At 39.7% G+C, this 72,089-nt stretch overlaps 3 protein-coding genes and 1 long non-coding RNA gene across 6 annotated transcripts in view; 3 read left to right on the top strand and 1 right to left on the bottom strand.

The window, feature by feature from the left end:
* The window catches only part of LRIF1 (ligand dependent nuclear receptor interacting factor 1), an 18,380-nt gene extending 10,490 nt beyond the window's left edge, over window positions 1-7,890 (top strand). Inside the window, exons 2-4 of one of the 3 annotated variants that reach the window (XM_030325213.2) lie at window positions 2,627-4,136; window positions 5,281-5,553; window positions 6,403-7,890. In XM_030325213.2, coding sequence (XP_030181073.1) covers window positions 2,627-4,136; window positions 5,281-5,553; window positions 6,403-6,840 — 2,221 coding nt within the window. In that variant the 3' untranslated portion in view covers window positions 6,841-7,890. The remainder of the gene's footprint in view (window positions 1-2,626; window positions 4,137-5,280; window positions 5,554-6,402) is intronic. The other 2 variants (XM_030325214.2, XM_030325215.2) reach the window with 2 other exon arrangements.
* An 18,667-nt stretch (window positions 7,891-26,557) lies between these two features.
* CD53 (CD53 molecule) lies at window positions 26,558-47,183 on the bottom strand. The gene is made up of 8 exons (XM_030324500.1): window positions 47,075-47,183; window positions 33,177-33,256; window positions 32,154-32,330; window positions 30,616-30,690; window positions 30,011-30,106; window positions 29,403-29,483; window positions 28,242-28,325; window positions 26,558-27,428 (listed from the first exon to the last, which is right to left on the bottom strand). The coding sequence occupies exons 2-8, from the start codon at window positions 33,237-33,239 to the stop codon at window positions 27,357-27,359; spliced, it is 648 nt and encodes a 215-aa protein (XP_030180360.1). The 5' UTR covers window positions 33,240-33,256; window positions 47,075-47,183; the 3' UTR covers window positions 26,558-27,356.
* Window positions 47,184-58,068: 10,885 nt separating this feature from the next.
* On the top strand, window positions 58,069-58,299 carry LOC115519675 (small nuclear ribonucleoprotein G-like). Its single transcript, XM_032594147.1, has one exon. It carries the CDS (start codon window positions 58,069-58,071, stop codon window positions 58,297-58,299), a length of 231 nt encoding a protein of 76 aa, XP_032450038.1.
* Window positions 58,300-58,724: 425 nt separating this feature from the next.
* On the top strand, window positions 58,725-67,983 carry LOC115522286. The gene is made up of 3 exons (XR_003971311.1): window positions 58,725-58,735; window positions 62,010-62,013; window positions 67,898-67,983. It is a non-coding gene; the product is annotated as an uncharacterized LOC115522286 (long non-coding RNA).
* Window positions 67,984-72,089: the final 4,106 nt, after the last annotated feature.

The following is a 72,089-nucleotide window of genomic DNA, read 5'->3' as shown; positions in this document are numbered from 1 at the left end:
TAAGATTTTGTGATAGATTGAATATAGATGGTTAGAAAACAGGAAATTGCTTTTTCTGATTTAGACATCTAAAATAGATGGTATGCCGTTTATCATAGAAAAAAACTGGACAAAACCATGTTGGGCTTTAGGTGTATTTGAGATTCTGAATGGAAATGTCATGAGGGAAGTTGAATATATAAGCCTGAGTCTCAAAAAGAGCTAAGATAGAAATATTTTAATTGTTGCTGTATAAATGGTAATATAATTGAAGTCATGCACATAAAAGAAATAATTGGGAAGAGCCTACAGAGTAGGGAGAGAATTCAGTCTCAGCTTTGGTGCGTTCTAGTATTTGAAGGTTGATTCAAGTAGTATGTATGAGTTGCTAAAGAAGACTGAGGAATCATTACAGCAGTAAGAGAATTTCATATCTAGGAAACCTTGGGAAGAGAGTGTTTTAAGAAAAGGAGGAAGCATTTTTGTTCTCATTCAAATGTAATGTATCACTTATCCTACTTAATGATAACTGCCTGATTACATGCACATAAACCAGCAGTTTAAGTTCTTTTCGGGACTGTGGGTTGAACTAGCTTGGCAAGCAAACATTTTCTGTAAAGGTCCAAATAGTAAATATTTCAGATTTTTGTGTGCTATGTGATCATCTCTGGTGTAACTACTCAACTCTGCTATTGTAGCATGAGAACAGCCATTTACAGTACAATAAAGATGAGTGTGACTGTGTACCAATAAAATTATTTATGGATACTGACATTTGAATCTCGTAGTTTTCACATACCACAAAATACTGTTCTTGTGACTTCTAAAAATCATTTAAAACAGAAAAAATATTCTTAGCCTGTGGGCTACACAAAAACAGGGAGGAGACAGATTTGGCCCAGGGCTGTAGTTTACTCACCCTTTTCCCACAACTGAGCCTGTGGCCTGTACCATAACATACCCTCAAGTAAATTTTTGTTGAATAAATTAAAATTGAATAAATTCTAGTCTAGTTTATATGTCTCTGGGGGGTGGGGAGTTGATGAAGGTAGGCTTTCCTCTTTAAGTCCTGAAAGCAAGAATTCATACTTTATGTTCATGCTTCTCTTTCGAGATTAAGTTTTAATTTGCTAAAAGTAAATTTAACATTTTGAAGCACTATCAAGTGGCTAGAAAACAGTTTTAAATGTTTAAAAAGATATAATTATATTAGTTTGGGTTATGGAAAGGTAAAATCATTGTTCCAGGACTTCCTAGAATACACAGAGTTTTTGGGTTTGATTTTTATTAATACCTAAGGTTTTAAAAATGCCTACAGTCAGTAAAACACACCTTTATATCATTGAGAATTCTAATTTTATTATTATTTGTCTTAAGTTTTTGTTTTCATTTGATCTCTGTCATATAAGGCCACACTGTCAGTAGGACATGAACCCTGCATTTATATTGCTAGAATTTAGCATGAGAGACAGTCTATAGGCAAATGAACAAATAGATTAATATATATTTACCAATTGTGATATACCATGAAGGAAATTAACAGGTGTAATATTATAAACTAATAATGAAAGAAGAGCAAAAATAGTTAAGGTGGTAAGAGAATATCTCTCTTGAGAAGTATTATTTATGCTGAGACTTGAGTTATATGGGTGGGAGAAGAGTACCTAGGTAGAGAGACAGCATGTGTGATGACTCTGGATCCCATGAAAGCTTAGTATTTTCCAGGAACTGAAAGGTGGTTTTCGGCATAAATAACTTGGGATCTCTGCATTTAAGAAATCTACAAATTAATTATACAACAGATATTGATATATTTTGGATTTTTAAAAAAATCAGACAGTCTGTACTAAGTTATGGCTCATAAGTATCAGAATCAAAATTGGCTAGGTTAAAAAAAAAACAACCCAGTGTGTTCCACAATCACTGAAAATTATTTAGCTGAAATGGTGTTGCTATTATGTATATGGATTGACAGATAGTTGGAACAAATGTGAGTGATTCCCATACCAAGAGCTATTTAGCACCAAACTTCAAATGTGCTAAGTCAAAGAAGAAAATGGTTCCTACATGAGCAACTCCATTTAGTCTTCAAAAAGGTGGCACACGAAGGTATCACCACAAGAAATGACTTTAAGCAAAAGAAGAATGGCTGACCGTATGACTTCTGAGTCACTGTCAGTAGGAAGAGGACAGAACAGGTTGAATAGAGGGTAGAAAAGAGTGAGGGAAATAGAATGTACATAAATGGAGGTGAAATGAGAATCCTGGTCACTCAGAGTAGAGGAGGAGGACAAGAGGGAAGAATTCAAGTAAAAAGAGAAGGGAGGATGCTCATAGTTTAAGAGGAACATATTCTAGTAAGCATAATTTTATACGGGGTAAAACCTTAGAAAAGTTTAATCTACCCATTGCTTAATCATATGAGAAACTCTAAATCAAAGCTGATCATTATCTTTGATTATCACTTCTATTTAAAATCTTTGTTTTGCAATAGTTCACTTTGAAAACTCAAAGTGACAAATGATATACTTTTATCATATTTTATAAATTTTTATCTTTTTAAAATAATATTTGCAAATATTTGTTTTTAAATAAAATGTATATACCGTCTAGTATGTTGTATTTATTTACTCAATGTTCTTTTAAGTGTTTCAGGCTGCATGTACCAAGTAGTTCAGACGATTGGCTCGGATGGAAAAAATCTTCTGCAATTACTTCCAATTCCTAATTCTTCTGGAAATCTTATACCGCTAGTTCAATCTTCAGTCATGTCTGATGCTTTGAAAGGGAATACAGGAAGCCCAGTTCAAGTTACTTTTCAGACTCAGATTTCCAGCTCTTCCACAAGTGCATCAGTTCAATTGCCCATTTTTCAGCCAGCCAGTTCTTCAAACTATTTTCTTACAAGAACAGTAGATACAGCAGAAAAAGTTAGAGTTACTTCTGTGGGAACTGAAAATTTTACCTCATCAGTTTCTAAAGTTCAGAGTCATGGTGTGAAAATTGATGGACTCACCATGCAAACATTTGCTGTTTCTCCCTCCTCAACACAAAACGATTCACCTTATATTTTAGTAAATACTCAGAGTCTTCCAATGACTGTGAAGTCTCCAGTTTTGCCTTCTGGGCATCATTTACAGATTCCAGCCCATGCTGAAGTGAAATCTGTACCAGCGTCTTCATTGCCTCCTTCAGTTCAGCAAAAGATACTTGCAACTGCAACCACAAGTACCTCAGGAACAGTTGAGGCCTCCCAAATACCAACCGTTATTTACGTATCTCCTGTAAACACAGTGAAAAATGTAGTTACCAAGAACTTTCAAAACATTTATCCAAAACCTGTTACAGAAATAGCAAAGCCAGTGATACTAAATACCACACAAATGCCAGTGAATGTTGCTAAAGAGACACAATTAAAAGGTGGTCAGCATTCTCAAGCTGCTCCTGTGAAATGGATTTTTCAAGAAAATCTACAGCCTTGCAGTCCATCTCTTGTTCCTGTTAAGTCTTCAAATAATGTGGCTTCCAAGATTTTAAAAACTTTTGTAGATAGGAAAAGTTTGGGAGATAATACTATAAATATGCCAGCATTGAACACTGTCAGTCCTAGTGGGACACAGTCCAAAAGTATGCCTATTAAAGATAATGCTTTGGTTATGTTTAATGGGAAAGTCTATCTATTGGCTAAAAAGGGGACAGATGTTTTGCCATCACAAATTGACCAACAGAATTCTGTTTCTCCTGATATTCCACCAAGAAAAGATACATCACAGATAGTGAGTTCAAGCCCAGTCACAGAAATATCCAGAGAGGTTGTAAATATTGTTTTGGCTAAAAGTAAATCTTACCAGATGGAAACAAAATCACTTTCAAATACTCAGCCTGCTTCCATGATCAATCTAAGGGCAGAGAAGAATAAAAAAGTGGAGAAACCATCTCTTTCTACCCCAAACCCACATAATATGAATCAACCCATTAACTACTTAAAACAGAGTAAGATTTTATTCACAAAGCCAGACTTTCCAGATGGATTTAGTACAGTACAGAATGCCCCCAGAAAAGGAAATATCATCCAGAGCATAGAGAAAATAAGTTCCTCTGTTGATGCAACAACTATCACTTCACAACAGTGTGTTTTCAGAGACCAAGAACCAAAGGTAATTTTCCCATGTCAGGGTGTTCTTTTTCTCTATCTATATAGAAAATTTTTCTTTCTTAATTCTCAAAGTTAGTTACCTATGATACCTCTTTCCCCCCCCCTTCTCCCATCCTCCACTCCATCACACACATACCATACACACATGTATGCTTAATTAAGTCAGAGCTTTCATCTGAAGGCAATGTTTGAGGAGGATAATTGAGAGAGTGCAAACAGTATCTCTCTCTTAATTCATTTGGCATGCCAAAGCTTTAAAACAAAATCAAACAAACAAAAAACTCACAGAGCAAGAAGGTTTATTGGTGAAAGATAATGTGAATTCAAAACTTGGTAAATTCTGTGTCCATGTATGTATTTATTAGATTACTGTTAGTATATGAAAAGATCAATATTACGCATATAGGAGAGCTGGGTTTTTTGTTTGTTTATTTTGTGATGGTAGGGAAATATCTGGCAGTTTTTTTAGGTAGATGGTAGAAGGGGTAGGATGGTGCTAATCAGTACCTTTCAGTCATTTGTGGAAATAGGATTTATCAACATCTTTGATTTTGTTTTGTTTTGTTTTAAGTAGACGAGTTTCCTTTTTTTTTTTTAAGCCCTTCTTTCTGACTCTTTAATTATTCAACATATCCACATAGTTACCTTTCTGTTCTGCTTAAGATATGTGTGTCTGTGCTCACTAAATATTTATGCCCACTCTTTCCTTACCTAGAGGCCTTAATAATGTCAGTGTTTCTCCCCTTCCAGAGATATAAGGAGGTAAATTCTGAAGGAGTTTAAGATTGATTGAAGGCATAAGACTTTTCCAGAAGACTACAACTTCCAACTAAAGTTATATAGATTATTTTTTGACTTGTCATTAGTCTGTATTATTTCATCTGTTAACCTTTCTAGTGCAAGAAAGCAAAGTAAATGAGAAATTGTGGAGGAACAGTTTAAGTTTGTACCCAGTTAAATTCATTTTTTTGAGTGTGGGTGGTAAGGCAAGGGTAATGCAAATCAACCATTTAGGACTTTAGAGCATGATGGTTTTTGTTTTGTTTTTTTTAAGTAAGATGAGATGATCACTTAGTTGCCAGTCTGATGAAATAGCTTAAGTAATTGGCAGTATTGTTTGTGTGTTTTTGTTTTCTTAATTGCAGATCCAGAATGAGATGGCATCAACATTAGAAAAAGTTCCTCAAGAGAGGAATGACAAGAACCATTCCCAAGGAGGAAGCAATAAGGTATCACATCTGAAGAATGATGCTGAATTTAAAAAGATATTTGGTCTCACTAAAGATTTGAGAGTGTGCCTTACTCGGATTCCTGATCGCTTGGGCTCTGGAGAAGGTTTTGATTCCTTCAGCCGTTTGGTGAAGACCAATACTTATAAAGAGACGGAGTTTATAGAGAAGGAGGAAAAGAAAAGACAGGTAATATATTTTGTGTCCTTTGTAGTTACTACAAACGTTCACGAGTGTGTTTTCTTGATTTGTTTTTTTAGTCTTGTGCATTAATATGAATGGTAGTTTTCACATTTGCGTGTGTATATATTATACACATTTGGTGTTAAAGAGAACCAAATACACAAAGGTAAAAATGTATCCCCAGTGAATAGAAGACATTTTAAGTGTTTTTATTCACCTGTTTATTTTTTTTCATTAAAAAACTGTAAGAAAATGGCCATAACTTTTTAAACTAGCTATCCTACGTTGAAGACCCTATTTAAAATAAATAATCCAAATGTAGGGAAAATACAAGCATGCAGATGGTCGTTGCAGTATTACCCTTAATACAGACATTTTAAGAAATCTACTTGGTCAATGATGAAAAAAAATCCCTATGACTTTGCCTATTTTACTTAGAAATATATCATTATTACACTGTGTAGTATTCTGAGCTTTAGATCAGAGACTGCTCAACCTTTCCCAATGAAAAGCTTCCACATATGTGCCTACTGTGCACAAGGAAACAAAATGAAGTCAATTCTGTTTCTCAGATTCTTTATAAATGGCTGTTGTATTTTGGCGATAGATCAATACATCTAATAGTTAAGCAGGAAAATGTGAATTAAGCAGTTTATTCTCAGTGAATATCATTAGGACATTGCTATTCATTTTGGTACTGTACAATGGTAAACAATTTTTTGCTAGAGTTCTCAGTATATTTTTTGAGTTGAATTTAATTGATAAGTATTTGTCACCTGCAGACTGTTAAATTTGACAGCATACTGTCTATGTGGCAATAATTGTTTTTCTTTTGAAATCTTAACATGACAACAGGGTTTTGATAAGAAAAGAAAAGCAAAAACCGTTAAAAAGATGGATCACACAAAGAAGAGAAAAACTGAGAGTACTTATAACACAGCTCTAAATGGTGGAACTAATGTCACCAATTCCCAACTTGTCAGCAGTATTTTACCAACTTCAGATGTATCACACCATAACATTCTCACAAGCCGCAACAAAACCAGAGAAGAAAAGAAAACTGAGGTTGAACACTGTACCCCTGAGAACCAGGAAAAAGGCACATTGAGTTTGAATGTAGCTTTTGAGCAAAGTCATTCCTTTAATAAAAGTTATACTGAAGACATTTTCCCCATGACGCCACCAGAGTTAGAGGAAACCATTCGAGATGAAAAAATAAGAAGACTTAAGCAAGTGCTGAGAGAGAAAGAAGCAGCTCTTGAAGAAATGCGTAAGAAGATGAACCAGAAATAATGAAATGTTGCTATTCTTAAAGACTGCAGTGAAATAGCTGTGTTTTTTTCATATACTTTTGCATTAAGTTAATTATAGATGCATTAAGGTGTTCTTTGCATATGAAACTTGTTTTTTCATCAGTTGATTGTTAAATTTTATTTAAGGACTACAAAAAAGATTGATTCACATATGATTCTTGTGAATAATCTACATGGGGTATCTGAGTCTTTGTCTAGATACCTTTTTTTGGAAGGAAAAATTTTCTATTTTTCTATTATTTTAATTAGAAATCCCCGAGTTTGAATATTTGTGCAGAGTTTTTGTTATTGTATGTTTGCATCTTTAGTTGAACCACTCAGGTGTTTTTCCAACAGCAGACAGTTATTATATACTATTGAAATTATATAATCCAGGAGAGGAAATTGGCTCTAAATTTAGCTTTGCCAATGGGCTTATGTATGTACTCAGTCTCTATCCATAAAATGATGTAATTGTTGTAATTTTTTTTTCTATTTCATGGAAGAAAATGTATAATAGCAGTATTATTTAAATATCCAAACATTTCTCAAGAGTTGAGGGATACTTGTTTTGTGGCTTTTACAAAGTAGTTTTATATAAACCAAAATGGGTTTTAGAATTCAGGCTATATAATGTTTGCTTAAAGTGATGCATTATTATTCCTAGGCAAATGCGTTTTCTTCCTTTTTTTGTTTCTTTTTTTTTTTTAATATGTACATATTGAGAAGTAAATCTGAACAATGGCCACATATAATACTTTTTAAAATTGTAAAATGTAGTTATTCTTAATGGAGGCAAACATTTTTCCATCTGGTTATGTTTGATTCGGAGAGGTTGGGATTTGTGTTGTGGATAGGGATTAATGGGAAGGAGGAAAAGTTTACCAAAAAAAGATGAATAAATCCCTGGAAGTAATGTCACATACAACCTGTACGTACTGAAGGGAGTAGAACAAGTGCACACTGATCAACTAAATTCTGCCTTTTAGATTTTTTGTAACAGTTTTATTGAGATAATTCATTTTCCATAAATTCACCTTTTAAAAGTGTACCGTTCGGTGGTTTTTATTGTTTTCACAGAATTGTGCAACCATCAACATGACCTAATTTTAGGACATTTTCATCACTCTCTCCAAAAAACCTCATACCTAATAGTGGTTACCCCCCAAATCCTCCTACCTCCAATCCTAGACAACCACTAACACACTTTATGGATTTGCGTATTGTGGAAAGTCATAAGCATAGTATGAGTCATTCAATATGTTTTCTTATGGGATTGGTTTCTTTCACTTAAAGTTTTCAAGGTTCATCTGTGCTGTAGCATGTATTAGTATTTAATTCTTGTTTAAATTGCTGAATAATAATCTATTATATGAATATACCACACTTTGTTTTCCATTCATCTGTTTCTGGACATTTGGGTTGGTTACACTTTTGGCTACTAAGATGTTATGTTACTATGAATGTTAGGGTGTAAGTTTTTATGTGAATGTATATTTCCAGTTCTCTTGATTGTATACTTAGGAGTGTAATTGCTGGGTCATATCCTAACTCTGTTTAACATTTTTGGGAACTGCCAAACCATATCAGTCGGGTTTTTCTTACCCTCCTCAACCAAAGTGGATTCTTCAAGGACACCAGTGACTTCTATGTTGCGAGATCTAGTGGTCAGTCAGCAGTTGTCTGAATTTATCTATCGTGGGAATATAATTTCATGAATCATTACCTACTTTGAAAATTCTTAAACCATTTTATTAAAGAAGCAGTACATGTGCATTGTAGACAATTTAAAAATACAGCAAGCTAAAATATTAAAAGTTGAAATTTCATGTTCTCCTCATGCTAAAATTTTAATGTTGGGGCTTGGAGATAATGTGATGGCCTCTTTGTTAAGTTTATTCCTAGGTATCTTATTTGTAAATGGGATTGATTCCTTAATTCCTCTTCCTGTTGCTTCATTATTGGCACATAGAAATGCATATTTCTGTACATTAATTTTGTATCCTGTGACTTTACTGAATTCATGTATCAGCTCTAGCAGTTTTTTGGTGGAGTCTTTGGCTTTTCTATATAGAGTATCTTGACATCTACAAATAGTGAAAATTTTACTTCTTCCTTGCCAATTTGGATGCCTTTTATTTTTTTGTTGTCTGGTTGTTATGGCTAGGACATCCAGTACTATGTTAAATAAGTGGTGAGAGAGGACATCCCTGTCTTGTGCCTGACCATAGAGGAAAAAGCTCTCAGTTGGTTGTTCCCATTGAGGATGGTATTAGCTGTAGGTTATTCATATATGACCTTACTATGTTCCTTCAAAACCCAATTTGTTGAGGGCTTTTATTGTGAATGGACATTGTACTTTTTGTGAAATGCTTTTTCTACATCTATTAAAAAGATCATATGGTTCTTATCCTTTCTTTTATTAAAGTGGTATATCATGATTGATTTACCAATATTGAACCAGTTGATGGATTTTTTTAATGTACCGTTAGATTTGGTTTGCTAGTGTTTTATTGAGAATTTTTGTATCCATGTTCATTGGGGGTATTGGCCTGTACTTCTTTTATTTAGTGGAGTCTTTCTCTGGTCTTGGTTTCAGGGTAATGGCTCATAGAATAAATTTAGAAGTTTTCCTTTTCTATTTTTTGGAATAGTTTGAAAAGAATAGGTATTATTAGCTCTTCTTTAGATGTTTGGTAGAATTTACCTTGGACGCCATCTTGCCCTGGACATTTGTTGTGAGATTTTTTATTACTGATTCAATTTCTTTTCTGGTTATCCGTCTATTCAAGTTTTCAATTTCTTCCTGTTTCAGTTTTGGTAGTTTATGTTTCTAGGGATTTATCCATTTCTTCCAGGTTGTCCAGTTTGTTGGCATATAGTTTATCATGATATTCTCTTATAATTGTTTATATTTCTGTGCTGTTGGTTGCTATTTCTCATCTGTCTTTTGTGATTTCATTCATTTGGGTCCTTTCTCTTTTTGATAAGTTTGGCTAGAGGTTTGTCAATTTTATTATTTTTTTCAAAGAACCAGCTCCTGGGTTCATTGATCTGTTTCTATATCATTTATTTTTGCTCTCATTTTTATTGTTTCCTTCTCTCTGCTGGCTTTAGGCTTTGTTTGTTGTTCTAACTTCTTAACATTGGAGATCCATAACTAAAGGCTATTAGTAAATAGATATTTGAAGTCATAGGTCTGAACAACATCACTTAGGGAGATGCTATAAACAGAGGGTAAAATGGTAGGCTCATATCTGAGTAAATTTAAAGGTTGGAAAAAGGATGATCAAATTTTGAGCATTGGAAGAGGTGAATATTAAATGAATTGTATTTATAAGTCCTTGAAGTGTCCTGACACATAGTAAACAGTGTTTGTTAAATAAAATAAATTCAACTACAATCACCCTGACATATTGCATTCATCTTCCATTTCATTTCATTTTCTTATCTGTTTGTTTTAGCCTACCTTCTCCTTTTGATTTTTCTACTTATTTATATTAAGGCTCTGCTGATCATGCAATCGTCAAGCACCCACACTTCTGCTATTATATACCATCATGCTGAAATGTGACTTGTATCCTTTACAGCAAAATCGCGTTTGTCAATATTGATAGTCTCAAACTCTTGCTCTCTCGTTCTGAAATTCACTCAGATTAGGGTTTTGTCTTTACCACTCCTCTAAAACCTTTTTAAGTTCTCCAACAAACATCATATTTGCTAAATCTAATGTCTATTCTTAGTCTTTATCTTACTTGGCCTGTCAGCATTTGATGGTTTTCATCAGTCTGTCATTGAAATGTATTTTTTATTCAGCTTCCATCTCTTGTTTTCCTACTGTCTTATTGACTGATTCCTCACCTTTTCCATGATTTCTTATTGTTGATTCTTATTATTGGAGTTACTTATACAGCTCAGCGCTTGTAGGTCTTTTATTTTTACATCTATACTCATGTTGACCTTGTCTAGTTCTTTTTTTTCTTGATCTCTCTTTATTTTTAATGTTTATTTATTTTTGAGTGAGAGGCAGAGGGGCAGAGAGAGGAGTCACAGAATCCGAAGTAGGCTCCAGGCTCTGAGCTGTCAGCACAGAGCCCGACGTGGGGCTCGAACTCAGACTGAGAGATCATGACCTGAGCCGAAGTCCAACGCTTAACTGACTGAGCCACCCGCGTGCCCCTGACCTTGTCTAGTTCTTATGCATCAGTGTTTATGCATACTATATTCAGGAACTCTTCTTTGACTATCAGCACTATATATCCATTTGCCTTCTTGACATTGCCACTTATAAGTTTGATTGGCATCTCAAAGTTAATACAGGCCAAACCCAGCCTCTGATTATCATCCACACGCAAATTTTGCCTCAACCAAGATCTTCTCTAAGTTCATGACAAATCTAGGTTTCCACTTGTTCAAGTGACAACATTTGGGAGTCCACTTTGACCTCTTTTGGTCATACCTTACAATGTGTCTGTTAGGAAAATTTTCTGGTTTACATTCACATGATACCTGCAGTCCGACCATTGCTTGTCACCACTATTATGACTACCTTGCTTTATTTCATCTAGATTATTGAAATAACCAACTTTCTCCCTGTTTCCATCATTATCCTCCTATAACCTGTACTTAGCACAATAGCTGAGTGATGTTGCTAAAAGTATAAGGAGGGTAAGGGACCAAAACCCCAGTAGAAATAACCTCAAATATATAAATGATGTTCATATTCACTCAGAATTGGACAAGTGTAAATTAAGACTACTCAATTTCTCATTGGTGAGACTGGAGAAAAGATTTAAGAATATGGCAACTCATGTTGGCATGCTGTGAGGAAATAGGCATGTTCATACATTGCTGATAGACATGTTTATACATTACTGATGGGAATACAAGTTGCTACAATTCTAGAGAGAAATTTGGCAATGTCTAGTGAAATCTCGTATAAACCTTTCAACCAATGCAGCCAACAATTTTAAGAATCTACCCAAAAGATATGCCTCCAACAATATGAAAACATATGCAAAAGTTTATTAATTATAGCATTTTTAAATTGCAAAGTATAAGAAGCAATCCAAATGCCCATTCATAGGAGAGTGGTTGAAAAATATATGATACAAGCACACAGTGGAATACTAAGTAGCTGTAAGAAAAGAAGAACTGAACTGATACGGAGTGATTTCCAAGACATACTATAAAATGAAAAAAGCAAAGTTCAAAACAATATATATAGTCTGCTACCCCTCATATAAGAAAAAAAAAATGCAAGGAAATATATAGACATCCACTCATTGATACCAAAGAAATTAGGAAGGATAAACCAAAAACTATTAAGATTGAGTCTAAGGGAAAGAGAAGAAGACAATGGGAATGGGTTAGCAGGGATGAAGTACAATAACATTTCTCTGATTGTATCTTTTGGTATAGCTCTGATTCTTGGAATCGTAGCAGTGTTTTGCATACCATTTACATGCCCCCAGATAAACGATTAAAACCAACCAGGAAATAGGGGATCCCCAAATGGAATGCAAATACTAACTAATGAAAGCATATATTACAAAATAACATGAGCACACTTAAAGGGACAGGAAAGAAAGCTAACCTAAGTGACTTACAAAGCAGTATATTCACTAGACACTGAAAAGCCAAAGGTCCAAGTGTTGTAATCTACTTGGTAAAAATGTTTCCCATAAGGGCATGAGTTAGCATACCACTTTCTTTTTTTTTTTTAATTTTTTTTTCAACGTTTATTTATTTTTGGGACAGAGAGAGACAGAGCATGAATGGGGGAGGGGCAGAGAGAGAGGGAGACACAGAATCGGAAACAGGCTCCAGGCTCTGAGCCATCAGCCCAGAGCCCGACGCGGGGCTTGAACTCACGGACCGCGAGATCGTGACCTGGCTGAAGTCGGACGCTTAACCGACTGCGCCACCCAGGCGCCCCATTAGCATACCACTTTCATTTGTATACCAGAATTGAACGAAAAAGTACATATAGATAATGAGAGACAGGTTTCTTATTGTTGGAGGAAGACCTAAGGAGGAAGGCTAAGATAAACCCTGTAGTATTAGATTAGAATAAGAGGCATTAGTTTAAACTCAGGTTTTTAAATATGCTTTCAGACAGATTAATATACATGTGGGTATATGTGTAGGTTATGCATATATGTATACATTCACATATTTCCTAGCTTTCATTGAGAGGGCCTAGAAGCAGTGACACTCCAGGACAATGAGCACACCTAGCACCAAATCTTGGTTTCTAAACACCATTCTTCAACAAAAGGAATCAAGCTCCTTGGAGAAGTGGATTCCAGGACAGGCAAGAAAAATACAAGGTGATCCTAGAACATCTTGTGATGTCAGAATGTAAGGAAATATTGCCCCCAAGATGGAGGTGTATGAAAAACAGGAGCCAATCTGAAGGAGCTCTTAATGGCCAAAACTGGAATAATGAAAAATTATGGCATTTGATTTCAAACCCTAGACAAAATATACCCAGGGAGTCTAGACTGTATGTATAAAAGGCAAATACACAAATGAGGGAAAAGGAACAGCTCTTCCTTATGGCTGAATTCCAATTACGAGTTGTAGACAGAAATGGGAAATACAGAATCATCATTGCAAATGCCCCAATAACTATTGCAAACAAGATTCACCAATGGATAATAAAATGAATGGGCAAAAGTTTGAGAAGAAACAGGATTTGCAGTCTCAAAGTCTTCCCAAAGATATTAACTATAAATGTAGAGATAGTAACTTTTTAGTGGAAAAACCTACCAGATCAAGGTAAATATCACCAGTAATAATACATACCAATGATCACAAATCCATTATATGATGCATAGTCTTGTGTGTGTGTGGTAGTCTCTCTAAAAATATAAAACCTTTTTGTTGGGGTGCCTGGGTGGCTCAGTTGGTTAAGGATCTGACTCTTGATTTCAGCTCAGGTCGTGATACGGTTGTGAGATTGAGCTCTGCCTTGGGCTCTGCACTGGGTGTGGGGGTCTGCTTAACATTATCCCTCGCCCTATGCCCTCTCCCGCTTTCTCTCTCTCTTAAGAAACAAAAACAAAAATAAAACAAAACCCTTTCTGTTAATGTATGTTTGTTTCTCCCCTAGCATTCATACATTGAAGCCCTAACCCCCAGTGTGCCTATATTTGGAGAAGGGGGCTCTAAGGAGGTAATTAAGGTTAAATGAGAATAAGGATAGGGCCCAGATCCAATAGGATTACTGTCCTTTATAAGATGAGACATCAGAGTGCACCCTGTCTCTCTCCACACCCCCACCCCAGCACAAATGCACTAAGCCAGCATGCTCAAATTGAGGAAAGTATATGTGAGGACATAGCAGGAATGCTGCCTGCCATGTGCAAGCAGGCAGGAAGAAGGCTCTCATGAGAAACTGAATTGGCTGGAAACTTGATCTTGGACTTTTAGCCTCCAAAACTGTGAGAAAAGAGATTTTTGTTGCTTAAGCCACCTAGGCTGTGGTGTTTTGTTATGATAGCCTTAGCAGACTAATATACTTTCCAAGCATGAGAACATATCAGATAAAAGAAAAAAGAAAATATCAGGTAAACTCAATTTGTGGGGCATTCTATAAAATTACTGATTAGTATTCTTCAAAAGTGTCAAGATCAAAAGACAAAGAAAAGACTGACAAACCGTTGCAGACTGGAGAGACTAAGGAGGGGAAAAAAACCCAAACAACTGCATGCAATATAGGACCTAGGGACCTGGAATAGGATTCTGGAACAGAAAGATGACATAGGTGGAAAAATATATATATATAAAATTTGAATAAGGCCTGTAGTTTAGCTAATAATATTGCACCAATGACAATTCCCTGTTCTTGTTATAAGGTGCTAAATTTAGAAGTGGGATAAATGACATAAAGGAATTTTTGTACTATTTTTGCATTTTTTCTATAAGTCTAAAATTAAATCAAAAATTTTGAAAACAAACAAAATAAAATCTTTGAAAAATGCAAATCAGGGGGCAACCAGGTGGCTCAATCGGTTGAGTGCCCAACTCTTGATTTCAGCTCGTCATGATCCCAGGGTCATGGGATCAAACCCCATGTCAGGCTTCATGCCCAGCATGGAGCCAGCTTAAGATTTTCTCTCTCTCTCTCTCTCTCCCCCTCTCTCTCTCTCTGCCCCTCTCCCTTGCTTGTGTGCACACTCTCCCTCTCTAAAATAAAAACTGAAAAGAATAGTAATAATAATAAAAATGTAAATCAGAACATTTCCTCCCCTGTTCAAAATCCTCTGGTGGTGGGGTGCCTGGATGGCTCAGTCAGTTAAATGATGGACTCTTGGTTTTGGCTCAGGTCATGATCTCATGGTTCATGAGATCAAGCCCCACGTTGAGCTGACAGCATAGATCCTGCTTGAGATTCTCTCTCCCCCCTCCTTTTCTCTCTGCCTCTTCCCCACACACGTTCTCTCAAAATAAATAAACTTTAAAAAAAAAAACAAAACCTCTAGTGGCTTTCTATCTTACTCAAAGTAGATGCCAGATTCTACACGATGGCCTAATATCCCTACATTGGTTTTCTCCCTGTTTTCTCTTTAACCTCATCTCCTGCTAGTGCCTCCACCCCCACTAAACTTTAGCCAAACCAGCCTCTTGCTGTTCCTTAAATATGGCAGGCACATTCCTGGCTCAAGCGCTTGCATGGGTTTTTCTTGACTACCATTAGTTGTTCCTGCTATAGCTAATTACATGGCCTGCTCACTCACATGTTTTGTCTTTACTCAAACCTCACCTCATCAATTAAGCATTCCCTACCACCCTGTTTAATTTTGCACCCACCAGCCTCCTGCAATTCCATATTCCAATATTATTTTTTCCCATAACCATCATCATTATCAATATTCTGCATCTTTTACTTATTTAATTGTATTATTATATGTTGGTATACAAAAGAGTTTGTTATGCATCTAAGTTTAAGTTAGGGAAGAGGCTTTGGCTGTTTTGTTCACTAATGTATTACCAGTAAGCCTCAATGGAGAATGAATAGTTCTTTGGAAGCTGCTTCATCTCCATTGAAGGAATGAATGAGAAATTCCAGTTTCAAGAGCAGGAAGAAAGAAGAAATAAAGAAGAGATGTATGAAGAAAACAAAACTTTCCTTCATGTGTTACTGGAGCACTGGCCAGATGGTTACATGGCCACCTCCAATTGCAATGAAACCTGGGAACATGACCGTTCAAACACAATTTACCTTCTGTTGGTAAAGGAGAGTGAATACTGGGTAGATTGCTGATAATGCCTGCCACCAGAACCAGATCTACCACATTTTTACAAAAAGTTTAGGTTATACAGACAACAAATAAATAAAGTATTCATACAAAAAAATTATTGTTAACTAAAGTAGCCCAAACTTTCATAATTTCTACTTTTGTTTCAGAAATACTAAGAGAAAAAAACAACACAAAATTTACAGATTTCTGAGGATAAAAATCTAAATCAAGAACCTTCTATATGTATATTTTGAATGATATATGCTACCAAGAAAAATATATTCTCAAATACTCTAGAGCCCAGAAAATATACTTTTCATCTCTTCCTCTTGAATAAAATTACTTAAACATGTACTGTTACAACTGCTCATTGTGTCTTCTTTAAGAAAAATATTCCTACTTTTGTTGACTTTGTACTATGTCAATTTGGCTAGGCTGGACTACGTTTCCCAGAATTCCCTTTGGTGTATATTTCCAGTTAGAGTCACAAAGAGATTCTTGTGGGAGAATTGGAGGGCACAAGTGAAACAGTAGTCATCTTGTAGCTCCTACACATTCTCTCTGTTCCACTGGCTCATCTTGGCATGAGGAAACAGCCAGGTCCAAAACTACTTTATCTTCCCCTGGATTTTTCTTCAACTTCTCTTACTCCCCAGCCAGGTGAGTGTGTTTAGCTCTGTGAAAATGAGCCCTGGCTTCTGGAGGACATGGGTACCATCAAGATCAAAGACAACAAGGACTGACACAGATTTCAGTTTGTTCTGGTGGCCTTCAGCTTGTGCATGTGTGTTCTAATTTGTTCTTGCTCCTTCACACTACGTGCATCTTTCTTCCTTGCTTTCTTCACTGTGGCTTCAAGTTCCAGGATTAATGGGAAGACAATATCTCCTCACAAGGAGGCAAGATCAGACTACTGGAACAAATATGTACACACACACACACACACACTACACATTCTAGTAGTTCTGAGATTTGACTGCACTCTGATACACTACTCTTGAATTTTTTTTACACTATTTTCGAATTTATAAAGAAATTCTTGGGGCACCTGGTGGCTCAGTTGGTTAAGTATCTGACTTTGGCTGAGGTCATGATCTCATGGTTCGTGGGTTCAAGCCCTGTGTTGGTTCTCTGCTGATGGCTTAGAGCCTGGAGCCTGTTTCGGATTCTGTGCCTCCCTCTCTCTCTGCGCCTCCCCAACTCACGCTCTGTCTCGGTCTCTCAAAAATAAATAAAAATGCGTAAAAAATTTAAAAAAAAAGAAATTCTCCAATAATTTCTTCTATGAGTTTTAGAATTTTGCTTTCAAAGATTGTTCTTTACCTCATATTGATTTTTGTGTATAGTGTGAATAAGAAGCTCAATTTCATTTTTTTCCATATGTTTAACCAATTGTACCCCACATTCTTAATTGGAAAGTCCATCTTTTTTTTGAATGGCATGGAATAATAGCTTTATCATATAACAAGTGTCCATATATGTGGAGGCTTATTTTCCTTATCTTTCTCTTAGGCTCCATTGGTATATCCATGTATCAGTAAATGCTTGTGTTTTGATTATAGTAGCTTTAATGTAAATCTTAGAAAGTACTCTTACTCCTCTTTATCAAAAGTAGTTTTGAATTCTTGATCTTTTAAATTTTATATACATTTTAGAATTATCTTGTTGCATCCCATAATGCAATATTTTGGGTAGGTATTGGGATTCAATAGAAAAATTTGAAGATAATTGACATGTTGATAGAATCTCCAAGCATGGTACATTTCTCTGTTTATTTAGGTCTGTAATCCCTTTCAATTGAGTTTTAAAATATTTTCTAAAGAGGTGTTGCACAACTTCTTGAAGGTTTATTTCTAAATAGCTGATATCTTCAATAAATGGTAATTAACAATATCTCTTAGTATGAAATATAGCACTCTAAAAGTGCTTAATGGAATCATACTGTATGTATTTATCAGTGTGCTGTTTTTTCACTCAATATTATGTTTTAAAGATTCATCCATTAGTTCATTCATTTCTAGGGCCATGTGGTATTTCATTGTATATATATATACCACAACTTATCCATTCTATTGTTGATAGATATAGGCCTTTTCCCAGTGTTTGGCTGTTACAGATGATGCTTCTATAAAACAAGTTTTGTATTTGTGCCCTTATGCATGTAAGTATGCATTTGGGGAGGGCTTATATAAGAGTGGAATTACATCAAGAAAATGTCATGCTGTTGGTAAAAGGATTGTATTATATACTCAAAAGTGGTTTATAAGAGTTCCCAACATTCCACATTCTGTGTAACACAAGAACTAGTCAGTTCCTTGTTTGCTTATCCAAAGTGATATGTCTATAGTGGTATCTTATTTCCTTGATTCCTAATGAGTTTGAATAATTTATCGTATGTTTACTGTTCATTTGAGTTTTTTTGTGTGAAGTGCTATGCCAAGTCTTTTGCCTATTTTCAGCAGATATTTCTGTAAATTGTATATAAATTTCTATACATTGTGTATTTCTTATCTATTTATAGGAGTTCTTTATATATTTTGAATACGAGATTTTTGTTCATTATGTGTGATGCAAATATTTTTTCTTCCTTTGTGGTTCGTGTATTTAGTATTTGGGGACATTTTTTTGATTGGTAGAATGTATTCAAATTAATCAGTCTTTTCCTTTTGTGCTTATTGAGTCAATTTTTTTTTTAATTTTTTAACGTTTATTTATTTTTGAGACAGAGAGAGAGCTTGAATGGGGAAGGGTCAGAGAGAGAGGGAGACATAGAATCTGAAACAGGCTCTGGGCTCCGAACTGTCAGCACAGAGCTCCACGCGGGGCTCGAACCCACGGACCTCGAGATCATGATCTGAGCCGAAGTCGGACACTTAACCAACTGAGCCACCCAGGCGCCCCTTGAATCACATTTTTGAAAAGTCCTATCTCTCCAAGATCACGAAGAAAGTTTCCTACATTATCTCCTAAAAACTTTATAGTTTTTCTTTTCATAGTTAAGAATTTACTTTGCCTTATCATGAAGAGATCTTTGTGTGGGTATATTTACTTATTTTCATATTGATACTCAAATGTCATAGCACCATAGTAAGAAATCCATCCTTTCTCTAGTGTTCTCTAGTGCCACATCTGTTACATATCACATTTACGTACATGCATGAGTGTTTCTGTATTTCATCTTCTATTCCATTGGTCTATTTATCCCTAGGCCAGTATTGTGTTGCCTTCATTATCCTAACCTTATAATGTCTTTTTTAAAATTGTAGTATAATTGACACATAATGTTACAGTAGTTTCAGGTGTTCAATATGGTGGTTGGACAAGTCTGTATGCTATGCTCACCACAAATATAGTTACCATCTGTCATCATATGATGCATTTACAATGCCATTGACTATATTCCTTATGCTGTACCTTGTATCCTCATGACTTATTTATTCCATAACTGGAAGCCTGTACCTCCCACTTCCCTTCATCCATCTTGGCCAACCCCGTTCCCCCCAGCAACTACTAAGTTTTTTCTGTATTCATGTAACTGTTTCTGCTTTTTTGGTTTGTTTTGTTGTTTTTTAACATTACACATATAAGTGAAATCATATGGTATTTGTCTTTCTCTGACTTATTTCACTTAATGTAATACCCTCTAGGCCCACCCATGTTGTCACAAATGAGAAAATCTAATTCTTTTTTATGGCTGAGTAATATTTCATTATACATGTATGTGTGTGTATGCATATATTACAATTTCTTTGTTCATTCATCTATTTTTTTATGTTTTATTTAGACCCAGTTAGATAACATAGCGCAATATTAGATTCAGGTGTACAATATAGTGATTTAACACTTTCATACTATACCTGGTGCTCATCACAAGTGTACTCCTTGATCCCCATCACCCATTTACCCCATCCCCCCACTCACCACCATTCTGATAACCACCAGTTTGTTCTCTATAGTTAAGAGTCTTTTCTTGATTTGCCTCTCTCTCTCCATTTTCTCCCCTTTGCTCATTTGTTTTGTTTCTTAAATTCCATATAGAAGTGAAATCATGAGGTAATTGTCCTTCTTTGACTTATTTTGTTTAACGTAATACTCTCTAGCTCAATCCATGTCATTGCAAATGACAAGACTTCATTCTTTTGTATGGCCGAGTAATATTCTATTGTGTATATATACCACATCTTCTTTATCCATTCATCTATTGATGGACACTTGAGTTGCTTCCATATCTTGGCTACTGTAAATAATGCTGTGATAAATATAGTGGTACATATATCTTTTCAAATTAGTGTTTTTGTTTTCTTTGTATAAATATCTAGGTAATAAAATTATTGGATCATATGGTACTTCTATTTTTAATTTTTTGAGGACCTCCATACTGTTTTCTACAGTGGTTGCACCAACTTACATTCCCACCAACAGTGCATGAGGGTTCCTTTTTCTCCACATCCTTAACAACACTTGCTATTTCTTGTCTTTTTGATTCTAGTTATTCTGACAGGTATGAGGTGATCTCTCATTGTGGCTTTGATTTGTATTTCCCTGATGTTGAGTACGATGAGCATCTTTCTATTGGCAATCTGTATGTCTTCTTTGGAAAAATGACAAAGTAAAATTTGTGTTGTTTTTTCCCCTTAGTATTTCTGAAACAAAAGTAGAAATTATGAAAGTTTGGGCTACTTTGGGTAACAATAATTTTTTTTGTCTGAATAGTTTATAGTATTTATTTATTGTTCTTATAACCTAAACTTTTTGTGAAAGTGTGGTAGATATGGTTCTGGTGGCAGGCATTATCAGCCGTCTACCCAGTATTCACTCTCCTTTACCAACAGAAGGTAAATTGTGTTTGAACAGTCATGTTCCCAGGCTTCATTGCAATTAGAGGTGGCCATGTAACAGTTTGGCCAGTGCGCCAGTAACACAGGAAGAAAAGTTTTGTTTTCTTCGTATATTTCTTCTTTATTGCTTCTTTCTTCCTGCTCTTGAAACTGGAATTTCTCATTCATTCCTTCATTGGAAGTGAAGCAGCTTCCATAGAACTATTCATTCTCCATTCATGTTTACTGGTAATACATCAGTGAACAAAACAGCCAAAGCCTCTTCCCTAACCTAAACTTAGATGCATATTCTAGAGGAGAAGCCCTCTGTCAACAATAGACACATAACAAAAGCAAGAAGTAAATCTTCATTGTTTTCTTTTACCGCATCGTTACCTAGCTTATGCTGATAGATGATGCTCTTATCTGTTTAATGTCATTGTAGCATCTACAGTGATGTCCCCCTTTCAATTCCCTTTCTCCCTTCCGCCCTCCCTTCCACCTCCCAGTCTTACCACCAGAGATTTGTCAATGTTATTATTCTTTTGAAAGAACAAACTTGGGACTTTGCTTGTGTTTGTTTTCTAATTTTTTTTTAATGTTTATTCATTTTTGAGAGACAGAGTGTGTGTGAGGAAGAGGCAGAGAGAAAGGGAGACACAGAATCCAAAGCAGGCTCCAGGCTCTGAGCTGTCAGCATAGAGCTCAAAATGGGGCTGGAACTCACGGACTGTGAGATCATGACCTGGCTGAAATCGGACCCTTAACCGACTGAGCCACCCAGGCACCCCTTGTTTCATAAGTTCTAACTTCTGATTTTTCAATTTTTTCCCTTCTGCTTTAAAAAATGTTTAGGTTTTTAATTTGCTATTCTTTTCCTAACTTTTTGAGATGTCAGCTCATTAATTTTCATCCTTGCTTTTTTTTAATGTTTATTTGTTTATTTATTTGTTTTTATTTCATTCTCTCTCTCTCTCTCTCCTATTTTTTAATTTAAATTCAAGTTAGTTAACATACAGTGTAGTCTTGTCTTCAGGAGTAAAACCCAGTGATTCATCTCTTGCCTATGACACCCACTATTCATCCCCAAAAGTTCCCTCTTAATGCCCATCACTCATTTAACCCATCCCCCCACCCCTCCAGCAACCCTTAGTTTGTTCTCTATTTAAGAGTCTCTTATGGTTTGCCTCCCTGTCTGTGTCTTCTTTTTCCTTCCCTTCTACTACCTACTGCTACTACCTTTGTGGTAGTAGTTCATACCTTCTCAACATAGGTAACCTTGGTGCTCTAATATTCCATTCTGTTTGCCTATTACTGGAACCACAACTTCTATTGCTGTTCTTAAATTGTTTTGTTTTGTTTGTTTGTTTGTTTGTTTTGTTTTGTTTTTTTTTACTGAGGTTCACCATGCTGTGTCTAGATGTGATTTTCTTTTTTTCTTTCATGAAAGTAATTCATTTGGCTTTTTATTTGTGGATTGTACCTACCTTTCATCCATTCTGGAATGTTCTCAAGTATTATGACTTCAAGTATTCTGTCTACTATGCATTGTATCTCCTTTATCCGGAACTCCAGTTATACTTATGTTAGACTCTGTAACTCTGTCCTCATCATTTCTTAATCTCACTTTCATATTTTTCACACTTTCTATATGCTACTGTATTAATCTCCCAGAGATGCTGGAACAAATCACCACAATTTGGTGGCTTCAAACAAAATATAATTATTCCCTCAGAGTTTTGAAGGCTAGAAGTCCGAAATCAAAGTGTTGCTCTGTGTTGATTCCTTCTGGATGAAGAATTCTTCTTCTTTTTTTTTTTTATTTAAAAAAATTTTTAATGTTTATTCAGTTTTGAGAGAGACACAGAGCAGAGACAGAGCATGAGCAGGGGAAGGGCAGAGAGAGAGGGAGACACAGAATGTGAAGCAGTTTCCAGGTTCTGAGCTGTCAGCACAGAGCTCAACACAGGGCTTGAACTCAGGAACTAGGAGATCATGACCTGAGCCGAAGTCGGATTTTTAACCAACTGAGCCACCCAGGCACCCCAAGAATTTTTCCTTCTGAGGAAGAATTTGTTCCATGTCACCCTCTTACCTTCTAGCAGTTGTTGGCAATCCTTGGTGTTCCCTGGCTTTAGATACATTGTTCAGTCTCTGCCTCTGTCTTCACATGGCCTTGCCTGATGGGTCTTCATACATGAGTTTAAAATCTCCCTCTCCTTTCTCTTATAAGGACATGAGACATTGGGTTTAGGGTTCACCCTAAATATAGGATGATCTCATCTCAAGATCATTGATTTAATCTCATATGCAAGGACCCTAGTTCTAAATAAGGCCATATTTATTGGTACTAGGCATTAGAATTTGGATATACTTTTTTGGGGGACAAAGTTCAACCCACTATAGTTACATTCTGGTTAACTTCCTCATATAAATCGTCCTGTTTATTAGTCTCACTTTAGTTGTATCAAATCTCCTTTTAAACATATTCATTTAAGGGATGCCTGTGTGGCTCAGTTGGTTAAGCATCTGACTTCGACTCAGGTCATGATATCATGGTTTGTGGGTTGGAGCCCCGCATCGGGCTCTGTGCTGACAGCTCGGAGGCTGGAGCCTGCTTCGGATTCTGTGTCTCCCTCTCTCTCTGCCCCTCCCCTGCTCATGCTCTGTCTCTTTGTCTCACTGTCAAAAGTAAATAAATATTAAAAAAAATTTTTTTAACATATTCATTTAAATGAAAAAAAAATTCAACTATATATTCTCATCCTTCAAAATGCTTAGGGGCCCCTGGGTGGCTCAGTTGGTTAAGCATCTGACTCTTGATTTCCACTCAGGTCATGATCTCATGGTTCTGAGATCAAGTCCCACGTCAGGCTCCATGCTAGCATACAGCCTGCTTAAGATTGTCTCTTTCTCCTTCTGTCCTCCCTCCCCGTCTCAAAAATAAAAATTAAAATGCTTTGTCTTTCTTTCTTTCTTTCTTTCTTTCTTTCTTTCTTTCTTTCTCTGCACACATCTTAAAGATGTTCTTTACTTTCTTAAATATATAAAAACATGGCAATTTATATTTTGTTTCAAGTAAATACAATATCTGAAGTTTTGTAGGTCCATTCCTATTGTTTGTTGATTCTCTAGGTTCACGGTGCCTTGTATTCTCATATTTTTTAGTGAATTTTATTTGTGAGTAGTTCAATTTCATAAAAAGTTTGCTTTTTGAGATTCATGGAGACCTTAATTGTTATTATTAATATTATTAATATTTATTAATATTAATATTATTGGTATTATTGTGGGCTCATTCAGAAAGTGTACGCATTTTGCTTCTGCCAGAGTTTGGGATAACTTCTTGTTTGGAACTATTTTAAACTAAAGTTTTAGTTTGAGAGTTTGCAGATGACTCAAACACTATAAATTTGCACTTTAAGCCAAATGGTCAGATTATGGATTCAACTTTTTAGGGATATTGCCTTCCTCTGCTAAATTGCAAAGTTGAGGACAAATTTTCACATAATCTTTGGTGAAAGTGAGTGGTATTTTTAGTTTACTCTTTTACTAAGGTGTATATAACACTTAGGTGCCTCTCACTTATAAGAGGAAAGATCTGTGCTTAAACTCTCCGCCTTAGACAGACCCTAAAATTTGCCTCCTATACCCCGTGTGCATGAAAACCGAAATCCAAGTTCACCTAGTTTGGCAAATGTCCTCAAATTCCTCTTACCTCTCTGGTTCTCGTCATCACAATGTCTCTGGCTTGAGTATTCCTTACTTTCATTCCAGCTAAATAGTGCTCTTAACAAAATGTTTTAAAGCTTTTATCTAGCACTTTAGTTGTTTATAGTGGCAGTTTGATGTAGTAGTATTGTCTGCTATCTTATTAGAAACAGAAATCTCCTTTTGCTATTTGAGTCAATTTAGATGGTTTCTATTATTTTAGACAAATGCTTATAGCAACTACATTTTTTTTCCACAAAATGATTGGCCTAGATTTTTTTTTAATTGTATAGTTTCATGGGCTTTAAAATCTGAACTGTATTTGTGGTTATGACACAATTTTTATTTATAGTTAATTTTTGCCTTTTCTCTTTTTCTAACTTGATTAGGCCAATAATTAATAGAGACAAATAAAGAGGAGTTAAAATAGAATGTAATAAGATCTGTGAAGTTTCTATGAGTGCATTATGGAGGTACTCACAAAAGACATTTTGTCAATATTTAAATGGGGAGATGTACATAAAGCTCTTAGCAAGCAGTCTCATACTTGCAAAGACCTCGATAGATATTAAACTTGGTCATACTAGGGAAACCTACCTTAGAGAGAGGGTAGGAATTATCCAGACAAAGGGATCATTGGATGAATGGGAGAAATCAGTTTGTATAGATAGAGCCCAGACCAACTAAGTAAACTTTAATAGAACTAAAGTGTGGAATAAAAGGTAAGTCTGGAGAGCCAAGAGTGGGACATATGTAGGGCCTAGTAGACATAATAAGGAACTTTATCCCAAGAGAAACATAGTATTGGAGGGTTTCAAGCAGGAAAGTATCTTGTTTCTATTTATGTTTTAGAAATATTATTTTTGGCTGCTGTATGACTGGATTTTGGAGTGAAGGACAGGCTAGAGTTCAGGACAAAGCCCAGGTTTCTGGCTAGGTCGCCTGGGTGGTTGGTGTTATCATTCACTGATATGGGGAACAAAAAAAGAGGAGCAGGTTTGGAAGGTACAATAAGTTTTGTTTTGTACATGTTGAACGTGGGATACTTTTGATACTTGTGCTCAAAAGAACGTGTCCTCTGTTCCTGGTCTCCCTCAGGAAAGTGTAAAATATGTAGGTTTCCCTATAACTACCACGAAAATGACCAATTTTCCTTAAAGGGAGGTGGGAGATCTTACACAAAACTTCAAGAACAAAAACCCAATTCTTCTGTCCTTCTCTACCTTCTCTACATTTGGTTCTGTGCGAAATACGTTCTGATTTTATGCTTTGTAACATATGGTTATTAAATCATTTAATTTAGCTTCTAGGCAATATAATTCAGTTTTTCCTGGCCCAAAAGACATGATGTTGTTGGCAGCCTCTAAGATGGCCCCCAGTGATTTCCACTCCCTGGTATTCACATCCTGTATAATCTCCTGCCCTTGAGTGTGGGCTGACCTTTTTGACTCACTTCTAAGGCATATAATATGGCAGGATTGATGCGATGGAACTTCTGAGTTAGATTATAAAGGATTATGGCTTGTTTGGGGTGCTGTATTTCATATTCTCTCATGGCTGTTTTGCAATGGGGGATACCAACTGCAATGTCGTAAAGTAGCCCTGTGGAAAGTTGCAAGTGGCAAAGAACTGAGGCCGACCAAGAGGCATGTGAAAGATCTTGCAAGTACATCCTCTTCCAGTCCAGCCTTCAGATAAATGCAGCCCTGGCTAACATAGTGATTGTAGTCATGTGAGAGACCACGAATCACACTCACTCAGCTAAGCTGCTCCCAGGTTCACCACTCACCAAAAAGAACGTGAGATAATGTGTCTATGTTCTCAGCCACTAAGTTTGGGAATAATTTGTTATGCAACAATTGATAACTTATCGACTGCTGGGAGGACATTCAGACTGAGTCACAAAAAATATATTTCAGATATAAGAAAAAGAATGTAATGATTGAGATCACAAGCTATTTTGTTTATTGAAGAGTTAAAATAGTACATTAACAAAACCTTATTTGCTAGAGAAATAACACCAGAATTCTTATGAATGTGATTATCAGCTAAACCACCAGAGATACTGGTCCTGCTGAGTTCCTCCACAGCTATGTAAATCAAAGGCTGAGATTGGCTGAAGTCAGGATACAAATCACTAGACAGTTTCTTCTGGAAGGACAGAATGAATCAATAAGGCCCGTAATAAGGAAGTTGAAAGAAACCTTACCCTTTGGAGAAAGAGTACTCTGTCATTCCTGTAGCCAAGGCCCAGGCCCAGCCAAAAGGAAGCAGGGGGTTGTAACAGTGATCCAGTGAGTCTGGCCCCAGAACTCCCTTCAGTGTGTCTTTTTGCTTGACTTTGGAGAGTGGACAGGGCATCATTTGGAGGCTAGAGAGTTATTTGACAATAAGAAGATGCGAAGATTCAAGTCCCAGACTCATCCTTTGATCTTGAACCATTAGTGCCAGAGGTCTCTTGGCCTCTCATGTCTGAAAAATGGTCGGTATTAGTGTCACCACCTTGAGGGACATAGGTGTGTCTCCATGAGTGGGTGAATGATTGTTCTGGTGCTTGAGATGGGAAATGACTAGCAAACACATCTCTTCTCTGGTTGTATGAGACAGGGACCAAAACAGGGAAGAGATGAGAGGGGGACAAAGACACCAGGCCAAGAGGTGACCATTTAGGGCTTCATGCTATAAATGACTTTGCATTTCCAGAGATGAAATAAGCCTCTCCACCACAAGGCAGTAGCGGGTCACAACCCTAGGGCCTGGCTGGTTTTATCAATCTGGCAGTTCAAGGTCAGCGCAAAGGACATCCCCAACACCTGAGAAAAGAGTTGGGAAAATATCAGGTCTTCATAGGAGAAGCCATCTCTTCCGTAACCCCTGGGATTAGCCCTAGAGAAAAACAAAGTATTCCCCACACTGGAACCACCCTTCCTGCTATCACTTCCAATTCCTTCTCCGTTCCCTTAGCTTTAGAAAGGCAGCAGGAGATGATGGTGCAAAAACAGTAGAGGATAGAGTGTTGGGACATCTTTGTCTCCTTAAGAAGTCACTTGTATAGTCAAGTTCTGCACAAGTCAACGCTGTGCAGTGAGCCATCTCTACACATACCCTGGGACTTCTTGGTTTCCAAGCAGAGAAAAACTGTTTCCCCCTGAGCTTCTTGATCGATATCTTAGTTATTCTGTGACACACCCAAACACTTGTATATAAAAATAGTAGAAATGTCACACAATAAAAAAATTTGCCCCTGACTTATCATGCTAAGCAGAGAAACAAGGAGGAAATTGATTGTAACTTTTATCAACTCCTGCTTAGCATACAAGGCCAAATTTTCATATAGAATGTTTATCTATTGCAAGCTTTTCCATCCCAGCTGAGTGAATGACCAAAGTAGGGGTCTGCTTGATGACTTTTAATTTGACTATGAAGCAATCATATCTCTTAGGGATAAGTTGACCCGATAGATCGGGATATTTTCTGTATGCCTCAAATTGGTAATGACATCATTTGCTACGTGACTGGGGAAGCTCATATTTATTGAGCATGTACTATGTACCTGGTAGTGTTTTAAAACCTTACATGGCTTAAATAATTTAATCTTCACGATAGTCCTGTGGTTAAGTTCTTACCTGGATCACACATACACAGATAGTGATGATTCCAACATGCAGGAAATTGGAATGAAACCACTGTTTTGCTTTTGCATAGCAACCCTAGAAAAAAATCACAAGTACAAATGATAACACTACATTATTTGACTTTATCAGGAAGCTAATTTCAGAAGATAGTTTCTATTTTGTCTTATGCCTTAGACCATTTTTATTTTCTTTCTATGGTTGAAGAAACAGGCTTCAAGCAGCAAACATTAAACAGAGCCCTTTCTGGTGTTGTTACCATTACAGTGACACCTGATGCAGAAGTCCTAGATCTTTGCACACTGAGTCAAAGTAGCTCCTGAGAGGCACCTCAGCAATAGATATCCTTAGGTTTTTTGAACTCTCATTGCAGACTTGGGATTACTAAAAGTGAATATAGCCCATGGAATTCTAGGTTAGGTTGCATCTCAGCTTCTGCTGAAATGTAAATCTATCATGGCCCTACCAAGCTCCAGGGCAGTTCTAGTTGGTGAGTGTTTCAGTCTTTCTTCACAGACCTAAAAATGTCTGGAGATTTTCAAAAAATCCCAAGGGTGCATAACATGGGGTAACAGGAATTTAGGAACTTGATCTTGAGGGAATATGACCTTGGCTTCTTCTCTGGGCTTAATCTGGAGGTCCGAATTCAGTGGACCAGTTGTTTCAATAGTTCCGCCAACTATCTTTCTCCCCAACTCCTCACTCCTTTACTTATGATTCATTTCACCAAGGGGCTGGGTGATGCCTTTTCCAAGAAAGAAGAGCAGAGAAACAGGAAGAAGGAGAAGCTTTTCTAGCTCACCTTTACAAATTTCTCTTTCAACAATAAGACCTAATTTTTGCTCAAGAAAAATATAGATCTACTACTATCATCACATAAACCTTCCCCCCTCTAATGTAATAGTTTAGAGTGCAAGATTTGTGATGGCCTTCCTAGTCTAAATGAGGCTGTTCCTTTTTTGTTTCTTTTGTCTAGTTGTCTGGACAACTTTTGTCTAGTTTGTTTAGTTACCTGGGTTGTCTCCCTGGTCTCTATTTTGTCCAAGGTTCCCTGTTTCTGGCGGGAACGATTAAGCTCAGTATGACTGGAGTTTCTAAGACAATTGAAAGTTTAACCAGAGAGATTAATAACAGAAATATTGCTTAAAAAATTACCTGAACTTGTGGACCTTGGGGGCAAGATGCTGGTGGGTGACCGTTCCAATCACTTGTTCCATTGACACCACAACATTGCAGCTAAAAGCCAAACCCCCAAGAATGTGATGGTTAGAAAGTCAACAGAAAGAAAATTGAACCTTGGAGAGAAGGTGGGCCCTTCATATCTGACTCTAGCCAAAAATCCAGAATTACCTGGGCTACTATGGCTCCTGAGAACAAAATACTTTCAAATCCATCATACCATTTCCATCACATAAGGTTGCTTGAAGCAGAGAGGGCATATTTAATTTACTCACATTTTACACATGAAAAATTAAACACACAGCGGATTTAGTGTGACATGGTTGAGTCTTCCTTACATCTCAGTAGGACTTAGATAATAAGCCTACCTGAGACTGGGAAGGATGAGAGAATGTAGACAATTTTGTACCAATCAAACTGATTCCTGTGCTCTCCAGTTTGTGACTGTTAAACATTATTCTGACTTAGGGACTGTGGACCTTAAATTCTGGAACTTTCAAGAAAGGAGGGTCCTTCTAGACCCCAGGGACTGAGGTTGGAAAATCAAGTCTGGTTGAGCTGAGGAGGATTTCATCTACACTCACCAATGACTGGATGGAATCCCACATCTCCCTGGTGCTGTTGTCCGAGCTGTATTTCTGGATGCTGGTAGTCAGGCTCTCAGACACATACTTATTCAGCTGGGCGGGCACATCCCAGCAGAGGAGACATTATAAAAAGCAGGTGAGTTCAAGGAATAAGTAATTTCTAGTATAGGCTAGTGGTTCCATTTGCTCCTCCCTTCCAAATGATCTCCTCAGAGCTAAGGGTGTGACAAGAGGGAGTATATATATAGGAAGATGATGCGTGGTGGTGATCTCTTGCCCTTCCAGAACTCTAGTTTTTCAGAGGAAGAGGGACAACCAAAGCATGGGCTCTCTTAGGCATGGAGACAGACGTTTTCTACTGCCAAACATGGAGAAGAGTAAGTAGGAGGAAGATAAACTTGTTTTTATAGCTCTTCCTATTCATGCTTCAAAGCATGACTCAATGGCAATCTCCTTTAAGAATTTTTTTCCTCTCCCCAATTACAGTTGATTTTTCTTCTTCCATCCCTTTTCCACTTTGCTTCTACCTCTATTATAGGATTTATTTGGGGCCAACTTCTTCCCTATGGCCAGAAATACGAGTTGTGCTCTTTGTAGCTTACCTTCTGTTCATACACGAAGAGCAGGATGGCCAAGGTCACCTCCGCAAGGAGGATAATCAGCAGCAGGATAAAGAACTGAAGCAAAGCAGAGACATGCTCACAGTGCTGATTCCCATTCTTCCCTCACTCCCAAGCCACGCTGGGAACATCTAGGTATGTCTTTGCACATGTGCAGAGGCTCCTGTTCCTGCCTGCTCGGACATTCATAAACCTTCTCTTGTTTTATGAGGGATGTGTGTCATTTTTCTACAACTAGACCCCAAGTCTCTGGAGGGCAGATCAACTGTCTTGTAACTTGGTTCTCCCCTTCCCATTGTGCCTACCCAATTCCAGGCGCATAATGCATATGCAATACTATTTGTTGAATCAATGAAGCAATTTTGGCATCGGCTTTTTGAAGGCTGAACAAAAGACCAGCAAACTAACCTATGTGCCTTTGGAGTTTGGGGCCTGGTCCTTTCTGCAAGATCAGGGCTAGTTTGGGGTGGGGGCAGGTGATAGTGGAAGTTGAGGGGAGCCCTGTACAGATGGGGAGAAGAGGTATTCTAGTCACCCTCCTAACCCTTATTTATCTCCAACTGGAGAAGCTTGCTCCCTCTATGCTAATCACACACCACAGAAAACACATTTTCACTTATTCCCTCTCCTTCACCTTTTTATCCCAACACTAATCTTGGCGGCTTTACCTTTTCCCTGTGTCTATCATCTCCCATCTTTTGCCATTAATCTGAGAGCTATCTGAGAACAGGGACTTCTTAATTCTATCTCTTGGCTCCAGTTTGAGTTGATTCATAAAGGAAAAGAGATTGACCAATGACTTAAGGAAGAACCAAGGCAACTGGGAACACTTACTTATGGACAGAGTGGCACTGTTACAGCAAGCACTATTCCGGGTCTACTAGAGCAACAAGGAGACTTCCTTCAGAGAGCTTACAAACAAAACCTAAGTCTAAGGGTTCTCCTCAGGATACTTAACTGACAGGGAGCAACTGAAAGGTTCTAGCATCTCTCATGTTAGATCACAATGGCTGCCACCTAGGCCTTCACCTAAGCTGAGTCATCACACTCTAGTGTGCCTTGTGCAGATCTGAGATAGAGAAGCATCTTCTGCCTCCTTTTAGGAGGGCCACAGTACTCAGAAGAATCTAGAGAGTAGATTTTCCACCACTTAGTGACTCTGACTCAGATCCTCAAAATACGTACTAATGTGAAGAGCACTTAGGCAGATGGATGACACTCGATTTCAACCAGACATGAAGAAATAAAATGCCATAAAGGGAAATTATGATGCGGGTCACTAGTAACACTGTAAAATGAATCCCAAGAAGGATAGCGGTGTCCTCTGCCGCCCATCCCTGGGATCCCAGTCAGAAACAAAATACTAGTGGTCTAGACAGACTCAGATGGTCTAAAGTGCCAATCTTATGTTCCTATGATTTCCCTGTGACCATAGATTAGCCACCAAGAAATATCTTGCCTGGGGCTTAAGGCATCACGTCCCTCTACCTAGGGTACCACATCTGCTGCAAAGGACTCACCGACATAAGCAGGCACTTGTTCTCCTTGATGGAGCCCATGCATCCCAGGAAGGCAACCACCATGATAATGGAGCCCACGATGACAAGCACATTGCCCAGTGGGAGGAAGGGGAGCAACCAGAGGTTGTTGTGGATCAAGAGATAGATCCCAAAGCCCAAAATGCAGCAGCCACAAAACTGAAAGAAAGAATTCCGCAACACTCTTGAATATCTGCTCACATTCTCACTTCAAATTAGAATCAGCTCTTTCCATTGGTTCTATGGAGACTGTCATGAGCAACCTCTTTCCCCAGCTTTCCCCATGCATCCAGAAGAGAGGTGACCCTTGCTTCTTCCCGTGATGTCCTACTCATGCTTCATCCCACCCATATCAGATAGCAGGGGAAGCTCCTTCCTGTGAGTAATACAGTATCTTTGTGCTTCAGATCCCCCACTCCTCACTCCCACAACGGCTTACATGTGGTCTTCCCTTTGGAAACCACAACCGTTAGAGGGGAGGCCCTGGGTGAGAAGTTGATCTTGCTAGGCAGAAAGCTAGAGAAGCCAAACTTTTAAGAATCTTCTCATAGACACTTGAGTACAAACCGATTCTCTGTTTGAAGTTCAATTGCTGAATTTGGTACAGTGAAACTTTCCCCAAAAAGGGGGCTTCCTTTTCAATCAGCTATTTGTCTAAGGGACTGGGGGGAGGGGAGAGCAAGAAAAAGAGTCATTTATACACAGAACGTAGAGTGTCAGGTTTCTCACCCGTAGATGTCAGCAGTGAGCAGTAGTCGCCTAAAGTCCCCAGAGGAGAAACAGCCCGCCTATTAATAACTGCACTGGTACTTTTCAATTGTATAAGCATATACTATGGCAGGATGGGAAAAGGGGAGGAAATTATCACTCCCTTGTTCTAAGCTGGTTATGTCATTCCAACACGCATGGGTTGCTCTTCGTAGCAGACTCTTCAGTAGAGGACAGAGAAATAGAGTGTAGCTGGGAGGAGGTGAGCTCAGTCACGCTCGGAAGAAACACACTTACCCAAAAGAGCAAGTTGAAGAAAAACAGAACGTACTTCAGCAATTTCAAGCCACTCATGCCCATGCTGCGATATTCTTGCCCTAAAAAGTGAAAGAAAAGAGGAGGTAAGTGACCTGGCACCAGAGAAGAGAGGACACAAATGTTCAGGGTTTAAAATCTCCAGCATCACCCTGGGTTTGAGCTGCGACTCTCCTCTGGGAAGTTTCCCCAGACTCCCGGATCTCTCGATCTCTGCATTGAGGTACCAATCGGTTTATGTTGGACACTCACTTTGGCTCCAATTCTGCAAGCCAAGAATGCTTACCGCTGAATTAGGCGCTGTAGAAGAAACCCAAGGAGCTGCTCTCAGAGGACAGTGAGTCACAGTGACACCACTAGGCCAATTCTCAGAGACTAGAGCTTGGGCACTCGCTCAAGAAGGTGACCAGGGGTCAGGCATTAATCAGCTGATTCATCAGCTGTGGAGAAGGTCAGTGACTTGATCAGCTTGTTCCTTAAATGCCCTGAGATGCATGTACATACCACATGTGGTCTGTAAACCTCTCCACATGAAAATGGGGGGGGGGTGAACCTATGTCTGATTCATTCTTTTATTGAAGCAACGTTTATGATGTTTTCTGTCCTAGATACAGTGAGAGATATAACCATGACTCTCCGGTACCTACCCTCCAGAAGATGTGAATCTTACAGCAGAGGTAAAACTGGCTAACCAATACCCAATGGAGAAATGAAAAGGGGTAGAAATTGGAGCTTGATTTTTAAAAAAATGTAATTTCATTTCCCAGCAAGGACATTAATGTGCAAAGCCTCATCCTCAGTTCTAGAGATCTGGATACACAGTTATGAATTTTCTGTCAGACACAGTTAGTTTCCCTAGAGTAACTCATATTTTAAAACTGCACGTAAGACTGATCCATAAAGCACAATGTCAATTTATTGTTTTTTTTCCCGTTAGAACTATGCCTTTTCTAGTATATAGATTGCGTGTATAATCCATTGCTTCCACCCTCTTAACAGCAGCCAGAAATCAGATGGTCTTGAGGGATAGGTCATCCAGCCTGTCTAAGCCTCATGAGCTATTTGTATTCTACAATAGAATAATCTTCTCTGTTGGAAAGACCAAATACGTATACTTACTTGGTACTATTTTCCTTTTCCTTTACTTTGTCCTTCTCTTTCTCCTTCTCCTTCTTGTCTTGACCCTCAGGATTTTTCTTAATCCCCATAATTTAACCCCATAATTTTTAACCCCCCACTTCCCCATAATTTTAACCAAGTTAAAACAAAATCAATTAGATTATAAATGTGTCTGGATATACTTGAGAGGATAAAAAAAGGTATGACGATCTACTGCATAGTAGTAGAGGTAGTAGATCTACCTCTGCTATAGGTAGTAGCTTTGAGGTCAAACTTGAATTCAACTTCCACGTATGCCACTAAACAGCTACGTGAGATTTGGAAACTTACTTGACATCTATAGTCACAATTTGTTCCTATGTAAAATGGGGTAAATACTTATGTCTCCTAGGGTGGGTGTAAAGATGAAGTGATCTTACAACAGAGACTGATATATGACCAGTACTCAGTAAGTGAAACCCATGATTATTTAGTCTTAAAGGAACTCTCTGGGAAGGGAGAAATGGAAATATACTATTATAAGGTTCTCATGTGTGTTGTGGTAATGTCACTTGAGGATAGACTCTGGTGAGTTAGAGATGTAAAGTATAAACCATAAGGCAACCTCTACAATAACAAAACAAAGAATTTTAATTAATAAGCAAGCAAGGAAGATAAAAATTATTTTAAAATACTAGATTATGGGGCGCCTGGGTGGCGCAGTCGGTTAAGCGTCCGACTTCAGCCAGGTCACGATCTCGCGGTCCGTGAGTTCGAGCCCCGCGTCAGGCTCTGGGCTGATGGCTCAGAGCCTGGAGCCTGTTTCCGATTCTGTGTCTCCCTCTCTCTCTGCCCCTCCCCCGTTCATGCTCTGTCTCTGTCTGTCCCAAAAATAAATAAAAACGTTGAAGAAAAAAAAAATACTAGATTAATTGAAAGAAACCTAAAAAGAGGAAAAAGGAAACTGCTGTGGTCTGAATGTCTGTGTCCCCACAACATCCACATGTTGAAATCTTAATGCCCAATGTGATAGCGTTAGGAGGTGGAGCCTTTGGGAGGTAGTTAGGTCATGAGAGTAGAACCCTCCTGAATGGGATTAGAGCTCTTCTAAAAGAGACCCCAGAGAGCTTGCTAGCTCCTTCCACCTTGTGAGGACACAACAAAAGGTCTGCAACTCAAGAGTGGCCTCGCCTGACCATGTTAGCATCCTGATCTCAGACTTCCAGGGTTCAGAACTGTGAGAAGTAAATTTCTGTGGTTTGTAAATTACCCTATCTGTAGTAGTGTGTTATAGCAACCTGCACAGACTAAAAGAAAAACAAAGAACAGATGGGGAAAATAGAAAGAGAATATTCTCAACTCTAGCCATATTAATAGCACAGTAAATGAAATGCTCTAAATATTCCAGGTATGACACAAGATAGCCAATTGGATTAAAGAACATTTAGTAATGAATTATCAGCAAGAGAAGTTAAGAAAACAATCTCATTTAAAATTTCATCAAAAAGAATAAAATGCTGGGGTGCCTGGGTGGCTCAGTCGGTTGAGTGTCCAACTTCCGCTCAGGTCATGATTTCACAGTTCATGGGTTCGAGCCCCACATCAGGCTCTGTGCTGACAGCTCAGAGCCTGGAGCCTGCTTTGGATTCTGTGTCTCCCTCTCTCTCTCTGCCCCTTCCCCGCTTGCACTCTCTCTCTCTTAAAAAATAAACATTAAAATAAAATAAAATGAAATGAATAAAATGCTTAGGAATAAGTTTAACCAAAGTGGTAAAAGATCCTGGACACTGAAAACAACAAGAAACTGATGAAAGCAATGTAAGAAGACACAAATAAATGGAAATATATTCTATGCTCTTGGATTGGAAGAATTAATATTGTTCAAATGTCCATACCACCCAGAGTAATCCATGGATTAAATGCAATCCCTATAAAAATTTCAATGGCATTTTTCGCAGATACAAAATAAACAATTCTAAAATTTATGTGGAACCACAGAAGACCCTGAATAGCCAAAGAAATCTTGAGAAAGAAAAACAAAACTAGAAGCATTATATGTTTTAATTTCAAAATCTATTACAAAGCTATAGTAATTAAAACAGTATGATGTTGGCATAAAAAACAAACACATAAATCAATGGAACAGAATATAAAGCCCAGAAATAAACCCATGCATATGTGGTTAATTTATTTACAGCAAAGGAGCCAAGCACATACAATGGGAAAAGGCAGTCTCTTCAATAAATTGTGTACGGAAACCTGGACAGCCACATTACGAATGAATTGAACTGGACCCCTATCTTCCACCAATCACAAAAATAAAATAAAAATGGCATAAAGACTTGAATGTAAGACTTGGAACCACAAAACTCCTAGGAGAAAACATAAAAGGAAAGCTCCTTGACATTTAGTTTTGGCAAGGATTTTTCAGATATGACACCAGAAACAAAGGCAACAAATGCAAAAATAAGCAACTGGTCTGTATCAATCTAAAAAGCTTCTGCACAGTAAAGGAAACCATCAACAAAATGAACAGACAACCTACTTAATGGGAAATAATATTTGCATCATACATCTGGGAAGAGGTTAATATTCACAATATATAAAGAGCTCCTACAACTCAATAGCAATAATCAAAAAGTAAAATCTGATTTTAAAATGAGGAGAAGGGGGAGCCTGGCTGGCTCAGTTGGTTAAGCATCTGACTTCAGATTTTGGCTCAGGTCATGATCTCACAATTTGTGAATTCGAGCCTGCCTCAGGCTCCATGCTGACAATGCAGGGCCTGCTTGGGATTCTCTCTCTCTCCCTCTCTCCTTGCTCCTTCCCCACTCTCTCTTTCTTTCTCTCTCTCTCACAGTAAATAAATAAAACTTTTTTAAAAAATGGGCAGAGCAAGTGAATGGACATTTTTCCAAAAAAGGCACACAGGTGGACAACAGGTACATAAAAAGATGCTCAACATCTAACCATCGGGTTGGGAAATGCAATTCAAAACTGCAATGAGGTATCACCTCATACCTGTTAGAATGGCTATCATCAAAAAAATAAGAGATAACAAGTAGTGAGAGGACATGGAGAAAGACAACCCTTGTTGCACTGTTGGTGGGACTGTAAATTGGTTACAGCCACTATGGAAAACAGTATGGAAGTTTCTAAAAAAAAAAAAAAATTAAAAATAGAACTACCCTACGATCCAGCAATCCCACTTCTGGGTATATATCCAAAGGAGAGGAAATCACGGTCTCAAATATCTGCAGCCTCATGTATATTGTAACATTATTGACAATAGCCAAGACAGGAAAACAACCTAGGTCCAAACTTCAATAAAGAAAATGTGGTATAAATATACAAAAGAACATTGTTCAGCCATGAGAAAGAAGAAAATCCTTCCATTTGTGACAACATATTCTCAAAACTCAGAAGACAAAGAGTCCCATTTAAAAATGGACAGGGCACCTGGGCAGCTCAGTCAGTTAAGCATACAACTCTTGATTTCGGCTCGGGTCATGATCTCACGGTTGTGAGATCTGAGACTGAGCCCCATGTTGGGCTCCCCACTCAGTGTGGAGCCTACTTGGGATTCTCTCTCTCCCTCTTCTCTGCCCCTCCCCCTGCTTGCACCCGTGCTCTCTCTCAAAATAAATAAACATTTTTTAAAAATAAAAAAATAAAAATGGACAGAAGATATGAACAGATAGTTCACCAAAGAAGACACATGGATGGAGAATATGTACATGAAAAAGTACTCTACTTCATTAATCATTAGGGAAATGTAAATTGGGGAAATGAGATACCCCTACCTCCTAGAGCAGCTAAAATTAAAACAAAAACAAACAAACAAACAACAACAACAAAAACCAAAGACAAAAAACTGACCATACCAGGGACTGATAAGGCTATGGTTTTGGTGAAAATGTAAAATGGTATATCCACTTTGAAAAACATTTTGCCAGTTTTGTGAAAAGCTAAACATACACTTATCATATGATTCAGCCACGCCACGCCAAAGAATTTACCAAGAGAACAAAAAGCATATGGTCATACAGACTTATCCAAGAATGTTCATTGCAGCTTTATCTGTAATAGCCCCAAACTGGAAACAACCCAAGGTCCATCAACAGATGAACAGGAAAACAAGTTGATATAGCTATCAAATGGTGCACTACTCTGGAGAAAATAAAGACTCAACTGTTGATACACAACACAGTGGTGATGAATCTCCAAATAATTATGGTGGATGAACAAAGACAGAAAGAAGATCCATACTGTATGATTCCAGTTCTATACCATTCTGGAAATGAAAACTGATATATAGGAACAGAAAGCAAGCAGATCAGTCATTGGGGACGGAGGTAGAGGAAAGTGATGGTAGTGGCAGTGTTAGATAAATAAAAGGAGAATAGAGACAGGCAGGAGAAAGGGATTGCAAAAGACCACAAATAATCTTTTGGAAGTGATGAATATGTTACCTTGACTGTTGTGACAGTTTTAGGCATGTACGCATATGTCAAAAGGCCCTTCCTAATTTGTTCCTGTCCATTTCTCCAAACTTGTGGCAACATCCCCTGTCTAGCAAGCAACACTGAGTACTTGTTTTAGTGGCTCCTCTTTACCTGTGCTCTCTGCTGGAATTTGTCCCTTTCTCTCCCTCTGACCCCTTACTTTGGTTAGCCACTATTCATCCTGACACTCGGCTCCAGTGTCACTCTTCTAGGAAGCCCTCTCTGATTGTGTCTACTTCTCCACACCCCAGCCTACTCCCCACAAGGAGTGCCTGTAATACCTACACATCTCCATTATTGCCCTAGCCACTTTGTCTTATAATTGTCTCTTTCCTCTCTGGAATGTGAGCTCCTTGAGGGTAGGAACTAGTTTATTCATCTTTGAATCCTTGAGATCTTACACAGTCCCCTGATCACACTAAAAAAAAGTGCGATTCTTCAATAAACCTTTGTCCGAAGCCTTGGGCTTGAGATTTATGCACCAAGAAGCTAAACTTTTGGACGTGGTCCAATAACTTACACAGAAGGTTGGGCCAGATGCCTCCTAAGGTCACCTCTTCCCCAACATCCTGGGATTCTGTGAGACCTGCTTCAGGCCCCTGTAATTGAAGTGTCCACAGAGCACCAACTAATGAGGCAGCCAGAGACCTGCAAATAGCCCTCCTGATTCTTCCCTTTGACAGGAAGAAAAACCTCTTGTTTCTCTTTCCATGATTTTCCACTTGCTGAGACTCCCACCAGTTGAAGGAGAAAAGTTGCCTATTTGGTGGAGATGGTCACTACTTTCACCACACGCAGTGATGGCCCCACTTTTTGTATTAACCCAGATAGAACAGCACTCTGCTCCCCCACCCCCCCACCCCGCTTTCTTCCTTGTGACTGTGCCAGTTATGAGCTCCTGCCCCTTCCGACCCCACGGTCTGGAAGAACTGATATCTCTCTGTAGTCAGAATCTGTGGCCCAGCCCCATGACTCATGGTTCAGTGAAGAAAGTCCCTGACATCAGCTTCCTGTGACGAAACTGCAGTTAGCTGTGGCCATCTCCCACGGCCCGCTGTGGAGGCCAGGGATGAAGCTCACTTTTTAGTTTCTGCCAAGCAATGATCTTGGGCTAGTAAACCATCGTGTGCATTCCTAGTTCAATCCCTCCCCCCTTTTTAAACCCATACTTGCGGGGTCATCAAATCTAGTCTTGAATGCAGTCAAGCTTAGGAATGGCTAAGGTTGGGGGGCACCTGTGTGGCTCAGTCAGTTAAGCGTTCATCTCTTGGTTTTGGCTCAGGTCATGATCTCTTGGTTTGTCAGTTTGAGCCCCACCTCGGGCTCTGCACTGACAGCGTGGAGCCTGCTTGGGATCCTCTCTCCCCCTCTCTCTCTGCTCCTCCCCTGCTCTTGTGTACTCTCTCTCTCTCTCTCTCTCTCTGTCTCAAAAATAAATAAATGAGTAAACAAACAAACAAACAAACTTACAAAACAAAGAAGTGGCTAAAAACAAACTTAAAAAACAAAAAAGTGGCTGAGGTTGGGACAGAAGCTTCAAGAAGCTATCAATTCAATACAGCTTTATGTGATCCATTCTTGGAACCACAGAAAGATAGCTTCGGTGTTATGCAGCCTGTTATATTTATGAGATGTTAATAAGTGTTCCCCAAACAAAATCAAGCAAACAAAATCATAGGGACTGAAAGGAACCCATGGTCAAATAATTTTGGAAGTAAACAGGATTAAATACAAATAAAAGAAAAAGCAATAAATAGTTCTTTTAATGAACGACTTCTGAGCAACTTGTCATACACTAATGTACATTGTTACCACACACTGTTCTTACAAGATTACTTATAATAACTCAAAGGACATAGTGTTCCATGGAACACAGTTTGATAAACACTAGTAGTGGAATCAGATGGACCCAGTTTTGAATTCTGGTAGTGCTGCATGCCAGCAATGTGGCCTGGGGTAACCTGTGTAACCTCTCTTTCACAACTGTCTCATCTTTAAAATAGTGATATTCACATACGGTTCACAGGGTGTTCAGGGGGTTAGATGATATAACATTTCCTGGATGACTCAGCATCAGAGTGCTTGGTTCAGTGAACACTGTCTAAAAGATCGTTTATTTATTTATTCTTTGAGTGAAAATGTGTTTTATTTCTCTTTTTTGTGTATTTTATTGTATTTATATTAAATATAATTTATTGTCAAATTGGTTTCCATACAACACCCAGTGCTCATCCCAACAGGTGCCCTCCTCAATGCCCATCATCCACTTTCCCCTCTCCCCCAACCCCATCATCCCTCAGTTTGTTCTCAGTATTTAAGAGTCTGTATGGTTTGCCTCCTTCCCCCTCTGTAACTCCCCCACCCCCAACCACCTTCCTTCCCCCCTGGTCTTCTGTTAAGTTTCTCAGGATCCACATATGAGTGAAAACATATGGTATCTGTCTTTCTCTGCCTGACTTATTTCACTTAGTGTAACACTCTCCAGTTCCATCCACGTTGCTACAAATGGCCAGATTTCATTCTTTCTCATTGCCAAGTAGTATTCCATTGACTATATAAACCACATCTCCTTTATCCATTCGTCAGCTGATGGACATTTAAGCTCTTTACATAATTTGACTGTTATTGAAAGTGCTGCTATAAACATTGGGGTACAAGTGCCCCTATGCATAAAAGATCAAGTTTAGAGCTTCCCTACCAGTCCATTCCTAAGGGCAACCCCAGGCTTCCTGCTAGATTTTCAGGAATAAAATACATCAGGCACCAGAAGGCCTTTAATAATCCTTTGCTTGATTCATTTTTGGGTAAACACTTAAAAAAAAAATCTTTGTTGGGGCACCTGGGTGGCTCGGTCGGTTAAGCATCCGACTTCGGCTCAGGTCATGATCTCATGGTCTGTGGGTTCGAGCCCCGCGTTGGGCTCTGTGCTGACAGCTCAGGGCCTGGAGCCTGTTTCAGATTCTGTGTCTCCCTCTCTCTGTGACCCTCCTCCATTCATGCTCTGTCTCTCTCTGTCTCAAAAATAAATAAACGTTAAAAAAAATTAAAAAAAAAATCTTTGTTCACCCTCTGCAAAAAAATTCAAACAATAAAGAAAGTACAAGTGTAAAGAATAAAAATCTTCTGAAACCCTATATCCAAAGATAACCACAACTGACATTTTTGGTGAACACCTTTCTAGACATTTTTCTCTATGTGGATCTATTTGCCAATTTACACAGAAGGACAAGATATTCATCAAGGTGACTGTTGGCTTCCTATCCCTTTCTACACAGAGACTGTAGAGGTTTGTGGTTCATCAGTGAAGGAAAGTGGGGCCTTGATTCACACAAGACTTTTCTAAATAGGAAAGAAAATCTGTTCTCGAAGAGGGCCCCCGAGTTCAGGCCAAAATAAATTTAAATAGATGATAGAGTTCACTGAACCCTGTACAATGCCAAGTTCTTCACAAATAAATCTTATTTACTGGTGCAAGGTCACCCAGCTAATGAACAGCAAACATAGGGCACAAGGCAAGGTCTCACAGCCTCCTAGCCCACCTTCCTTCTGCTGCCCCAGGCTCCATGTTGTGTCTCTCACTTCCCAATCCAACTCACAGCCCTGCAGTGTGAGGAGCCCCAGGAGGACTCCTTCCATCCTTCAGTGTGAACCCCTGTGAGCAGTGGCTGAGGAGGAATGGGGGTTATCCAAGTATGTCTCTTTGAGGAAGTAAGAAGCAATTGCAGGGGGAGAGGTGATACTCAAATAAAATTAAACCAAACCATCCACGTTGATGCATTAGTTTCCCCTCATTTCTCTGTCACTTTGTCCAAGGAATGTGTTTGTCATCTTAGTTCTCCCCAAAATTGTGGTCTGGTGAAAATTTTTTCCTTTTCAAAGCTGCGATCAGGGAGAGAAATTAGTGATCTGTAGAAGAGAGAAAGAAGGAAGAAGCGAAGAGGAGGGAAAAAATGAGGAAAGACAAATCCAGATGATCTTGGAGGCTCATTTCTTAGAGGTTGTGTTTCCCTTTGCTAAAAGTATGTGGAAGTTTCCTGTGAAGGGTCCCTGTCCTAGAAACCCATCTATGGGTGCATTCAGGCAAGCTATGTCCAAAGCAAGCACGTTTCTCTGTAGGATAATTAAAGCTGCTTATGTAGTATTCCCATAAAAAGTTTGAATAACCTGAATCCAGTAATGAAGAAACAGGAGACAACCAAATATAGAGACATTCTAGAAAATAGCTTACCTCTACGCTTCAAGAATATCAATGTCATGAAATACAAGGAAAGACTCAGAAATTGTTCCAAGCAGAAGGAGACTGAAGAAACAGGACAGTTAAAAGCAATGTGTGATCAGAGATATCCAGTCTCCATAAAGATACTAATGGGATACTAATTCAGATGCAATCTGAATAAAATCTATAGATTGTTAACAGTATTGCATCAGTGTAAATTGCCTATTTTGATGAATATAAAGTGGTTATGTAAGAAAATGCTTTTGTTTGTAGAAAATACACGGTAAAGTACTCTGTGGGAAAGGATATTAGGCCAGCAATTACCCCCAAAGAGAAAGTCAAGGAAGGATAAAGAAAATGTGATAAAAGGTTACTATTTGGGAAATCTAGGGGAAGGGGGGTTCAGAAATTCTTGGTAGTGTTTTTGCAAGTTTTCTTTAAGTCTGAATTTAAAGAGACAGAGAAGGAGTTGAATATGAGTAAATAATCTAAGGAATTCTGATCTTTAAGTCATTACATCACATAATTCCCTAATGGTATAAATACTGAGATTCCACAGGAGCTGTTTTTAGAAGAACAAACCACGGGATGATTCTTTAGAGCCTCTATTTGCTCCTGACATAGATTATTAAGCCATGAGTCCAAATTTAAAAGACATGAGGTATCAAAATGATTTCTCACCCCCATTCCTCAATCCAGTTCTCCTGAAATATAAAATGTCAAACAAAACTTTGACAAATTAAATATATTTTAAATATTTGATTTGTTAGCATCTTGATGTCAGATCAACTGGGTTTATAATTAAGTCATGTTCTTTATGTTTGCTCATGTTAAAGTGTACTGGAGATTTCTTTATGTTTATAAGAAAGTTTATAAGGAAAGAGAGTATAGTGTAATGGGGAGGAAGGAGCATCCCATTGAGAATCAGGAATTACTATTTAATTGTATGATTTTGGACAAGTTTCACCCTACCTGGAAAATAACCAGTTTAGAATGTTACAAGAATAGCTAACATTTCCTGGGCTCTCACTATGAGCTGAACACCTTATTTGAACTTCAATAACCTCTAAATTCCACTGAAGTAACAACATTCTCACACTTGGAAAATAGTGCTCTATTTGGAATGATGACAGCTCTTGGCCATAGCTATGATGTACTGATGTTGCTGCTTGGGTAGGAAGCCTCCTGTGTGCTTGTGACGTGGGGGACTGAATAGAGGACTTGCCTCTGTACCCCAACACAGAGGTCTGAACGCTCACCCAATGGCTTTGGAAATGGCTCCCTTCTTCTCAAAGAAGAAAGCTGTGTCCAGACAGCTTTCCCACAGTCACACTCCAGCTGCAGTCCTTGCCTCCTCTGGCCCAGCAGCCACCCTGGAGGCCTACTGTGTGTAGCAGTCTTCTCTCTCGGTTTCTTTGCTTCAGGATTTTGTACCTGCAGGGGTTCTTGGGGCCCGGAGCTTCCTGAGTGCAGATACCCAGTCTGTGGGCCCGGGGTGATCTGCACACACTGGGTACTCAGTACAGGAAGTGCTGGGGGAGGACTAATATAAGAACACAAACCAAACCACTGTAACTAAATCAACATAGCGTTTCCTGGAACAGAAGGCGAGAGAGAGAGAGAGAGAGGGCATAACCTCGAAAAAAGCTCCGAACTTCACCCTAATCTGGGGGAAATCGAGATTGAGGAGTAAAAAATCTGCCCCTTCACCCTCATTTCAGGCCACATGCCATCAATTCTGACATCTCAGCGTACCCCTAGACCTACTACCCGCCCAGTTGTTTGGTCTTGCTTCTCATTTTCAGGTTCAAGGGTTCTAGATCCAAGGCAGAGAGGGAGATTTCCACTTCCTGTGCTCCTGCAGCCATGGCTTGCACTACAGCCTGACTTGCTTACTCTCATTTCAAATATGTCTGGGGGGTGGGAGGGTCACACTTATTTAAGTGTGCATATACTGTGCCCTACCTGGAACGCCGTTTACCCCCCATCTCCACAGCAAAGTCATACTTCTTTGAAAACGACCCAAAGCAGTCACTTCCTTCCCACGGCACACTCCAACATGCCTACCACATTTTCTGCACTTACCCTCCATTGCAGAAAAGATCACATTGTGCTGTATTTGTGTGTGGTCGTGTCTGTGCTCCATACCAGAATCTACAAACGCTTTGAGATTGATAAGCACCAGCTTTCCCTGTCTCCAGCACTTAGCACAACGCTTAGCTGTTCTTATGCTGTGGGCTGGGGCTGAGGAAGGGGAACAGGTTTCAGATCTGGTGTCTGAAGCCCTCTGGGTGGTCAGAGGTCAACCAGAGGACACCAGGAATCAAAGACCAATGGAGCTTGATCTTGCCGGTTTGTGCCGGTCAATTACCGAAGGAGAAGTGGCTTAGCAGCCGAAAGTGCACAGGGATGGGCTTTGAATCATTCTCTGTGGGCATAAAGGTGCCCAATCCTTTCATTTAAAGGCTAAGTACTCTTAATTGGCTCACAGGGAAAACAACACAGGAAATCATGCTTCAGCTCAGTCTCTGCTCCAAACCAACCGCAATTTCAAAACAGTGCAGATTCTGGTGGAGACTGAGAAGTAAAACTTCTTTGTTCAGCCAGCAGCTAAGACTCTGCCTTTGCTCAGTTGTCTTTCCACAGCACTTACACATCTGATATCATACACATACACATACACATACACATACACATCTGATAACATACACATCTGATATCTCTTATCTTCCACAGGAGTTCCTGAAGGGCAGGACTATTTTCAGGACCAGTCTCTACCTTGCTACTCTGCCTCCCCACCAGTATCTTCCAGAGCACAGCACCTGGCTCCAGGAGGCACTGAACATATGATTATTAAATGAATTCATTAAAAAGTCTGGTCTTGGGTGCGTCGGTCAGTAGAGCATGCGACTCTTGATCTCGAGGTTGTAAGTTCGAGCCCCATGCTGGGCGTAGAGATTACTTAAAACAAAATCTTAAATAAATAAAATAAAAATTTTTAAATTTGTGGCTCAGCGGCCCCTGAGGTGCTTTGGGAATCTAAAGCCCTCGGTGGCATTGCTATCCCTCATTGTTAGGTGGGTGGGTATGGTCCTTGAGGACTTTTCTGTCTCCTCCAGGGTATGATCAGTTGAGATTCTTGCGGGTCTTGGAAGGAGAAAGCTCTGATATTCAGTGTTTCCTGTGGTCACCTGACATCCAGTAACTACTATGGTGGTCACAGACCACCAGAACCAGAGCTTGGCCATGACTTTCCGAGTCCAGGAGGCCACAGTCATTCGTTACATGGCGTGAATTAGAAATGGTTACAATATCAAGTTTTGTTGGTTGGTGCATGTCATATTATGTTTATCAATATTTACATTTTGTATACTGAATGTATACATTTGGCAGGGTTTGGCTGAACCCTGAGGATCACAATGTTCTTTCTGCTATTTGAAAACAATCAATCTAAGCATCTCTTAGGCGCATTCAGTTTTTACCTCTTGATATACAGGCAGTGGGCATTCTCTGTGTTCCTGACTCTGAGCTGGGTGTTGTCATTTGTAGCTGTCCTTCTATTTAGTGGCTCTGAGGAATCACAGTGAGATTCATAAAAATTTGTAAAATTAAGAACTGCCATCTTCCGGCTGCCTTTCTTAAGGCTCTGGCTGTTGGCTCTCTCCTCACCTTAAAATCACAAGATCGGTCTTCTAAGAGACCTGAACATGTATGAAATCTCCACAATTTCATGTCACACAGAGGGCTCCAGACATCAGAAATGACTACACACAAAAATTCAAGTTCTGAAGCAACTTAAGCATATAAATGCCCTGACCCAAAGAGGTATCAGATAATGCGAACCAATTAATTGAAAAGTCTTTCTGGCCTGCTTGCCTTTTGAGGGGTGCTAGGATCTTGGTCTTTCTACCTTCATGCACTAAATATCTGTGAAATAGAAGTTGCAGGAGGTTTTAGGCTTACTAGAGAGATCTACGGAGACTCCTAAGAAGATACCCTATCCCACACAATATGGTTCAGGTCTTTGCTCTCAAGTCCAATGAAAATATCACCAATCTTACCTTTTGCAGGCACTTTCGCTCAGTTCTTCAGGCAGGATTGGTGATTATACTTGAAATGGCCACGGCAAGGCTGGTAACACGGATGTCCGGGGCTATTTGTGTAAAAGGAGAAGTGAATGGAAAATAAATGTGCTCACGCTGTGACGACAGGAAGCCCAGTTGAAGAGAGGGAGGAAGTGAGGCTCTGCCCACCTTCTTGAGCCTCAAGAGGTACAGAGATACTCCTTCTCCCGTGGCCTGTTAAACACCTACTCCCACGACCCACACAAATATCTAAACTTGTTTCTATGAAACCCATGAAAAGTCAAAGACCGAGCTGGTCCGGGCACTAATCGGTGAGCACTTGTGGGTTCTAGGGTGATTTGGGCATTGATTTTTGTCTAGAAAAACTCAGTGCTTCTCAATCGAGGTGGCATCTCAGAATTACTTGTGGATCTGCTCAAGAATAAGTATGCCTGGCTCTCCGTTTGGTAGACTGAGACTGGAGTAGAACCCAAGAATAATTATTTTTAAAAGTTTTCTAGGACTGAGACAGGAATGTGTCTTAAGGCCCTTGGTCTTCTCCCCACCCTCTCTCCAGCTGCCTTCCAGAAGATCTCTCATCTCCTGTTGAATTGGGCTGTCGTTTCTAGACTTCTGTGTCTCAGAAGTTGGATTTTCCTTGTATAAGGTTATTGTCAAGGGTAAACCCCAAGACACAATCCAAAGGACACTAGTAGAAATGATTTGGTTAGTAAAGGGAGCCCCAGATTTAGGACCCAAAGCTCTGGGTTTCAATTCCAGCTTTATCTCTTCCAACTCTGTGGTACAACCTCAGCCTCTCCCCTTCAGTTTATTCATGGTAATATCTAATAATAATCCTTCTAGATATTTACTGTTATACCCCCACTAACAGATGAGAAAACAGAGGTTCAAAAAGTTTAGATATTCGGTTCAAGATTATACAACTAAGAAACACAAGAATTGGATGTTCTTTAACCTCCATGTATTTGTGGTCTTTCCAAATTCTTTCTTGTGGTTGACTTCAAGTTTCATAGCATTGTGATCTGAAAATATGCATGGTATATCTTGATCTTTATGCACTTGTTGAGGGCTGATTTGTGACCCAATATGTGATCTATTCTGGAGAATGTGCCATGTGCCCCCAAAAAGAACATGTATTCTGCTGCTTTCGGATGAGATGTTCTGAATATATTTGTTAAGTCAGTCTGGTCCAGTGTGTCATTTGCAGCCACTGTTTCCTTGTTGATTTTCTGCTTAGATGATCTATCCATTGATGTAAGTGGGGAATTAAAGTCCCCTACTATCATTGTATTATAAATGAGTTTCTTTATGTTTATTATTAATTGATTTAGATATCTAGGTATTTCAGGTTGGGGGCACAAATATTTATAATTGTTAGATCTTCTTGATGTATAGACTCCTTAATTATGATATAATGCCCTTCTTCGTGTTTTGTTCCAGTCTTTGTTTTAAAATCTAGTTTCTTTGGTATACGTATGGCTACTCTGGCTTTCTTTCTTTTTTTTTTTATTTTTTTACTTAAAAAAATTTTTTTTAATGTTTATTTATTTTTGACAGAGAGAGAGAGAGACAGAGCATGAGCAGGGGAGGGGCAGAGAGAGAGGGAGACACAGAATCCGAAGCAGGCTCCAGGCTCTGAGCTGTCAACGCAGAGCCCGACGTGGGGCTCGAACTCACAGACTGCGGGATCATGACCTGAGCCAAAGTCAGACGTTCAATTGACTGAGCCACCCAGGAGCCCCTCTTTCTTTTTTTTTTTTTAATGTTTATTTATTGTTGGGAGGGGAGATAGGAGGGACAGAGAGAGAGGGAGACAGAGGATCGGAAGCTGGCTCTGCAGTGATAGCAGAGGGCCTGACTTAGGGCTCAAAGTCACGAACCATTAGATCATGACCTGAACCAAAGTTGGACACTTGACAGACTGAACCACCCAGGTGCCCCATACTCTAGCTTTCTTTTGATGTCCATTAGCATGATAGATGGTTCTCCATCCCCTCACTTTCAATCTGCAGGTGTCTTTAGGTCTAAAATAAGCCTCTTGCAGACAGCATATAGATGGATCTTGTTTTGTTTTTTTTAATCCATTTTGATACCCTATGTATTTTGGTTGGAGCATTTAGTCCATTTACATTAAGAGTAATTATTGAAAGATATGAATTTAGTGCCATTGTGTTACCTGTAGAGGTGGTGTTTCTGGTGATGTTCTCTGGTCCTTTCTAGTCTTTGTTGCTTTGGTCTTTTTTTTTTTTTTTTAACTCCATTCAGAGTCCACCTTAAAATTTCTTGCAGAGCTGGTTTAGTGGTCATGAACTCTTAATTTTTGTCTAGAAAACTCTTTATCTCTCCTTCCATTCTGAAAGACGGACTTGCTGGTTAAAGAAATAGCACAGTTGGGACTCAAATTCAAAGTCACAGAGAATGCTGTTTTAGAAACCCTATGACCAGTTTAGATTTTGAAAATTATACTGCCAGTTTTCCCTCTGCTGTGTCTACTGGGATTGTCTGAGACTGAAACCTTGAGGGGCTAAGTGATAAGCCCAATGTATCCCAAGCCAGCTTTGAAATGTCGAACCTACCACTGAGATACAATTTTTTACTTTGATAAATGAAGGTGTGGACACTCTCCCCAGGGCTTGACTTAAAAACACGCATCTGGGAAAGGCTAGCTTTCTCTCTCTTCCTTCACCCTGACACATTCAGATTCTGTGAATGTGATTCACAGAATCACCTGTGACCAGGGCTGGCTTGTGAAGAATGCTGCATTAGAGAGGAAATGCATCTTTACTGCAGAACTTGTCAGCCCTTAATAGTCTCTAGATGAACAGGTTTTCCAAACTTATTTGATCACGAAATAACATGTATGTGTGCATGTGGCTGTGTGGTTTTTCTCAGGGAACAGATTTTCAGCATAACTGCCCCTTAGGAAATGCTGTCGTAAATTCTCCTGTCCCCGTCTGACATCAGTCTGTGGAGGCAGAGCCCCTCACTCGGAGCTCCTGTCACGATGACAGGACCCTGAGGTGAAAGAGCTGAGGAAAGACTTCTTGCTTGACTCACACGTTTTCTGTGGCTTCCGTTACTATCTTTTTGTGCCAGAGATTCACAAAGCTATACGTGGAACCCGAGTTCTCATTGAGCTCCACGCAAGTGCGTTAAATCGGGGATGCAACATTCAGCTTAGTAACCTGGGCATCCTCCTGCTGAACCTGCTCCTCTCATGTATTCACCAGCTTGGGGAAAGGCCCACTAACCTCCATGTTGTTCAAGTCAGGCGTCCTCCTAGGCTACCCTCTGTCCCACCTCACAGCATATTATCAACCCCCGTGTCCTATAAATTGTCCCTTTGCCTAAATATTTCTCAAATCAGGCAACTTCTCTCCTACTCCAGAGCCATATACTAGTCCTCATTTCTCACCTGTTTTACTGCATCCCAACCTCCTTCGAGATCAGCTGGGGGTGTTTTCTTGCTCACCCTAGCAAGGAAAGCCTTCTAAAGATGACAATTTAATGGTGTCATTCCCCAGCTTGCAACTCGTCAATGGTTTCCCCTTAGGTTTTTGATTTGGTTTTGTTTTGGGTAAGTAAGCTCCACACCCAGTGTGGGTGGGGCTCGAACTCAGGACCCTGAGATCAAGAATGGCATGCTCCACTGACTGGGCCAGCCAGGCCCCCTTTAGGTTTTAAGCGGCCCCTATTAACTCTTAGAACTCTCAGCTGGCCTCTCCTCCTCATGGCCCTGCCACACTTGATGCTGAATTCCTTTGAGTTGCTTGAAACAAGTCTTTATCTCTCTCTCTCTCCCTCTCTCCCTTCCTCTCTCTTTCTAGAATATCCTCTCACCTCTTCACCTAATTCCTACACATTCTCCATATCTCGGTTCCTCCAGGAAGCCCTCAAAGCAGGACTAGGTACTCCTGCTACACGCTCCCATTACCCACACGTATCCCCTTTATCACTCATTGTTTTTATAATTGTCTGTCTTCGCCATGGACACAAAGCTCCATAGGTAGGTTCTGTGTTTCTCTAGTGGATGTTGGATGATTACGTCTGGAAGGCCAGAGGTGTTCTATAAATATTCGAATAGCTTTAGGTAGTGTGAGGCCTGAAAGTTAGGGTAACTGAAGATTTGGGAAGGGAGGAGCAAGTACGAGAAAGAGACATCAGGAGAATGAACATCTGTGGAGGGAGAAGTGGTTATGAGAGAGGGCATTTTAGGATCATCAGAAAGAATGTCTCAAGAGTTGTTTGCAGCAGAAATGGACACTCATTTTAATGTAGAAAACTCTTCCTTTAATGTACCCCTCTCTGGATCCCCCTGAGAAGATCTGGTCTAAGTGCCTAACAGTTAGACGTGGCTGTGGTCTGGGAATCAGGTAAGAGAGGAGAATTGTATGCCCACTTAGACCCAAACCTGTAAGATTTTATTGAGAACTAATACTATTTCTGACCATGAGATGTTTACAATCCATTTGGAGAGACAAGGAAAAACCCTGAGAATAAGACAATGTCAGGGCAGACTGTGTTGTTGAATAGTCCAGGAGAATGCTCAAACACTTTGAAAAATGAAATCAGGAAAGAGATAAGCAGAAACTTAGACTTACAGTTTGGTCTTCTCAGTGAGTGGTCTATTGATCAAGCTACATATGTCACAGTGGTACCTGGGAGAAATCATTGATCCTCATTTAAGCTTTTTGCTTTTTTTAAAACTTTCTAGGGGAGTGAATTTGTTCTTATTATTAGAAAAAAGTCACTATTGAAATATGAGTGGAAATAAAAAGTCCCAACTTGTTTTTCATCAAGTTACTGAAATACACAAGAATATTCGTGTTTGGGAGGGGTAGATGCTTGAAAATTGCAAGACTGTAAGCTTCCAGTGGGCGATTGAAGTTAACGAGTAGCACAGTGGATTTTGCTTGTGGACTCTGAGGTTAGAGTTTTGAGGAGAGCACAATAGAGTATCATTTGTAAAAAGAAAATTCGTTGTGCAATTTGATCGCTATTATATCTTAGAAATAAATATAGGGCACTTAAAATTCTAACATTTGGCTTTGTATGTTTTGGATATTTCCGGGGTTCCAAAAAACCATCCATGTTGAGAAATAAATTACAAATCTGGGTTTCAGCAAGTGAGCATTTATTGTCTAGTGCCCATATCATTCTCAGGGTTTAAACTAAGTAGTTTATGTAACTGTTTGGCAGTATGGAACTTGGGACAATAGTATCAGTGGGGCACTGCCATGGATGTATGCTTGCCAATCTATGTCTTATTGCACTAAGCAAGGCAATATCATGGTTGGTCATTGTAGCTATGATAAAAAAAACATACTGTCTTAGTCCATTCCGGCTGCTATAACAAAAATACCGTAGACTGGGTGGTTTATAAGCATAAACTTATTTCTTACAGCTCTGGAGACTGGGGAAGCTAGGATCAAGGCACCCGACTTGGTGTCTGGTGAGAGGGGCCTTCCTGTTCAAATTCTGTCAGCTAGATAGGAACTAAGCAGATATCACAATCGTTAGCTCACTCAGTGGTTAGGGAGACGGTCAGTCCCAGAAGGATGCAGAAGAAGTGGTCCCCTTGTGCTGAAGGCTCATGATTTCCACATGGAAATTATGACTCTCTCTTATTAGGGTTCTGTCATCTTTGAGCTCAAATGGGTGTGGATAAGTAAGAAATCACCAAAATTGCATGACACCATAGTGCCGACAAAATGGGCTTTCTTGCCCTCCTGCCTGAGTTCAGAGAGCAGAGTGACAGGTCTCTCTGCAAACACAGTTACTCCGTGATGACAGAAGTGGCTATGATCTCCTTTGCTGACCACCCCCCGACCCATCCAGTCTTGACTGTGTGTCTATATCCCCTCCCATTTGTCAGCAAAGGACTGTCAGCACCACCCTAGGACAAGAATTAGGAACTTATAGGTCATTCTGTAGCATCCCCTTCATTTCTCCTCAAAAGAGATATAAATCTGAGTGACAAAAGGGTCCTTTTGCAGGCCAATTCACTCCTGAGGCTCAAAGAACACATATGTCAGGGTGCGGCCATGCTAACTTGGGGTATCCAGTGCCCCCCAAGGACAGGCATCCTCAGTAAGCCTGGGGATGTCCTTGGCAAGTGTTGCTTTGAGATTCAACTTGTAGACAAGTCAGTTACAGAGATATAGAGGCTTAAAAAATACAGTGCAGGTAAACATCCTTAGAAGGCTGGTTATCCCAGAAGCTGTGGCTCTCTGTAAATACTCTCTCCTTATTCTCCTCTCAGGGCACACCAATTGTCCTTGGCCTTACAGGACATAAATTGATCCAAATGTGAGCCCCTCATTTTTGTATATCTGTTCAGCAGGGAAAGTAAGGGAAGCTAAAAGGAAAAGGTCTAGTTAAAAAAAAAAAAAAAGGTCTAGCGTGTGTGTGAGTGTGTATGTGTGTATGAGTATACGTACATAGCAGCAAAACTCTTTATTCAAATGAAGCTTAAAATGGAACAGCGATAACTAAGAGAGATAAAAGCAGAACTGCTCAGAGAACACAGAGGTGGGGCTCCTCCTCTCCGGCCTTTGGTGGCTTCTTAGGCTTCTCTGCCCAACCCCAAGGAGAGAAAACCACTGGCTCCTGGTTGCCTTGCCAGTGGTGGGGTTTCTGTTCAGTTGTGGGACCAGGGGCTGTGGCTCCTCCCGTCCTTCAGCCCTCACTCGCTTGGAGAAAGACTCCCCAGGCTCCGAGTTTCATTGCCGTGGCTCAGTGGAAATAGGAAGCCAGTCCTACACCCCACAGCTCCTCTTCCCCATTTGGGAGGCTGAGAGTTGTGGCTTCCTGCAGAAAGAATAATGGGGAAATGCTTTTCTCAGCTGACAGCCACAAAACACCCGGAGGCTTCATTACCTCATTTGAGGCTGTGAACTCGTAGGAGGCACAATGTGGGGCTTGGGCTGTCAACAGGCCTGTGAACTGTGACACACTACGCTCTCTCCTAGCCAAGTATAACAAAATGGTAATCCTACCGGCAGTTCTGGTGTACCCAGGGGGAGCTCCTTCTGGTCCCTGGGCAAGGAGAAAAGCCACTGGGTTTTGGTAAGTGGTGTGGTGTGGGGGAAAGAGGCCTGGACTCAGAAACAAAAGTTCTGGATTCTTGTCATTCTATAATTACCCAGGGAAAGTCCACCCAACCCCCTAAGGGATCACTTCTCTGTGAAAGAAAATAGACTAGGTAATCCGCACATTCTCTCCGGACCTTAAAAATTCAGAACATCTATGACCTTATAATATCGAAAATGAATTCCTAAAAAATAGTAGTTTGGCTAGGATGTGGTGTAGAAGGTGGAGCCTAGAAGCAGAGTTACAACAGCTACCATTTACTGAGCTCTTCCTGTGGTCCAGACAGCACACTCCACATGTTCTTACCTAGTGGCAGTGTGGAATAGGCACGGCATCTCCTCCTTTGCTAGAGAAAGGCTAAGACTAGCCTGTTCAGGTAACTTGCCCAAAGCACACTGCTAGAAAGCAGCAGAGCCCAAATGAAAAACTTGCCCGTGACCAAAAGACCGCTCACCTTTCCAGCTATCCAGCTTCCTTGGGAGCTAACCTGACAGTCTAATACTTGCTGAACCTGTGGATAATTGAAAGCTGACCATGTCTACTTTTCCCAGGAGTACCCTAAGGTGATCTCACAATACTTTCCGGGTTTACAGGATGAACAAGAAGAGTGCAATTCTCTCTTCAAAAAGCAAAGCCCAGAGCGCTGGGTGGCTCAGTTAGTTAAGTGGTTAAGCACCGAACTTTGGCTCAGGTCATGATATCACGGTTCACGAGTTAGAACCCAGCATCACTCTCTTTCTCTCTCTCTCTCAAAAATAAACAAACATTAAAAAACGGGGGGGGGGGGGGAGACACCTGGGTGGCTCCGTCGGTTAGGAGTCCAGCTTCAGTTCAGGTCATGATGGGTTTGAGCCCCCCATTGGGCTCTGTGATGAACACTTGCTCAGAGCCTGGAGCCTGCATCAGATTCTCTGTCTCCTTCTCTCTCTGCCCCTCCTCCTCTCGTGTTCTGTCTCACTCTGTCTCTCAAAAATAAATAAATGTTAAAAAATAAATAAAAAATAAAAAGCAAAGACTGAGAATGCTTTCAGACACCCAGCACAGACTCACATGTACTGTTTCCAGCCAGGGCTTTGAGTAACCTCCATGAATGAGGAACATAATCTCTTTGCTTAACTTGGAAAAAAAAAAAAGCAAGAAAAGTTTGGGCAAGACATATTTGTATCCCCGGCACTGGGGGAGCATAATCTGAGAAGCCAAAGAGGCAAGGAGCGTCTGAGTGTGTGTTGCTGAGCTCAGCTTTTCTACTCTGAAGTCAACTCAGCTCTTTAGAGTTGCATAGAACAAAGAACAAACGCGTGCCCACCACACCCTGTGTTCCAAGTACAGAGAGCACGTGACGTCAGAAAGGGAGTGACTAGGGGCAAGAGCCTGGCAGAGCGCCTGGCGGGAGGAGGTGACACTCAACTACAAAGCCCCAGCTTCTAACTGAGCCTGCCCCTACAGCAGGAGGGGAGAAGGAGCCCTGTGGATATTGTCGTGGGTCCTCTGCCTAGCCTCGCCTCCCCAAACCTTCACTTCCCACTGTGAAGTTCTCTAATGCAAGGGATTAGAATATGCTCCGCCTAGACCAAATCTACTCCAGAGGAAGAAACCGGAAGCTCCAAATTCTTCATGGATAATCGATGTCTCATCATTATTACTATTGTTATTTTAAAATAAGTTTATTTTTGGAGAAAAAAATGAGCGGAAGGTTCAGAGAACAGATATCTGGCCGCTGTGAAAGTTAGTAAAAGGAAACCTTGTTTAGCGTGGAGTCAGGAGGCCAGCACGGGGAGCTCTCACACTTTACCGCGCTGTCAACTGCCTCCCCAAGAGGAAGAAATGGACCTGGAGCTTGGATACTATTTCACTATCCCAGCGGAAAGGATGCAGTCTCTCCCTTTTGCCTGGCAACAGCCCACCCAATGAGAGACTATCACAACTCAGCCAATGAAAAGTCACTATACTTCTAACTCCCAGTTTACCCCAATGAATTTTTTGTTTAGAACGTCCTCCCCACGTCCCACTTTTCCTCTATAAGGGAGCCCTCCTCTCCTTTGTTCGCTGGGCTTGCCTGTGGTTTTGCCGTAACCTGCTAGTTGGGAATTGCAATTCTGTGCTACTCTCAAACCCGTTTCTGTTAGCAAGACAGCTGGCGGTTTTATTTTTAAGGTTAACATTACTTGGCCGTCTGAAGCAGGAAGAAGACCCCCCAACTCTGAGGCTGGTGAGCAAACAGGTGCCTGTAGCCACGGAGCCAGCTGAGCTCCCTGCTTTCTTGCCCCCCCATGGGTTTGAGGGTAAGTTTTCTCCTCGATTGCAAGCTTCATTCTCTTTTGTGTTCAAGCTCTCCAGGCCTGTGGCGAGCACGCTACGAAGGCGCACACATGAGTTGTGTCTTTTTGACAGGGTCCGCTTTATTCAATCATAGAGCAAGGTTAGTATAACTGAAAGCAGGTGCAGGGTTCCAGACTCCATGAGATTACACTATGCATGTAACGTGGCTTCATACATGCCACACAAAGCAAAGCATAATACAAAGGCACACAACAAACGAGATACAATAAGGGGTAAGAGTTAACAAATCAAGTGTGAAGTCCGTCTGTGAGCTCGCAGTTGAGATGAGGCCAAGGTAGGGTCCGGGTCAGTTCTCGGTACTTACGGCTTATTATTTTCAGGCTGTTGGAGGATCTGTGTTATGTTCAGAGATCAATAGGGCAGGGCCTTTGGCGGCACTTGTCTTTCTGATGCAGCCAGACATGGAAGAGTCAGCGTCAGCGTCAGAGTCTGACAGTTTGCTGCAGAAGGTCCTTCCTTTTTAAAAGGGGTTTAATCAGTCTTGGGACTTTGCAGGTCTCTTCTGATTCTAGTGATGATCAGCTCTGAGTTCTTCCAGGCTCTCTTGGCTTTGCTGGTTATCGGTTCTGGATGCCATCAGCCTGTGCTGGTTTTAGTGATATCTGGTCTTAGCTGCAATACCTTGGCTGCTTATGTCACTGCTTGACACGAGTCATTGCTTGACAGGAGTGACTCCACCTTGTTCTCTACATCGCACCCAGAGATTCCTCATGACTAATCTTAAGGATCATTCAGGAATCAACTACGTCTTTAACCAGATCAGCACTGTGCTTTTATTCTGCTAACTTGGATGAAGGCAAATCTAAGTCATCCAACCATGGTTCCAATGAAAATCAAACAAAATCAAATCAATCTCAGATCCTATGAAATGTCAACTGACATCATAAAATGAACATCACACTAAATAAAACAAGTTCAATTGTTTACAGTAAAGCAAAATTAAGGATTAAATCAGATATCAGTCAAATCAGGTTATAAAGTCAAATCGCAATCAAAACTAAAACCCAAAGTCACATTTAATAAGAATTAAGTCAAGTAAGAAAAGCCAAACTAAATCTGAATTTAGTATTAAGGTAAGTGAAATTATCTTAGTAACTAAGTCCATTAAGGTAAGCTAAGAAATCAACAAAACAACCAAATGAAAATCATATTGTCAAGTACAGGTAGGTAGAAGTCCACAAATACATATGAGATCTTCATTATAGGCTCACAGAAAAGAATGGCAAAGGTGTGGTTAATCAGTCTTTTTGTAATTTTCCCTTCTTAAGCCTCAGGGTGCATAACATTATAATAGCATGTTCAATAAGATATGGAGCAAAGATAATAGCTAAAAGCAATGAGAAAGATTTCCTTAATGGATTTCCAAATATGGGTAGAGAAATAATTCCTGCCCACCTGTAAGTATTTTTAAGGGTTATACCCAGACCAGAACAAATATAGCCAGAACAAATCACATGTTGAAAAGGTTTTGTTAGCAATTCCAGGAAGGAATATTTAATATGTAAATTTTGGATCTTTGAGCTTGCCGAGTAGACACCATGAGCAAAGCTCACCCTCCTGAGTTGAAAAAATTTACGGACAAGAAATTACCATTGAAATTAAATGGTGGCAGATGTGGCCAAGGAATATTGTGGGGCTTCCATCCCTTTATGAATCTTGTGATGGATGAATGTGTGGAGATGGCAACTAGTGGGCAAGAGAACAATATTGGAATGGTGGTAATGCCAGGAAATCGTATCATCCTGTTAGAAGCCTTGGAAGGAGTATAAACAATGGGTGTGTTCACCGGCAGAAACCAACCGCTTTCACATGTCCCCTCCATAGCATCTGTTTTACTACAATATAAAAATCAGGTCGTGCATTTTCATATTGAACTTTTATGCTAAATAAACTTTCTTAATAGTCCAAAAATGCTTTCTCAGGCATTCTGAACATGAAAAATTGAATGGTAGCTCTTATTCTAGTTTTTTCTAACACGAGCCGTTCCTGGTTGAGACTGATTTGTTCCAAAGCTTTAACGCATTAATACGGAAGAATCTGATTAAATGTGAGGCGTGACTAGGATGGCTTTTTTTCATCTTTTAATGGAAAGATAAAGAACCTGCAAACCTGAGCAGATTTCTTCTGAAACATTAACTGTAATTTTCAAAACTCTTGTAATAGTTTTGATGTACTCTGACTTTTCCAAATACATCTACATTCCAAGTATAGTGCAATTGAAATAAAACACAGGAAGTAACGATACAGTTGTTTATTTTGAGCATAAACGGGGAAAATTTTTTTGAAGACAAGAACAGAAATAGAACTCTAGAGAAAAACAAAACAAAACAAAACAAATAATATGTAAATTTTGTGTATCTCTGTTTAATGCAGCTATGTTGGTGTTGATGAGTTTTGAGGGCACATGAATGGCCTGTGCAGGGTGTTCAGAGTGGGTTAGCTTGTTTTATGGGCTGCTAGGTTTTATGGGATCTTCTAAGCTTCCATCTAAAAGCTGGTTTATATACACAATGGAATACTACGTGGCAATGAGAAAAAATGAAATATGGCCTTTTGTAGCAACGTGGATGGAACTGGAGAGTGTGATGCTAAGTGAAATAAGCCATACAGAGAAAGACAGATACCATATGGTTTCACTCTTATGTGGATCCTGAGAAACTTAACAGGAACCCATGGGGGAGGGGGAGGAAAAAAGAAAAAAAAAAAAAAAAAGAGGTTAGAGTGGGAGAGAGCCAAAGCATAAGAGACTGTTAAAAACTGAGAACAAACTGAGGGTTGATGGGGGGTGGGAGGGAGGAGAGGGTGGGTGATGGGTATTGAGGAGGGCACATTTTGGGATGAGCACTGGGTGTTGTATGGAAACCAATTTGACAATAAATTTCATATATTAAAAAAAAATAAAATAAAATAAAAGCTGGTCAATTTTGTCAGTTTCACCCAAGGTATTTCTGTTACTTTAGTACGCTAGGATGTTGGGAAATCTTTATATGAATATTCTGAGATAAAAATATCCATCATAGTAACATTATTCAATGTCACATTAATAGCATACAGTATTTTAATGTACTCATTGTCCACGGTGATGACAGTATCATTCATCATAGAGTGATTACAGAATATGACCTCTGAGTTCTTAACACCAGGTGTCCAGTTAAAATGTCCCATGTCTAGGAATACATTTTCCTTGGATGTTCTTGGAAAAGGATACAGATTAGCATTGATTTCTTTTTAAAAAATTTTTTTTAAATGTTCTATTTATTTTTGAGAGAGATACAGAGTGCGAATGGGGGAGGCAGAGAGAGAGAGATACACAGAATCTGAAGCAGGCTCCAGGCTCTAAGCTGTCAGCACAGAGCCTGACTAGGGGCTCAAACCCACGAACTGTGAGATCATGACCCTAGCTGAAGTAGGACACTTAACTGACTGAGCCACCCAGGTGCCCCAGATTAGCATTGATTTCTAATTCACACTAGGTATAATACATGCCATGAGACCATTGAAATATCATCTCTTTGGGTAGTAAATAGCCATCAATCCAGAAGGGTACATGGGTTGCCAAAAGAGCTGTGTTACCATGTACTTTCATATGTGTATGTGTCAAATGCTAATAAACTTCGACCCTCTAATAGTCTCAACAATGAAAGTTTACAGGGGCGCCTGGGTGGCGCAGTCGGTTAAGCGTCCGACTTCAGCCAGGTCACGATCTCGCGGTGTGTGAGTTCGAGCCCCGCGTCAGGCTCTGGGCTGATGGCTCGGAGCCTGGAGCCTGTTTCCGATTCTGTGTCTCCCTCTCTCTCTGCCCCTCCCCCATTCGTGCTCTGTCTCTCTCTGTCCCAAAAATGAATAAACGTTGAAAAAAAAAAATGAAAAAAGAAGAAAAAGAAAAAAAAAATTTAAAACAATGAAAGTTTACATTGTCTTGTATTGTCACAACCCGATGGTCTGGAGGTGTCTAACTGTAAGAGAGACCCCATCCAGCCCAAAGAACACATTTTACCTGTTATAATAATGTTTCTGATATTATTCCATCCTCTCTCCAGTAGGTTACTGATTCTATAGTAATTTTTTAATTGTTCTCTTAGGTAGAAATTTCTAAGATTGAGTAAATTCTGTTGGAAGGTTTGGAGCTTATGGCCAATGTTATAGTTAAGCTCCAGGTGCTAGGCATGGCAATCATGCATAGGCAAAATACTAGAATGTAGGTCTCTGAACACTGAGGAGATTTTGGAACCTAAATTTCCTACTGCAGTAAGTAGGGGGTTCACGTGTTTTTTAAACACAAAATAGTTCCTGCTCAATAGTCTGGATTTCTCCTTCTTGAATTCCAGAGATAATTAAGTTAAAGATGATGTCTAGTCCTACCTGCATTGTTAGAGGTATTCTAATCTAATTCTCTTGATGGGTGGCAAGTCGGGCAGTTCGTAGTGGCTCTTCCCAGCTCTGTTGCATAAATTTCATATGCAGGTTGTATATAGAACAGTTTGAATTGTTTCTTTTGGAAGGTTACTTCAACTCTATGCCACGTAATTTGTATGCAATTCAAACAGGGTTAAGTAATATAGGTTCAAACATAGTTGGTCTGAGAATTTTTGGTGTTGGGTCAGTAATGCCATGTGTCCATTATGGCTCCCAATGGAAAGTTCTCATACAATGTGTAGTATTCCAATATCCCCTCTCAATAATACATTGCACTATTGTGTGATACATCACATTTGCCAAAGATAACTTCTTTAGCTATATAAATTGGTATTGATCAATCAGTTCTGGTTATATTCTCAGAGATGGGGTGCTGTGCTGACCATGTGTGTTCTACCCCATTGTGCCTCTGATGGTTGGATCAATGAAGAGAAATATTGCTGCATACCTGGATCGATCTGTGTCTCTAGATCTGCATTAAAATCAATTCCTAATGTTTCCAATCATGCTTGTGATCTTCCTTGTATAATTGAAGCTTTATTAACCAAGGAATAGTAAAAATATATTGCATCTAATTGTTCTAATGGACATGGAGGTATGATTACTTCCTTTGTTATATAGGTTGACTTTAGATTTTGATATTAAGATAGCATTATAGTATTGGCAACTGAGTTGTGTCTTATTCTATGTAGGTGTGAAAGGACCTAAGGTGACCGGACCTCAGAGGTGCAAGGCTATTAAAATTATCTAGAGTATGATCACACGTAAATACTGTATTACCCCATTTACCTCTCATGTGCCAAAACTCATTTAGGTTTGATTGTAAAGGTGTCATAGACTGTTCTGAGAACCATTTTGCCTTAACTACAGAGTGACCAAATTTCCAAGAGTTAGTGATATTTACTGGTAGTTTGTTAGGTTGTGATGTTAGCTTGTAGTAGGAAACTCCATAACAGGTAATCCCTAAAGCCATAAATGTTATCTCTCAAAATATTCCACTATTTAATATTGCATTCAATTTTTGATAAGCTTGGATCATATCCAAAAGTGTTATCACTGGAAGATGTGTCAACTCCATGAGGGTGTGGCACGATAATGATATATTCCATGGGGATGTCTTCAGTGATTGAGGTGTTGTGTGGCATCCATAGATACAACCTTTTGTGTCTTCATTCCATTATATACTATATCCTGTGTTATTGAGGTATAACTTAAATGCAGCTATCCCATTAGGTGGGAGTTGTCCATTCATGGTATTATTCAAGAGTTTTGATTCCATTCCATTATGACGTGGTATGCAGAAAATTTCAAAGACTGACTTTGAGGTTATCTTTCCTGCGCTAGGGAAATTTACTAGCCCTTCAGGGTGATGTGCATGCCCTCTAAACCAAAGTGTGAATTGGTCCAAATGGATACTTTAGGTGCTGGTTTTCTGAATATTCTGCATGAAAGTGCCTCATAGGGTGTGATGCTATAAGGTTCAGTTGAAATCATAGAAGAATTGGTTTTAAAAGCATTGGTCTGGGGCGCCTGGGTGACTCAGTTGGCTGAGCGTCCGACTTCAGCTCAGGTCATGATATCACAGTCTGTGAGTTCGAGGCCCGCGTCGGGCTCTGTGCTGACAGCTCAGAGCCTGGAGCCTGCTTCGGATTCCGTGTTTCCCTCTCTCTCTGCCCCTCCCCTGCTCATGCTCTGTCACTCTCTCTGTCAAAAATAAATAAACATTAAACATAAATAAAATAAATAAATAAATGAAAGCATTGGTCTTGTAACATCGTCCCTGTGTAAGTATGCGGTAAAATTACCTTTAAAGTCCCTGAGGCATGCCAATGTCCAATTATGGCATAATGGTTTCATCTAGTAATGTGTGTTTTTTGGTACATGTAAATAAGGTCTAGTTGATGTGTGAAGTGATGGTCTGGGTGCGTAAGCAATGTTGGTCCTATTTTTAACTTCCAGGCTAATCCTGTGGGTGCAAATGTTCCATTTCCTCTTTTCTAAATGTTGAGTAGGTTGATGAAACCTTGGGGTACCAAGTGTCATGTGTGTTGTCACGTTGTATATCTTTATGTCTCACACAAAAATTGCCAAAAAATGGAAAGTTTGGAAAATCTGTTAAATAATAGTTACAGTATGTATTGTTTTCATCTGTGGATATGATGTTGTATTCCTTTGGGTATCACATTGACATTGGAAGCTTATCTAGGGGTGGGTTAAAGTATGGAAAGTGATAATCATGAGGGTTGAGTAGTAACAGTACTTTCAGGCTATTCATATTTGTCACATTCTATTTTCATGATATTTATATTCATCCTACATTTTATCTATCTATCTATCTATCTATCTATCATATATATCCTTTTGTTCCATACCCACTTGGTACCAAAATTCATACCATGTGTCGATGGAGGATTTGTACAAGTGTATTATAAGGTTTATGCATGTGATTGATATGTGGACATACTGAAGTGTGTATTGCTCTATGTTGGGTATATATGCTTGTGTGCTGAGATTATGTAGGACGGTAGTAATGTTTTTATTTTTAATTTTTTTTCTGATTTCTGAAAATGTTATTTTCTTTCAAAGATACGTTATATATTATCAAAATTACTGTTTTTTAAACAGGGTATGTCCATCCCTTTTTGTTTCCAGTAAGAATTTTCTTTCTTTAAAAGTTTTTATTTAAAGTTTTTTTTAATGTTTATTTATTTTAGAGAGAGAGAGAGAGAGAGAGAGAGCGGGGGAGGGTCAGGGAGAGAGGGAGACACAGCATCCGAAGCAGCTTCAGGCTCTGAGCTGTCAGCACAGAGCCCAATGTGGGGCTTGAACCCACGAACCGTGAGATCATGACCAGAGCCGAAGTCCGGCTTTCAACTGACTGAGCCATCCAGGCGCCCTGAAAAGTTTTTATTTAAATTCCAGTGGATTAACATACAACGTAATATTAGTTTCAGGTATACAGTTTAGTGATTCAACACTTAAATACAACACCCAGTGCTCATGCAAGTACACTCCTTAATCCTCATCAGGTATTTAACCCACCTTACTTCTGGTAACCATTAGTATGTTTTCTAAAGTTTTCTAAAGTTAGAAGTCTGTTTCTTGGTTTGCCTCTCTCTTTTATTCCCTTTGCTTGTTTTTTTGTTTGTTTGTTTCTTAAATTTCCCATATGAGTGAAGTCATATGATATTTGTCTTTCTCTGATTTATTTTGCTTAGCATAATACTCTAGCTTCATCCACATCATTGCAGATGTCAAGATTTCATTCTTTTTTATGACTTAGTAATATTTCACTATGTATATCATATCTTTTTTTTGTACTTAAGTCAAAACAGTTTGGAACTCTATTCAATATATTATATTTATGGAGTCTCAAATTCTTCCATAGAAGCCAACAAAAATAAATGAAATTTATCACACAAAATCAAGAATCTAAATTTGTTAAATATTAAGCTTGAAGACAGTGTCCAAAATTTAGTTTTTATGTTATATAATTGCATTTTGTATTATCTCAACTTTGGGTAATGCTTTTTTGTTGGAACTTCTATTTGTAATTGGATACATTTTTCTTTTTTTTCCTTTTTTTAATTTGTTGTTGGGGTGCCTGGGTGGCTCAGTCGGTTAAGTGACCGACTTTGGCTCAGGTCATGATCTCACAGTTCATGAGTTCCAGCCCTGCATCGGGCTGTGTGCTGACAGCTCGGAGCCTGGAGCCTGCTTCAGATTCTGTGTCTCTCTCTGCCCCTCCCCTGCTCACACTCTGTTTCTCAAAAATAAATAAATGTTAAAAAAATAAAATTTATTGTCATGTTAGCTAATATACAGTGTAGTCTTGGCTTCAGAAGTAGATTCCTGTGATTTATCACTTAACAAGTGCCCTCTTCAATGCCCATCACCCATTTTCACAACCCCCCCAAGCCCTCACCCCCATCAACCCCTCAGTTTGTTCTCTGTGTTTAAGAGTCCCTTATAGTTTGCCTCCTTCTCTGTTTGTATCTTATTTTTCCTTTCCTTCCCCTATGGTCATCTGTTAAGTTTCTCAAATTCCACATATGAGTGAAATCATATGGTATCTGTCTTTCTCTGACTGACTTATTGCACATAGCATAATACCCTTCAGTTCCATCCACATTGTTGCAAATGGCAAGATTTCGTTCTTTTTCATCACGAAGTAGTATTCCATGTTATATATAAACCACATCTTCTTTATCCATTCATCAGTCAATGAACATTTGGGCTCTTTCCATACTTCGGCTATCGTTGATAGTGTTGCTATAAACATTGGAGTGCGTGTGTCCCTTCGAATCAGCACTCCTGTCTCCTTCGGATAAATTCCTAGTAGTGCTATTGCTGGGTTGTAGGGTAATTCTATTTTTAACTTTTTGAGGAACCTCCACACTGTTTTCCAGAGTGGCTGAACCAGTTTGCATTCCCACCAATAGGGCAAGAGGGTTCCCCTTCCCACATCCTCGCCAACATCTTTTGTTTCCTGAGTTGATAATTTTAGCCATTCTGACAAGTATGAGATGGTATCTTAATGTGGTTTTTGATTTGTATTTCCCTGATGATGAACGATGTTGAGCATCTTTTCATATGTCTGTTTGCATCTGGATGTCTTCTTTGGAAAAGTGTCTATTCATATCTGTTGCCCATTTCTTCACTGGATTATTTGTTTTTCAGGTGTTGAGTTTGGTAAGTTCTTTATAAATTTTTGATAATAACCCTTTATCTGATTTGTCATTTGCAATTATTTTCTCCCATTCCATCAGTTGGCATTTTAGTTTTATTGATTGTTTCCTTTGCTCTGTCAAAGAGGTTGTTGCCTGTTTTCTCCTCTAGGATTTTGATGGTTTCCTGCTTCACATGTAGGTGTTTCATCCATTTTGAATTTATTTTTGTGTATGGTGTAAGAAAGTGGTCCAGTTTCATTCTTCTGCATGTTGCTGTCCAGTTCTCCCAGAACCATTTGCTAAAGAGACTTATGTTTTTTTTCCATTGGAATCTCTTTCCTGCTTTGTCAAAGATTAGTTGGCCATCTATTTGTGCATCCATTTCTGGGTTCCCTATCCTATTCTATTGGTCTGTGTGTCTGTTTTTGTGCCAAATACCATACTGTGTTGATGATTACAGCTTTATAATACAGCTTAAAGTCTGGGATTGTTATGCCTCCAGCTTTGGTTTTCTTTTTCAACATTACTTTGGCTATTTGGGGTCTTTTGTGGTTCCACAAAATATTTAGGATTGTTTGTTCTAGCTCTGTGAAGGATGTTTGTGCTATTTTGATTGGGATTGCATTGAATGTGTAGATTGCTTTGGGTATTATCAACTTTTTAACAATATTTGTTCTTCCAATTTATGAGCATTGGATTTTTTTTCAGTTTCTTTGTGTCTTCTTCAGTTTCTTTCATAAGCTTTCTATAGTTTTCAGTATACATATCTTTTACCTCTTTGGTTAGGTTTATTCCTAGGTATTTTATGGTTTTGGGGTACAATTGTAAATGGGATCAATTCCTTGATATCTCTTTCTGCTGCTTCACTATTGGTGTATAGAAATGCAACCGATTTCTGTACATTGATTTTATATTTTGTTACTTTGCTGAATTCATGTATCAGCTCTAGCAGTTTTTGGGTGGAGTCTTTTGGGTTTTCCATGTAGAAGATCATGTCATCTGTGAAGAGTGAAAGTTTGTCTTCTTCTTTGTCAATTTGGATGCCTTTTGTTTCATTTTGTTGTCTGATAGCTGTAGCTAGGACTTCCAACACTATGTTAAAAAAAAACCAGTGATGAGATTGAACATCCCTGCCATGTTCCTGATCTTGGGGGAAAGCCCTCCGCATTAAGGATGATATTACCTGTGGGTCTTTCTTATATGGCCTTTATGATGTTAAGGTATGTTCCTTCTATCCTAACTTTCTTGAGGGTTTTTATTAAGAAAGGGTGCTGTATTTTGTCAAATCCTTTTTCTGCATTTGTTGACAGCATCGTATGGTTCTTATCCTTTCTTCTATTAATCTGATGTATCACATTGATTGAACTATGAATATTGAACCAGCCCTGCAGCCCAGGAATGAATCCCACTTGATCATGTGAGTAATTCTTTTAATATACTGTGAATTCAATTTGCTGGAATCTTGTTGAGAATTTTTGCAACCATAGTCATCAGGGATATTGGCCTCTAATTCTCCTTTTTAGTGGGGTCTTTATCTGGTTTTAGAGTCAAGGTAATGCTGTCCTCCTTGAATGAGTCTAGAAGCTTTCTTTCCATTTCTAGTTTTTGGAACAGCTTGAGAAGAATATGTATTAACTCTTCTTTAAATGTATGGTAGAATTTCCCTGGGAAGCCATCTGGCCCAAGACTCTTACTTGCTGGGAGATTTTTGATAACCAACTCAATTTCTTCGCTGGTTATGGATCTGTTCAAATTTTCTATTTCTTCCTGTTTGAGTTTTGGTAATGTGTGAGTATCTAGGAATTGTCCATTTCTTCCAGATTGTCCAGTTTGTTGGTATGTAATTTTTAATATTTTCTCTAATAATTGTTTGTATTACTGTGGCGTTGGTTGTGATCTCTCCTCTTTCATTCATGATTTTATCTATTTGGGTCCTCTCTCTTTTCTTTTGAGAAGTCTGGTTAGGGGTTTATCAATTTTGGTTATTCTTTTAAAAAACCAGCTCTTAAATTCATTGATCTGTTCTACTGATATATTTTTTTTCTCTTTCTTTCTTTCTTTCTTTCTTTCTTTCTTTCTTTCTTGGATTCTATATTGTTTGTTTCTGCTCTAATCTTTATTATTTCTCTTCTTCTGCTGGCTTTGGGATTTCTTTGCTGCTGCCTTTCTGGTTCCTTTAGGTGTGAGGTTAGGTTGTGCATTTGGGACCTTTCTTGCTTCTTGACGTGGGCTGATGCAATGTATTTTCCTCTTAAAACTGCCTTTGTTGCGTCCTAAAGAGTTTGAATTGTCGTGTTTTCCTTTTGATTGGCTTCCATATATTTTTTTAATTTCTTCTTTAATTTCCTGGTTGACCCATTCATTCTTTAGTAGGATGTTCTTTTTTTTTTTTTTTCTTCAACGTTTATTTATTTTTGGGACAGAGAGAGACAGAGCATGAACGGGGGAGGGGCAGACAGAGAGGGAGACACAGAATCGGAAACAGGCTCCAGGCTCTGAGCCATCAGCCCAGAGCCCGACGCGGGGCTCGAACTCACTGACCACGAGATCGTGACCTGGCTGAAGTCGGACGCTTAACCGACTGCGCCACCCAGGTGCCCCAGTAGGATGTTCTTTAACCTTCATGTATTTGAGGGCTTTCCAAATTTTTTATTGTGATTCATTTTTGAGTTTCATAGCATTGTGGTATGAAAACATGCATGGTATGATCTCAATCTTTTTATATTTGTTGAGAGCTGTTTTCTCACCCAGTATGTGATGTATTTTGGAGAATGTTCTATGTGTACTCGAGAAGAACGTGTATTCTGCTGCTTTTGGATGAAAAGTTCTGAATATATCTGTTAAGTCCTTCTGGTCCAATGTGTCATTCAGAGTCATTGTTTCCTTATTGACTTTCTGCCTAGATGATCTGTCTCTTCCTGTAAGTGGAGGATTAAAGTCCCCTACAACCACTGTATTATTATGTATACATTTATTTATGTTTGTGATTAATTGATTTATATATTTGGGTGCTCTCACACTGGCAGCATAAACATTTATAATTGTTAGGTCTTCTTGATGAATAAATCCCTTAATTATGATATAATGCCCTTCTTCATCTCTTGTTACAGTCTTTGTTTTAAAATCTAGTTCGTCTGCTATAAGTATGGCTACTCCAGCTTTCTTTTGCCATCCAGTTGCATGATAGATGGTTCTCCATACCCTCACTTTCAATCTGCAGGTGTCCTCAGGTATAAAATGTGTCTCTTGTAGGAAGCATATAGATGGATTTTGGTTTTTTTATCCATTCTGATACCCAGTGTCTTTTGATTGGGGCATTTAGCCCATTTACATTCAGAGTGATTATTGAAAGATACGGATTTAGTGTCATTGTGTTATCTCTAGGTTTCGTGCTTGTGGTGATGTCTCTGGTCCTTTGTAGTCTTTGGTGCTTTCCACTCATGGAGTCCCCCTTAAGATCTCCTGCAGAACTGGTTTAGTGGTCATGAACTCCTTTTTGTTTGTCTGGGAAAGCCTTTCTTTCTCCTTCTATTCTGAATAACAGCCTTGCTGGATAAAGGATTCTTGGCTGCATATTTTTCCTATTCAGAACATTGAATACTTCCTACCACTCCCTTCTGCCCTGGCAAATTTCAGTGGACAGGTTTGCAACTACCCTTATGTGTCTACCCTTGTAGTGTTAGGGAAAAATCTGATATATCATGGCCGACAGGACTGATGAGAGAATTTCAGTCCCTGTCTGAAGACTTCCCTTCCAGGTTCTTGTTCACACCCTGTTTGCCTCAGGCACCAGATTACTACCAATGAGGGATGCGGAAGTAACAGACTATAAATTGTCCCCTCTGTTGCCCCTCTGGGCTCAGACCTCTGGAGAATGATCTCCTCTGAGCCCACTGGTGTAAAATAAACCTCCTGGCTTCCAAGATCTCCGAGTGCCACTTGGTTCTTCTGCCGGGTGATCCAGACCAGTTTTCATAACATTTGGTTCCCTGACCGGGAAACCCAACTGCACTGGCCCATTGTTGCCACCAGTTTGGGAAAACGGTGAGGCAGTGACAGAATGAGGAATCGCAGTGGAGAAGGCCTGAATTTTGGCAGTCTCCCGCTGGGTCACCTTGGGCCGGCCCTGCTCCACCATTCCTACCAGACTCAAGACTTGGAAATGGAGGATCTGGATCCAACGTCGGAGATTGGTAAGACCTGGGACCCAATTCTGTCCTGTCCTGTCCACCCATAGTGGTGGAAGGGGAACCTGATCACTCCCCGGAGACCTCAGTGGTCTCATCTGTAGACATTCTGTGGGAGGGAATGTCATAACCTCTGGTGTGTATGTGAGTGTGAATGTGCGACTTGGTCTGTCTTGTTTGCCGAGTTCGATTCTGTGGCTCCACGAGCAAGTACCCTTAAGGTCCCCAGAAGCATATGGAGTCTGAGTAGGCCCGTCTACAATTCTGTGGTGAATGGCATACAGTCTTTGGTGGCCTCGGAATAGTTTCCTATCATAAGTCACAAAGCTGAGACTGCTACGGCTAAGTGTCACCTAAGTTCCTTTTGGACACAGACAAACAGGGATCTGACTGGTCTCCTCATTAGAGGGGGCACCCCATCCCTCTGTCTGTCTTTGCGACTCTGCCTCATGGGAACATTATGGGGTCGGGACAGAGCAAAGAAGGGATTTTGGGGAGACTATGGAATTAAGATAACCCCCGGCACGCTAAGGACCCTATGTGAGTTAGAATGGCTCACTTTTGGTGTAGGAAGGCCCTCTGAGGGAACCTTCGTTGTCCCAATGGTTTGCTACATCTGGCATGTTGTCGCCAGAGACCCAGGTTACCCTGATCAGCTCCTGTATAAGTCCTGACCTCCACAAATTCTCACCAGTGAACTGGAGAAAGAACCAATGTTTGCCCCCCCCCCATATGAACTTCTGGTTCCTGATACTCTGCCACCTTTGGTCTCCCCACCACCTCTGGGATTGGAAGATTCTCTCTCCCCTGGAACCAGTGGCCAGATTGTGCCCTCCACCAGGCGCAGACACTCTCCAGATGCCGGTCCACAGCACCGGTACCAAGAGGCTCTCTTCCGTGGGGATTTGAGCAGAAGCGAAGAAGCCCATGAATATGTCCAGCCCAAGGGGAATCCCCCAGGGATAATTATGAGAGACTATGCAAGGTTTACACCCTGTTTGACCCTGAGGCACAAGAGAGCCATGACAAAACGATGGGGAAGATCCAGCTTCAAAAAGGGAGGAGGCCCACAACCTCCTCAGCAAGGGATCATTGTGCCTGCTGCAAGGAGAAAGGATATTAAAGCAAGAATAGTTTCAGGTTGAGGGGGACCTGGCTCACTTCTTCTTGGCCTCCATGAGCCCACAGTCAAAATAAAAGTAGGGGGCCAAACTATGACCTTTATGTGGATTCGGGGGCCACACAGTATGGCATGACCTACCTGAGTGCCCTATCCTTCTCCTTGGCTGGGATATACTCTCAAAGCTAGGGGCCCAAATAACCTTTGATCCAAGGGGATGTACCAGCCTCAGATTCGATCCAAATGGAGACTATTCTGTGCCCATTCCCAACCAAGCGACCTGCCTGAATTCAGGACTGCCTTCCCCACTTCATGGGCTAAGTACAACCCCCTGGACTTGCCCACAGCCATGCCCCCATCATTGTAGAGTTAATCCCAGGGGCTCAACTGCAGAGACCGTGGCAATGCCCTCGGGCAATGCCCACCCCCCACAGGAGGCAAGGGCAGGCATCCAAGAAATCAGGCATTCTGGTTGAATGCCAGTCACCCTGGAACACCCCACTCTTGCCAGTGAGGAAGCTGGGAGGAGGGTACCGACCAGTTCAAGTCTTGCTCTCAGTGGTCCTGAACCCATACACCCTCCTTAGCTAGATCCCAGGGTCTGCCAGCTGGCTTACCTGCCTAGATTGAAAGGATGCCTTCTTCTGCCTCCACTTGGCCCCGGGAGCCAACCCTTTTTTTTGCCTTCAACCCTTTTCTTTGCCTTCAAATGGACCAAATCAGATACAGAGCATCAAATGCAATGGACTTGGATGCACCTCCGACAGGGGTTTTAAAACGTGCCTTCCCTCTTTGGGGAGGCACTGGCCAGAGGGTTTGCCAGCTTTCCAAGGGAGGCCACACGCTGCACCCTTTTCCAGCGTGTGGATGACCTCCTCTTTGCCAGCAATACCCGAGAGAATTTTACAGAGGGCCCAAGGGCCCTCTTCCAACTCCTGTCAGACTCAGGGTATTGGGTCTCATGGAAAGAGAGCACTAGAGCTGGAGAAGAAGGTCATCACCTCCCTACCCTAGCCCCAAACCAAGATGAGGCTATGAAATTCCTGGGGGCTGCAGGGTTCTGCCAAATCTGGATTCCCAGATTCTCAGCAACAGCAAGACCCCTCTATAATCTTTGGTAGGGCCAGATGGAGAACCCCCTGGCTGGACAGAGGCCAAAGCCACCT

This window comes from Lynx canadensis, chromosome C1, assembly GCF_007474595.2.
Source record: "Lynx canadensis isolate LIC74 chromosome C1, mLynCan4.pri.v2, whole genome shotgun sequence".
Taxonomy (NCBI): domain Eukaryota; kingdom Metazoa; phylum Chordata; class Mammalia; order Carnivora; family Felidae; genus Lynx; species Lynx canadensis.
This window is presented reverse-complemented; position numbering and strand designations above follow the sequence as displayed.

What these genes read in the sequence shown, in the direction of transcription:
- CD53 (XM_030324500.1), bottom strand. Translation starts at nt 33,239, where the DNA reads ATGGGCATGAGTGGCTTGAAATTGCTGAAGTACGTTCTGTTTTTCTTC. An exon ending in TCTTCAACTTGCTCTTTTGG is followed by an intron (nt 32,331 to 33,176) that starts GTAAGTGTGTTT and finishes TCTTTCTTTCAG; the next exon opens with TTTTGTGGCTGCTGCATTTT. An exon ending in TCTTCGTGTATGAACAGAAG is followed by an intron (nt 30,107 to 30,615) that starts GTAAGCTACAAA and finishes GTGCCCGCCCAG; the next exon opens with CTGAATAAGTATGTGTCTGA.
- LOC115519675 (XM_032594147.1), top strand. Translation starts at nt 58,069, where the DNA reads ATGAGCAAAGCTCACCCTCCTGAGTTGAAAAAATTTACGGACAAGAAA.